Here is a 72,089-nt window from a genome sequence, read left to right as displayed (position 1 = left end):
GTATTTTTCTGAAGCTGGAAACGGGGAGAGACAGTCAGACAGACTCCCGCATGCGCCCGACCGGGTTCCACCCGGCACGCCCACCAGGGGGCGATGCTCTGCCCCTCTGGGGCGTCACTCTGTTGCGACCAGAGCCACTCTAGCGCCTGGGGCAGAGGCCAAGGAGCCATCCCCAGCACCCGGGCCATCTTTGCTCCAATGGAGCCTCGCTGTGGGAGGGGAAGAGAGAGACAGAGAGGAAGGAGAGGGGGAGGGGTGGAGAGGCAGATGGGCACCTCTCCTTTGTGCCCTGGCTGGGAATCGAACCCGGGACTTCTGCACACCAGACTGACGCTCTACCACTGAGCCAACCGGCCAGGGCCAAGATTGACTTTTACATGAACCTGTTAGATCATTAGGGTTAGATTAGAAATGTGTGGGTCCATTTGTAGAACATGATATTTATTTACTTTTTTATTATTTTCTCTATAATCTCCCCCTGCTTTTGGTGTCCACTGCTCTGATCCAAGGATTGTTAGAAGACAACAGAGGCATTGTAGTGGATTGTTTTTGCCTAATCAAGCATCCCTTTCCCCCTTCTTTCTAACAGAAACTTGATTTCTTATGTGCCCTTCTCCCATCAAACACTTGAAGCTGACCCTCAACTCTAGAAATGGGACTAATAAGTCTAAGTGCAATTCATTCTTTGCCAGTGCTTGGTTCAGAAATGGACACAGACCATTGTGTTGTTTGAGGGTAAGATATTTTTTGTTGGTTTCCTGAAACCCTTTTCTGATAGTACCTCACATTGTTGGCTTTTCTAGCCACGGCAGAACTTAACTGATTATCTCCAGAGAACAGTCTAGAACTCCAAAATAATTCTTATGCCTTACTACTGGTTCTAACTGAAAGTACAAACCTCATTAAACATACTATAAATATCATTAAGATTTCTTTAGTAACATTATTTTACACTTTCCCACCTCACAACTTGAACACTTTCCTGCCCATTCACACACTTCCCAAACGACTTTAACTTATAGTTTATCATCCATAACTCAGACACATTTAATATTATTTGTACATTTGGAAGGATGGTATGTATGCTTAATCGTCTCAAGAATACTCATAAAAATTTAATGAAGATTTCAAATAACATTTTTCCAGCTTTTGTTAAAACAAAAATCTCCATATATGGAACAGTATTCCCATACTTTGGTCAGATTAAAATAAAACAGTTCATTGCTTGTTAATACTTTATGCCAATCGTTCAATTTTTACATACCTCTTCAAGGAATGAAATACACTCCACACTTGATAACAATCAACATAGTGAGCAGAAAAGATGCGGAGAAAGAACAACTACTGTTTTATAACAGTGCACTTCTGAATGCAAAAAATATTATTAGTAAACAATTTTTGCACTGTTGATAGTTTTATTTTGTCAAATTCAAGTGAGATACAATTTTTTAAAAATGTTGTAATTGTAATATGAAATTATTTAATTTATTCAGCAAATAGTTTCTGAGCATTTACTACATGCTAGGCACTGTTCTGGGTATTGAGATGCAGAGGTGAAGAAAACAGATATGGTTCCTACTTTTCCACTACCAAGAATCTTATGTTTTATTTTGAATCATTTACATTAAAAATACATAAACCAGCAATAAAGTGTTATAAAGTTACAGATGCCATAGAGTTGAGATTGAAAAGAAGCCCAGAGATAACCTACTGTATGTCATCAATTCCAAAATGTACATTATTTTATATTTTGACATCTTGGAAATCAGCCACATCTTACAATGTGGGAAGACCAAGCAAGCAGCAATAGAGATGGGGTCACCATGGCTTGCACATATGCATCAAAATTTATGGAACGAATCTCAGGGGGTTGGGAGAAAATCCGGGAGACAATGATGAAGGCACCCTTTTAAGGATTCTTGATGAATCAAGATTCAATAAAATATAATAGTATGTACTATGTAGTGTTCATTTCTCATAGGAAAGGAAAATGAAATTCAGCGAGGTTGAATGACTTGTTCTAATTCACAAAGCAAGGTAGGCAAGACCAGACCCCAGGTCTGAGTTCACTCTCACACTTATACCAAAGTCTTCAGTTATATAGGAGGCTCTAGAACGTGGCTCTAGTTTTGGGACTATGAGCAAGGAACTTAATTCCTCTTTGCCTCAGTTTCTCCATCTGTAAAACAGTGAGTTTAATAGATCTAACTGATGATGTTACTGTTAAGTGAGATGATATGCATATAAGACTAACACAGAAACTGGCCTATGTAAGTGCTCCATAAGAATTAACTATTTGAGATCCAACTTTACATTTGGTAGGAAAAAGTGATCATCAATTATCCCACAAGTATTGCTCACTATATGAAGACCACATCTAGTTACTTGACTAAAATACTAGAAAACTAAATAGACCAAATGTTTGAACTGATTAACATGTAAAAATTTCCACCTTAAGTTTTGTCCAGGTCCATATGGTATTGTGCCAAGACCTACCTGCGAGAAAACATACAAAAAGAATCAAGGCTATCTATGACCATCAAATTACTGAGTACACTTATGTGTACAAATGTATTTATAAACACAATCTCCAATAACACATCACCAAGAAAGAATATTTAAAATGTGTGAACAGATTATTTTTGCTTTCTTTAAAATATTATACACACACACACACACACACACACACACACAAGTATAAGAACCACAAGTTTTGGAAGTTAAATAAATAGTACCATGGGACATGATTGTGCCAGAAGAGTACTGTTAGTGATGGATATATTACTTTACATATCATAAAACACTTCTTCACCCATTACCAATTCAGTGCTTTTCACATAGTATGTAGTTCTATAAGCAAATCCAAGGTGCATTTTCATGCCATTTTATTTTCTGTTCAAACAATAGAATAAATGTTCTGAGAAGGAGTAAATATCTAGATTTCTCACTTTTCAAGCTTTTTTAGGTCATCTCTAATTTTGAGAGCTTAAGTGAAAACCCAAATTATAACACACTACAGGGATAGTTTAAGTTCGATGTACACAAAACACAGTTTATTCTTGTATTATTATTAAAAATTTTTTAGTTTTTAAATTTATTTTTAGAGAGAGGGGGGAGAGAGAGAGAGAGAGAGAGAGAGAGAAGGGGAGGGAGGAGCAAGAAGCATCAACTCCCCTATGTGCCTTGATCAGGCAAGCACAGGGTTTCTATAGGGCGACCTCAACGTTCCAGGTTGACGCATTACCCACTGTGCCACCACAGGTCAGGCATTATTAATAATACAGGTTCTTGTATTATTATTAACAAAGGCTGGTGATTTGTGCACTTGCAAGACTGCACCTAAGTGTGCTGTAGCATGGTGACATCCTTGACTTAATAAAGCTATTGTAATAATCATAACCTGTATATGCCTTTTTCCACATCGACAACTATGAACCTACTTTTGCCCTCCCCTGTAAGTTATGTCGCATTAACCTGCTGTAAATATTAGATTCTGTATTTTTTGTTTCTATAAAAAAGTAACATTCTGTATTTGTATTATACATCATCACACTTAAAAAGTAATTTTAACTACCAGGAAATGTTAATGAATCAACTCAACATTTTTTTTCGTTTCACCCAATGAGTTATCGAGTATCCTGCAGTGAGGAAAACTAACTCAAATGAATATATCTATATCTAGAATTATTGCATTTTCAGAAGCTTCTAGCAATTAAAGCCTTATCATGAGGTACAATTCTGATATCTTCAAGATTTATCATGACAACTGTACAGTATAGTCAAGTTCAACAATTTTCTGGGTATTTTAAATATTAGCCTATTTTCGCATACCAGTTAATTAAAAAAATTTTTTTTGGTAAAATGTCACCATTAGCCAAATATGAATCTTAAAAGAAAACCCACACGACTCAACATGTGAGCTTTCCCTATTAATTCTCAATCTTAAAACATAATCTGTTTGCTTGTCTGGAATTAAGAAAACAAAAACCAACCACATACTGCACTAAACAGATCCCAGATATTTTCCACGATCCTACTGTTGGGTATGGTTTGGCCGGCTAGGAAGAGCCCTAAGGCCAGCTCTAAGGCCCCACAGTGAAGGACGTCTCAAGCGCAATGGCCAGAGACCCGCCTCTAACACGACGGCAGCTCCAGCTGCACAGAGTGGGCGTCGCCGGATCTCCCGCCGCCCGGAAGCCCCCGCGAGACCGAACTCTCTCTCTCGTAGGTGCCCGCCCCTGCCTTCTGGCCTAGCTGCCGTAAGCCCGACCACCTTCGGGGCTGAGGGGAGGGACCGGAACAAAAACCTGGCACCCCAAGAATGTCCGGGTAGGAAGCGAGCCCCACCCTGCTTGGCTGAAAGTTAACAGGATGCGCGGGGACGCGGCCCTACGACCATTTAGGGCACTTTGACGCCCAGCAATCTCATCTTTTGTCCGCTCTGAGGACTTTCGCAGCAATTCTTGACTCTTATCTTCATTGCTGTCTCTCACTGAGGGCAGCCATGCTATTGCATCCGGGTATTGGAGGGGCCGTGACCGGTTTCTGCCGGAAGTGACGTAGAGCGGAGGGATCCGCGTTCGGTTGAGGGAGACCGAAGGGAAGGCATTTCCGGAAGCAGGGGCGCTAGGGACGCTGGTTGTGGCTGGGCGAAATTGGGACTTCATGACAGCCAACTCGTTATACTATATTTTTACATGATAGGCATTTTGCTTAACAGAAGCATTACCATGCCATTTAATCCTTTCTTCACAACAATTCCAGGAGAGAGAAGTAATTATTTCCATTGTATGCACGGAGAAACTAAGACTAAGAGAGAGCCAGTGATTTGTCTAAGATTACAGAGCTAGTATTTGGAGCTGGTCCAACCCGGTCAGTTTGGCTGCAGAACTTGTGCTTTCAACCTGCTCCGTGGTGCTTCCATTTGGAAAAGTCCAAACCCCTGGAGCTTGGCATCCTGGTAAGCCACTTCTGCAAGGGCTGTTCACCTGCTCAGCATCTTGTTGCCCAGGGAGTGTGGGGCAGGGCCGCAGCCACTGTGCTCTTCACGCTGGACAAGACCAAACTTTGTGCCTGAGTCACCTTCCCTAACAGGATGACCTGACATTTCACTTGGTCTCCTGCCCCTTGACTCTGCACCTGCCGGGTTCTTTTTTCGCTGCCATTGCAGCACAGGTTAACCGAGGAAACTGGCACTGGCTGGTGGGCTCTGGGAAAGTTTTAAACTCCTGATAGACGTTTGTAAATTCAGGACTGTTCAGAGGATTCAAGGCTTGTCGCCATTATAAAATACAGTCTTTGGCCTTAACGAAGGGTTGACAGTTATCTTGGAATCTATACTAAATCAATTTTGTTTCTTCTGGTTTCCAGTTCTTCAGAATGTGACTGAGAAACAACCCTTATGTTCTACATTAACCAGCCTTCAAATAACGTGCGAATAGCTACTAAAGTCATACTTTATAAAATCATATTACTGTATACATAGAAAAAAATACTAACAAATACACAAAAGTTAATAGTGATAATATTTAAAGAGTAGCCATTTAATCTTTTTATTTTCTTCTTTCTATTTCCCATATCTTCTATATTTTTAATGTAGAAAAATAAATTGATCATGATAAAAAAATTCTTAATTACCTGTCATTATAATGAAGACAAAGGCATGTTGTCACATTTTGACAAATGACAATTCTTGACACAAATCACATAAAGGAATTCTATTTGGAGAAGCATTGGATTTTTTGTTGATGTTATCAAAATACAGTTTGGGGTCAATAATCCTCATAGCAACAGTTAAGCAAATGAGTAAAAATTGATGTTTTGCATATACTTTTGTATAAAAATATATGACAAAAGTTTTTCTAATAAAAGGGGAAAGGGATTTGGGGCACTTGAAATTCAGGAGTACAAGTATAGAGAACTGTTTTTATTCTGCCTTCTTTGGGGTATAACTTGAAGCAATTCATTTCAAATTGCAAAATAAAGTTGTCATTCTCTGTTCTGTCTCTATTCTATATGGTGCTTCTTTTATTTATGATATTTGATATTTTAAAAAAGTTTAAAACTATATAAGTATTGGTTAATTAGAAGTGGTATCTTCCTCTATCTTTCTTACAGAGTTATGAACCCAAGTACTTGTAAGACATTAGATTACTATGTTAAGAATAAAATGTAATCACTTCTTGGCTGTTTGGCTAAGATCAAATGTAAGAAAAAAATGCTGTAAAAAAAAGAATTGGATGATCATGTCCATAGAATTAGATGTTGGATGTCCATCACATCCACTTGAGTCCCTCCAGAAGGCATAGTTATTTTTTTCATTCCTTGAGGGCTTTAGTAGTTGGAATGAGGTTCAGCTGTGAGCACAGAGTAATAGATCCAAAATAAATTATTTAGACATGACATAAATTTATTTTTTCTTTCAAGAAATCTGGGTGAATTCACTTTGAGGTTGGTATGTGATTCATGAGAGGAGGATTCCATGCTCCTGCTATCTTGTTGTTCCTCTATGTGTGGCTTCCATTTTCCAAAGTCATTTCGTGGTCCTAGATGGCTACTAGAGCTTTATCCATTCCAGTGAACAGGAAAGAAGAAGAGATTCAAGGAGTAGCATACCTCTTCCATTTAAGGACAATTCCTAAGGTTGTACACAAATTTCTGTAAGAGAAGTTGGGAAAAGTAGTATTTTTTTTTCTAGTTAGTCAGTGCAGAGCTAAAATATTTGAGATTTTATTACTCTAGAACAGAAGTAAGAGAACTATGGCCCATGGGCTAGGCACCTATATTTTTAGATTTTTATATATTTATTGATTTGAGAGAGACATCATTTTGTTATTCCATTTATATGCATTCATTTATTAATTTTAAAAAAGATTTTATTCATTTTTTAGAGAAGAGAGAGAGAGAGAGAGAAGGGGTGGGGAAGAACTGGGAAACATCAACTTGTAGTTGCTTCCTGTATGTGCTTTGACTGGGCAATGCCGGAATTTCCAATTGGCAACCTCAGAGTTCCAGGCCAACTCTTTATCCACTGTGCCACCACGGCTCAGGCCATTGGTTGATTCCTTTATTTATTTATTTAGTACTTTTCTGAAGTGAGAAGCGGGGAGGCAGAGAGACAGACTCCCGCATGCACCTGACTGGGATCCACCCAGCAAGCCCACTAGAGGGCGATGCTCTACCCATCTTGGGCATTGCTCCATTACAACTGGAGCTGTTCTAGCACCTGAGGCAGAGACCATGGAGCCATCCTCAGCGCCCGGGTCAACTGCTCCAAAGGAGCCTTGGCTGCGGGTGGGGAAGAGAGAGAGAGAGAAAGGATAGGGGGAAGGTTGGAGAAGCAGATGGGCACTTCTCCTGTGTGCTTTGGCCAGGAATCAAACCTGGGACTTCCACACACTGGGCCGATGCTCTACCACTGAGCAAACTAGCCAGGGCCGCCATTAGTTGATTCTTATATGTGCCCTGACTGGGGATCGAATCCATAACCTTGGCATATCAGGATGATACTCTAATCAGCTGAGCTACCCAACCAGGCCAGCGACATGATTTTAAAAATAAAATTTTATTGGAATACAGCTCTGCTCATTTCACCTATTGTCTATGACTACATGTTTTCTTTAAAACACCTTTATTGACATAAAATTTCACATGTCATATAATTAACTCATTTAAAGCATATAATTCAATGGCTTTTTGGTATAGTCACAGAATCATGCATCTAGCACCACAGTCAGTTTAGCACATTTTCATTGCCATGAAAAGAAACCCCATACACCTTATCTGTTGTCCCTGAAAACCCCATTTCTCCCAACATTTGCCTATTTTTGACTTTTCATATAAATGGACTCATACAATATGTGGGGGGTTTTTGTTTGTTTTTGTTTTTTGTGGCCTCTTTCACTTGGCAGAATGTTTTCAAGGCTTATTTTAGTTGTAGCATATATTAGTACTTCATTTCTTTTTATGGCCAAATAATATTCCATTGCATGTATATACAACATGGTATTTTGTCCATTTATTAGTTGATGTACACCGGGTTGTTTCCATCTTTTGGCTGTTGTGAATAATGCTTCTATAAACATTTGCCTGCAAGTTGTGTGGCTGTATGTTTTCATTTTTCTTGAGAATATAACTTGGAGTGAAATTTCTGGGTCATATGGTAACTGTACATTTAACCATTTGAGAAACTACTAGAAGCCCCCCTCACCCTGTTAAACCTGCATTGGACTGGGTCATGAAAAAGCTATAATCCTTTATTTTGTTAAGACACTAAAATAAAAATTAAAAAAAAAAGCAGGTAATCTAATCAATAGCATTAAAACATTCACTTATAGATTATATTTGATGAGACTGATTTGGGCAAAAATATCCACCATCTAAAGAAAGAAATATGATTAAGATTTAACCCAGGTTTATTTAGAAAAGATATAGTACTACAGCAATTGACAGTCTCTATTCAAAATTACTAGTTCCAAATCAAGTTCATAGAAGGCTTCTCAACAGTGCTTAAAAGATGAACTGTTACCTACAGATTGTGTGAACATAAGGTCATGGGTGATTGAGAAGACAGAGTCAGTTTCCCTGATGACAATGTAAAAATTTCCACCATGTATGTTTACTACTAGCATCTTTCATCATTTACATTATTCTAAATATATTCTGTTGAGGTAAGAGAACTCAAGAGTACCAATTTGAATGCCACATATGTAGTTCTTTACAAACCATCTCCCTTACTACTTCCTTCTTCACTTAGGACAAACTACAGGTAAGTGCACAGGCTCTTTGGATTGTCCTAAGAAGTCTTCAATGAAGCTGAAGGGGGCAGCTCTAGACTTGGGGAGCAGAAGCATAGCAGTGAGGCAAAGTGAATCTAACTGCAAAGAGAAGCCATGATAAGAAGTTCATAGAAATAAACATGAAAAATTTGAAATCTCTGTTTCTGGAAGTTTCTGATACCCAATATAATACCTGCGTTTTCAGAAGTTGTTCCCTTCCTTTCATTACAAAGGATACCATACTTAAGTATTTTTCCAATAAATTGATTGTCTTCAGACTAGTTTGCTGTTCAAAATCAAGACTCAAGCATACATGATTGTTGCAAAAAAATACAAAAAATTACTAAGCAATATGTGAGGTTTTTTTACACCTTAGTATTTCAATTATACTGAATTAACTACTCTTAACAATTTGCTTACTATCTTCCCATATTTTTTCTAGGTATATTGCTCATATGAAGTTATATTATATTATAACTTACTTTCATTTACAATTCACTGTTTTACTGAGTGATATGTTGTATAATTCTTTGTATATTAAAAGATATAAAATGTGCTTCATTTTTTTAGTGGGTGTGTAACATTCTATCGCATGGTTGTGCCTAATTTGTTTAACTAATTTCCTGTTGATGGATATTTGAAGGATGTTCTCAGTTTTGTGGTGTTACAAAATAAAGATAGAGATCTTTCACTTATTAATTTAGTAAAAATTATTGTGCCCAAACTATGTGCCAGGCACTTTTCTAGGCAGGATAATTTCTGCAGTTTCTATTTGTAGGAGGGGAAGAAATAAAAACAAATAAATGTGAAATAATTTCACCCAGTGATAAGTTCTGTGAAGACAATAAAACATGCAGAGTTGATCAAAAGTAAAAAGTGTGGGTGTAGAGCCCCTTTAGATGGGGGCTATAGGCTGTTTCCACATGATGACATTGACCTAAATCCTAAGTAATAGGAAAGAAGCAGCCCTGTGAGATCCTGGCAGAAGGAGCACCAAAAATAAAGGTCTTAAGGTAATAACAACTTGGCAGTTTAGAGGAAAAGAAATGAAGCCAATGCTTCCGTTTCAGTTATGTTACCATCATTAGAAACTGATGAAATGTAACAGTTTAAGAAGAATAGGAATTTATTTAAAAATACTTGGCAACTCACAGAATCTCATAGTGCAGACAAAACACCGGAAATCCCAGCACAGAACTGGTATAGTAGAAACATCACAGCTGGGACTGCTGGTTATAGACACTGTGACTTGAACCAATAACAGTATTGCTACTGCTGGCTCTGAAATTTCTGTGTTCCTGCCTGTCACCATCCCTCTTATTCTTATTTGTAACACCAATTTCTATTTAAAGCCTGCAAAAAAAGTGGTTCAATCATGTAGATCCTCTATGTTAACGATTTACACACACATAAACTAATTACTAAAATTCTGTGGCACACCAAAAAATATGTTTTTTGCTGATCTGATAAAAAAGAATAGGCAGAATTTTGATTCACTCACACTGAATGGCTGTTGTGTTGGCTGTTGTCATTTTTTTATTTGCCACTATGGGATAAGAGGTCAGTGCCCCTGACTAAATAGGTGTTGCATGTTTTAAAAATTCTTATGGCACACCAGTCGAAAATTACTGCTCTATGTATATTTTTGCACATTTGTACTGATAATTTCTTTTTCAAATTAAATTTATTGGGCTGACATTGTTTAATAAAATTATATAGGTTCAAGTGTACGATTCTATGATATATCATCTGTTTTTTGTGTTGTGTGTTTATCACCCAAAGTCAAATCTACATTTCTGTTGACTAAATTCCTAGAACTGTTTGATTTAAAGATAAATACATTAAAATTTTGACAGGTACTGCTAAATCACCCTCTCTAAAATGTAGTGATTTACAATCCTACAAACAGTATAGAAATATGCCAATTTCCTCAAAGCCTTGTCAGTTTTAGATTTGTGTTTTAGAGTAGTTTTTTAAAGCTGAAATGCATGGACTTGGCTCTAGTTCTGTGGCTTAGTGATTGCATGCTATTGGGCAAATTAGCCCATTCTCTGGGTTTCATTTACCTTGTATATATGATATGGAAATGATAACCATGTTGCTGAGACTGCTAGTTGGCCCTTAGTACCCAATGCCCGCTTGTTCTGTACTCATAAAATAGCAATTTTTAGTTAGACCCATGGCTATCCAGAATGCGTACTAAGTTACTGTTTTCTCATAGTCATAGCTAGTATCAAAATCTGCAGACTGGGTGTCAGCTTTTAAAAGAAACCCTAGAGAGAATAGTGAAACATTTTTTAAAGAAATGCTGAATTACAAACATTTTCTTTTTTGGTACAGAGATGATACTAGATAGAAAAACTCAGATATTTATGCTTCTGAGTTAAGGTGATTGAAAATAGTCTAACTCTGAATGTGAAGAAAAATTTAAAATACCTTAAATGATTTATTTTGCTTACATATTTCTTTATACATACACACAGAAGTGATATATAATTGAGTTTACATCTTAAGTAAGTAAAAATGTTGTGTTTTAAAAAGTATCCAAAAATTCTAAGTGATAGGAAAGCATTGTCACAATTTAATTGGTAAGTTTTTTTTTTATATTCTTAGATTCAACTAAAAAATAAGCAATAATAGTCTTAATATCCATTCTTGCTTTCTTTATAATAGAACTCAAATTTAGTGGGGCAAAGGGCTGCTAAAAGTAAAGATTCAGCCTCTTTTGCAGTTAGGTCATGTGATTTAGTTCTGACTAATGAGACATGAGCAGAAAAGATGCATGCAAATCTTGTCATGCTCTTAAAAGGAAAAGTTGTGCCTTTTCCTTCTCCCTCTCTTTTCCTTACTGGCTGGAATCAAGATACAGTGGTACCTCACCTTTGGCCATAAGCTAAGGGTAGCAAACTAGAAATGACTGAGCAATGAGGCAGAAAGAGGTTGGTTCCCTGACACTGTCAGTCTCCACACAAATCCTGCATTGCTGAAACTTAGATTGTTGCATGAGAGAGAAATAAATTCCTATCAACTACAGGCCGCTGTATTTTTGGGTCTCTAACAGTAACTGAATGTATCCCTAATGAATATAACCTACTTTATTGAATTGTAAATATTAAATGACATAATGTATGTAAAGTACATAGTAGATATGTGTAATAAATATGTCCTAATGTAATTTACCTTAAAGTATCAAACCATGGCAGATTTTTAAATTTAATTTCTTTTTTTGTGCATCCAATAAACATGAAAAGCACCTACTGTGTGCCAAATACTGTGCTTTTCCCTAGGTTTAGAATGGGAAACATATACGATAATACATACTAATAAAATACTCACAATGAAAAGTACAGGCGTTTACCCTCCAGGAGCAGGTCTTGAGAGAGTGGAATGTGTCAGGCTACTGGGTAACAGGGAGGTGCAGCCAGAAGATAAGAAACTCAGGTACCCAGAGTGGCAGCCCATCTTTGCCTCACTGCCCTTTGTACAACACGGACCATAACCCTGAGCAACTTGTTTTCATCTCCCTACCAAGAAGGCTGCACTGAGGACTAGCAGGAAATCGCAACTACAAGGATCAGTTCACAGTCAATTATCACTAGCCATTTAGCATTGCAGGCTCTGAAAGAAGAAAACAAATAGGAAAATCCACACTCAGTAAAACAATTTACAACTAATAAAATTAATATTCTCAGGTAAGAGAGTATTTGATACATAAAGCAAGAACAAATGATTTTTCAACAATAATTACAATTTCAGAATGAAAAAATATAATTGTTAAAAATAACACCTCAGTACATAGGTTGAAGAGCAGAGTAGATGTAACTGAAAATTGGTGTTTTGATAGCTAAATTGGTATGTTGAGCAGCAGAAAAATAGCGAACCTTATATAGTACTTTCTATATTCAAGTCATTGTTCTAAGCTCTACATATCTAAAACTCACACAATTCTCATAACAAGCCTGTCAGGAATGTGCTGTTATTCCTACTGTACTGATGAGACATAACACACAGAAAGATGAATAACTCACACAACATCACACATCTAGTAAACAGGAGAGCCAGAATTTGAATCCATGGTCTGGTTTCAGAGTCCATCTTTTTTTTCTTTCTTTTTTTACAGAGAGAGGGATAGACAGGGACAGACAGACAGGAAGGGAGAGATGAGAAGCATCAATTATTAGTTTTTTGTTGCACATTGCGACACCTTAGTTGTTCATTGATTGCCCTCTCATATGTGCCTTGACTGGGGGCCTTCAGCAGACCGAGTAACCCCCTGCTCGAGCCAGTGACCTTGGGTCCAAGCTGGTGAGCTTTGCTCAAACCAGATGAGCCCGTGCTCAAGCCGGTGACCTCGGGGTCTTGAACCTGGCTCCTCGACATCCCAGTCTGATGCTCTATCCACTGCGCCACTGCCTGGTCAGGCAGAGTCCATCTTTTAAACACTAGACTATACTGGAATATCAAGAGACATAAAGGATCAATCCAGAAGTATTAGCATCCGTGAAGAATTGTAGGAGGAAAGAATACAGAGAGGGAGAAGTAACAAATGAATTCTTAAATTGAAATTATCCTTTCTAGTAGGATATATAGCACATATTATAGTGAAGCTTGGACAAATGGTAGTGAGATTTTAGAAAAACAAGCTGGAGAGACAGTCCTAAGAAAGTAGGTCTTAATTGCACTCACCAACCCCCCTTCCAAAAAGAAAAGGTATTTTGTGAGGTGATAAATATATTTATTAGTTTCATTGTGGTAAACATACTTTTTTTGTGTGTGTGTGACAGAAAGACAGAGAGAGGGACATACAGGGACAGACACGAAGGAGAGAGATGAGAAGCATCAATTCTTCATTGAATCTCCTTATTCTCCTTAGTTATTCATTGGTTGCTCTCTCATGTGTGCCTTGACCGGGAGACTGCAGCAGAGCGAGTGACTCCTTGCTGAAGCCAGCGACCTTCGGCTCAAGCCAGTGACCTTGGGCTTCAAACCAGCCACCTTTGGGCTCAAGCCAGTAACGATGGGGTCATGTCTATGAGCCCATGCTCAAGCCAGAGATCCTGTGCTCAAGCTGGTGATCTCGGGGTTTAGAACCTGGGTCCTCCACGTCCCAGTTCAATGCTCTATCCTCTGTACCACCGCCTGGTCAGGATGTGTTAAATATTTTACAATGCATGCATATATCAAAACATGTTGGACACCTTAAATATATGCCATTTTTATTTGTCAGATATACCTCAGTAGAACTTGAGAGAAAAAAAAAGAGGCAATCCAAAAAGTTATCAGAGATAAACTACACAAGGAATGAGAATCATTGAAGTCAAATTGTCATCAGCAATATAGGATGCAAAAGAAAAAATGCAGCAAATCTTCAAAATGATAAGAAAAGAAATTTGAACCCAGAAATTTGTTGTTAGACAAAACACTTTTTAAATTAAATGGTAAAAAAGAATATTTTAAGACAGGGGTCTCCAAACTGCAGCCCCCTGAGGCCATTTATCCGGCCCCCGCCGCACTTCCAGAAGGGGCACCTCTTTCATTGGTGGTCAGTGAGAGGAGCATAGTTCCCATTGAAATACTGGTCAGTTTCTTGATTTAAATTTACTTGTTCTTTATTTTAAATATTGTATTTGTTCCCATTTTGTTTTTTTACTTTAAAATAAGATATGTGCAGTGTGCATAGGGATTTGTTCATAGTTTTTGTTTGTTTTTTTGTTTGTATTTTTCTGAAGTTGGAAACTGGGAGGCAGTCAGACAGACTCCCGCATGCACCCGACCGGGATCCACCCGGCATGCCCACCAGGGGGCGATGCTCTGCCCATCTGGGGCGTTGCTCTATTGCAACCAGGGCCATTCTAGCACCTGAGGCAGAGGCCATGGAGCCATCCTCAGTGCCCTGGCCAACCTTGCTCCACTGGAGCCTTGACTGTGGGAGGGGAAGAGAGAGACAGAGAGGAAAGAGAGGGGGAGGGGTGGAGAAGCAGATGGGCGCTTCTCCTGTGTGTCCTGACCAGGAATCGAACCCAGGACTCCTGCACGCCAGGCCAACGCTCTACCACTGAGCCAACTGACCAGGGCTCATAGTTTTTTTTATAGTCTGGCCCTCCAAAGGTCTGAGGGACAGTGAACTGGCCCCCTGTGTAAAAAGTTTGGGGACCCCTGTTTAAAGACATCTCAAAGACTCAACATTTTATCACTCACAGATCTTTGAACAAATTGTCAAAGGAGTACTTCTGGAAAGAAGCAGAGAAATATAAGAAAAAATGCTGAACATGAAGTTAGTAAAATTTATCAAGTAAATATTTACAAAGCGCTTCCTTGTATATTTTTTTCTTTTTTGGTGAGAGTAGGGGAGATACAGAGACAGACTCCCGCATACATCCCAACCGGGATCTACCTGGCAACTCCATCTGGGGTCGGTGCTGACAACCAAGCTATTTTACCTGAGGCAAAGGTTCCACGGAGCCATCCTCAGTGCGTGGGGCTGATGAGAAGAGAGAGAAAGAGAGAGAGGGAGAGAGAGAGAGAGAAAGGGAGGGGAAGAGGGAGAAGCAAATGGCCACTTCTCTTGTGTGCTCTGAGTGGGAATTGAACCAGGGACATGCCAAGTCAACGCTCTACCGCTGAGCCAACTAGCCAGGGCCACATAGTGCTTCCTAATAACCGCAAATGGACATAGGAGTACTTTTAGTTCTATATACTTTACTAGAAACTTGTCACTCCCCATCAAGAGAAGTAATCAATCTATTTCCCTTTGAAGCTGGGGAGGCTATGACTGCTCTGACCAATAGAGTGCACTGATGTGATGCCTGCATGTAATTTTTTTAGGGTGGGTCATAAGGATATAGTGTTAGCCTGCCTTTTTCTTATTGGGAGCTGTGCTGTGGTGAAACCAGCTACCGTGCTGCAAGGAAGCACAAACTAGTTTACAAAGAGAGGCCATACGGAGAGGTCCATGTGAAAAGAAAGTGCACCTCCCAGCCACTAGACTTCTGAGTGAACGGATCATAAGTTGACTTTAGTACCCAGTTTTTGAATCTTCTGAGATGCCAACCATAATACAACAGAGATAAGTCATCCCCTTTGTGCCCTATTTGATTTTATGACTCACAAAATCCATGAGCATAAAAGTTAGTTGTTTAAAATATTCTGAGGTAATTTTTGACAGTCATAGCAACTGAAACTATTATAAGTAGTATATACAAGAGAAAGCAGGCCCTGGCCAGTTGGATCAATGGTAGAGCATTGGCCTGGTGTATAGATGTCCCAGGTTCAATTCCCAGGAAGGGCACACAGGAGAAGTAACCATATGCTTTTCTACCATTCTCCTTCTCCTTCCTCTCACTCTCTCTTTCCCTCTTGCAACCATGGCTTGATTGGTTCGAGCGCATTGGCATGGGCACTGAGGATGGCTCCATAGAGCCTCTGCATCAGGTGCTAAAAATAGCTCAGTTGTGAGCATGGCCCCAGATGGGCAGTGCATCAGCCCCAGACAGGAGTTGCTGGGTGGATCCTGGTCAGGGCGCATGTGAGAGTTTGTCTCTCTATCTCCCCTCCTCTCACTTGGAAAAGAAGAAGAAGAAAAAAAAAAGGAAGTAAAAGCATGATAAAGTTTTTACCATGTTTGGGGAATTAAATAAATATTAACTCTAGACATGATAGAAAAAGGAGTAAATTTAAGAAAGTGTATGAGCCTGACCAGGCAGTGGCACAGTGGATAGAGAATTGGACTGGGACATGGAGGACCCAGATTTGAAACTCCGAAGTTACCGGCTTGATTGCGGGCTCATCTGGCCAGAGTGTTGGCTCACCAGCTTAAGTGCAGGGTCACTGGCTTGAGCGTGGGATCATAGACATGACCCCATGATTGCTAGCTTGAGCCCAAAGGTGGCTGGCTTGAAGCCCTAAGTCTCTGGCTTGAGCTCAAGGTCGCTGGCTTGAACAAGGAGTCACTCACTCTGCTGTAGCCCTCGGGTCAAGGCACATATGAGAAAGCAATCAATGAACAACTAAGGAGCCACAATGAAGAATTGATGTTTCTCATCTCTCTCCCTTCCAGTCTGTCTGTCCCTATCTGTCCCTCTCTCTGTCAAAAAAATTTTAAAACAGAAAAAGAAAAGAAAGTGTATGATAATTTAAGGATAATTGTTAAGTGAAAAGATACAGATTCAATTTTTTTAAAATTGACTTTGTGTTTATAAGAACATTTGAAAATAACACCACAATGAAAGGTTGAGAGTTAAGAGATAGAATTAGATATACCGGAAGTCCTAATCTAGCAAAGATAATATTAGGAAGAATAGAGTTTAATGTGCAATATTAAGAATCACATAATAGAATTTCATAATGATAAAAGTAAAAATCCATCATCACATTGTGTGCTTTGCTTTGTCTAACTTGATAACTCAACATGCATATAGAAAAAGTGATATAATTAAAGGAAGAAATAGGCAATTTCAAGCCACAGATGAAGATTTAAGATATTCTTCTTTGGAAACTGATTGCCCAAATAGAAAAAATATTATAAAAATGTATATCTAAACCTGCATGTAAATTTATATAGGTATATGTAATACTTTGCATTCAACATAGAAAATATGTTTTCAAGCATACACAGAATGTTTACAATAACTGATTATATATTGAAACACAAAAGAATTCAGCACTTTTAAAAATGGTGATATAGAAGCACATGAAATAAGATTAGAAACCAATGCATAAAAGTTTAAAAATTAATCTGGAATATAGAATCCTCACCTTTAAATAATTGAAGGTCCAAATAAGAAATAAGAAATCAAAATGAACATCATGAAATTTTTTGTAATGAAAGACAATGAATTTACTACTCAGTGATATAGAGTTAAAGTAAAGCTAGGAAGGAAATTTTTAGTTTTTACATAAAACAGAAGAAAAATGAAAAATAAATAAGCTAAGTACTTAATTATTATTTTTTTATTTTTATTTTTTATTTTTAACTTTTTTTTTTTTTTGTATTTTTCTGAAGCTGGAAACGGGGAGAGACAGTCAGACAGACTCCTGCATGCGCCCGACCGGGATCCACCCGGCACGCCCACCAGGGGCGACGCTCTGCCCACCAGGGGGCGATGCTCTGCCCCCTCTGGGGCGTCACTCTGCCGTGACCAGAGCCACTCTAGCACCTGGGGCAGAGGCCAAGGAGCCATCCCCAGCGCCCGGGCCATCTTTGCTCCAATGGAGCCTTGGCTGCAGGAGGGGAAGAGAGAGACAGAGAGGAAGGAGGGGGGGGTGGAGAAGCAAATGGGCGCTTCTCCTATGTGCCCTGGCCGGGAATCGAACCTGGGTCCCCCGCACGCCAGGCCAACGCTCTACCGCTGAGCCAACCGGCCAGGGCCTAAGTACTTAATTAATAAAACTAAAAATAATATAGAATAAACCCAGGGAATATAGAAGAAATAATAAATATGAAAGTAGAATTTAATCATTTAACATAACAAGAGGAAAAGAAATAATACTACCAGAAGTTGGTTTATTAAAAGAATAAGTAGATCAAAATAACTATAGAGAAGGCTAACATAAAAGATGAAAATAACTGTAATACAGTTTTTTAAAATAGCTGTATTAGACCTAAATTTTCTTAGGAGAATAATTTGAATGGCTATATTCAATAAATTTGTAAAATCTTGATGAAATATATTATTTTCTAGGAAAATATAAATAGAAAAATTTAGAAAATGTGAGCAAACAATTATTCAAAATTTATAATAAGTACTGAAGTTCCTACCCCTCCATCCCTAGATAGGTTTATAGGTAGAATTAACAAACTTTCAAAGAACAACAAATCACTATCTCATACAAACTGTTGAAAATATTCCTTAAAAAGAAAAGGAAGTATGACTCAATAGTCTTACGAAGCTATACAAAGTCAATGAAAAAATTATAGCCAAAAATCACTTTTGATCATAGATATAAACACACTATCAACAAACTGAATCAACATACTAAAAATACATTAAAAATGCATCACAACCAAGTTTAAATCAGAAATTTAATTGGTTCAACCACTAAAATTCTATCAATGTAACTCACAATATCAACAAATCAAATTAACAGTATGACCATTTCAGTGACCAATGAATGAGGGAAAACTGATGATACTCAAATTTTATTAACTATTTTAAAAATAACTCTTTAGCAAACCAAGATAAGAAATTCCTTAATATCATAACTGATATCAATGCAAAGCCCATAAGAACATATTAATGGCTAAATTTAGAAGCATTTTCTTCACATGGTATGGATATATGAACATTTTCTGTCATCTCTATGACTCAAGAGTCTATTGGACACTCTAGCCATGTTCCAATTGGCAACACATGTATTTAAGATTCTTCCAGGTCTTTCTGGATTGGTAGTTCTTTTCTTTTTATTGCTGAATGGTAGTCTAGTACATTTATTGCATGGATGTACTACAGTTTGTTCATCAGTTTATTCACCCTTTGAAAGATATCTTGGTTGCTTTCAGTTTTGAACAATTATGAATAAAAGAGCTATAAACATTTACGTGTTCGTTTTGTGTGGACATAACTTTTCAGTTAATTTGGGTAAATAAGTAGGAGGTCAACTCCTGGATCATATGGTAAGATCATGTTTAGTTTTGTAAAAAACTGCAAAATAGTCTTCTAAAGTAGTTGTAGTATTTGCATTCCCATCAGCAAAAAGTGAGGATTCTTCTTGCTCCACATCTTCCTCACTATTTAGTTTTGTCTATTTTTAGATTTGAGACATTCTTATAGGAGTATAGCAATATCTCGTTTTAATTTGCATTTCTCTAATGACATATAATGTTGAGAATCTTCTCATAGGCTTATTTGCCATCTGTATATAATCTATTGGGACGTATTTGCTTATAAATTTAGCTCATATTTTAACTGAGTTGTTTGGTTTCTTATTGTTGAATTTTAAGATTTCTTTGTATATTAGAATAAAATTCCTTTATTAGATACGTGTTTTGGAGATATTTTCTCCCAGAACATGGCTTGTTTTTTCATTCTTTGAATGATGTATTTCACAGAGGTAATTAATTAAAGCTTCATAAGGTCTTCTCTTCTTAGGACCCTATTACTACTTCTTCACAGAAAGGTCGATTTCACTGATTGAGAGTAAGAGACAGTTAAACCCTCGTGTGGTCATTCATACACGTCCCTATTTAGAGAACATGTGATTATGCTACCTTTGCATGGTCAGGATACCACGGCTGTTGTGCTAATGTCACTGGGCGGGCATGCCTCTAATACTAGTAAGGCTAGAGGTGATGTTTTTGGTAAACAGGCGGGGTATGTGTTTGCCAAGTTCCTTTTACTCTTTAATCTTTCCCTGGGCACACACCTGTTTTAAATTTTAATAAAATCCAACCTATCATATTTTTCTTTCATGAGTCATGCTCATGTGTTGTATTTAAAAAGTCATCACCTAAGTCAATGTCACCTAGATTATCTCCCGTGTTATCTTCTCGAGTTTTTATAATTTTACATTTTACACTTAGATCTATGATATATTTTGAGTTATATGTTGTAAAAGGTGTAAGGTCTATGTCTAGATTTTTTTTTATTCTTTCTTTCATTTTTTTCTCAGGTGGATGTTCAGTTTTTCCAGCATTATTTGTTGAAAGAGTAGTCTTTCTCTGTTAAATTGCCTTCACTCATTTATCAATGTTCAGTTGACTGTATCTGGGTGTATCTGTCTATTCTTGGGCTCTCTATTCTGTTCCATCGACCTATTTGTCTATTCTTTTACCAATACCACACTGTCTCAATTACTCTTCCTTTATAATAAGCCCTGAAGTCAAATTGTGTCAATCCTTTTTATTTTTCCTCTTCAATGTTTTGTTGACTTTTAGGTCTTTTGACTTTCCATGTAAACTTGAGTTTGTTGATATTCATAAAATAACTTGCTGGAATTTTTACATGAATTGTATTGAATCTATAGATCCAGTTGGGAATGTTTGGCTGGGAGGATATTAAAATGTAAGATATTTGGGTAGAAAGGCCAAACATCTTAACTATTGATTCTTCTTATCCATGAAGTGAGGCATCTCTCCATTTATTTAAATCTTTGTTTTTCTTTGTTATCAGATTTTATAGTTTTCCTCATATAATTATTTATATATTCTATTAGATTTATTCCTAAGTACTTAATTTTTTTGGTGCTAATGTAAATAATATTGTGTTTTTAATTTTAAATTTCAATTGTTTATTACTAGAATATAGGAAGGCAATTTAATTTTGTATATATGTTGTATCTTGAAACCTTGCTATAATCATTTATTAGTTCCAGTTTTTTTCTGTTGTTGTTAATTCTGTGAGATTTGCTGCAGAGACAATCATGTCTATGTATAATCAAAGAAAGTTGTATTACTTCCTTGCTAATCTGTATATTTTTACTTCATTTTTTTTTGTTTTGTTTTTTTTTGTTTTGTTTTACTTACCTCATTACTGAGGACTTCCAGTATGATGGTGAACAGAAGTGGTGAAAGGGTACATGCTTGCCTCATTCTTGATCTGAGCAGTAAGCATCTAGTTTCTCAGCATTAGGTATAATGTTAACTACAGGGATTTTGTAGATGTTCTTTATCAGGTTTAGGAAGTTTCTATCTATTTTTAGTTTGCTGAGAGTTTTTTTATCATGAATAGATATTGTATTTTGTCAAATTGATAGAACCATATGATTTTTTAACTTGATGTGATAGATAACATAAGTTAACTTTTGTTTTTTAACTATTTAAATTTATTTTTTTTTATTTTAGAGAGAGAGGAAGGGAAAAGAGAAAGAGAGATTGATTTGTTGTTTTACATTCATTGGTTGCTTCTTGTATGTGCCCTGACTGGGGATTATACCTGCAACCTAGCTGTATCTGGACAATGCTCTAACCAACTGAGCTACTCACTCAGGGTCTTAATTTTTGAATATTGAATCAGCCTTGAATATTTGTCATACATCCCTCTTGGTCATGGTGTATAATCTTTTTTATACATTGTTGGATTTGATCTGATAATATTTTGTTGAAAATTTTTGCATACATGTTCATGAGAGATACTGGTTTGTATTGTTCCAGTCTTGTAATATCTTTATATGGTTTTGGTATTAGGGTAATTCTGGCCTAATAGGATGTGTTGGGAAATATTCCTTCTCTTTCTATTTTCTGAAAGAGATTGTAGAGAATTGGTATCATTTCTTAAATGTTTTGTAGAATTGAACAGTGAAACCGTCTTGACTTTCTGTTTATTCATTATTGATTCAATTTCTTTAATATATATGGGCCTATTCAGATGATTTATTTCTACTTGTATGAATTTTGGTAGATTGTATCTTTCAAGGATTTGTCATTCATCTAAGTTATCAAATTTGTAGGCATCGAGTTATTAATAAAATTTATTTATTATTGTTTTTAATGCCCATGGGGTCAGTAGTGATGGTTTTTAAAAAGTTTTTCTGATATTAGTAGTTTTCTTTTTCTTGCTTAATATGGTTAGAGGTGTATCAGTTTTATTTATCTTTTCAAAGCATTAGCTTTTGGAATTCTTCCTGAGGGAATTTGACAATTTTTAGCATACATGAACATATTCATAACAGAAAGAATCAGTCCCCATTGGGTTGAGGAGACAAACAACTGGAACTTGAGGGATAAAATTCCATAGCAGAGAGAATCAAAGGAAAGTAATTCCAAAAACCTGCATGGCATTGACTTTTAAAAGAGAGCACAGAAAAGCCATATGTTAGAAGTAAGGGCAAAAAAGTAAATCCTCTTTAATAATGCCTAAAACCAAGTCTAGAAACTATTAAGATTATCTGCTTGCCCTGGTCAGGTAGCTCAGTTTGGTTAGAATATCATGATATACCAAGGTTGTGAGATCGATCCCTAATCAGGGCACATACAAGAATCACCCAATGAATTCATAAATAAGTAAAACAACAAATCTCTCTCTCTGTCTCTCTTTCTCTCTCTCTTCTTTCCTCTTTCTCTAAAATCAATTTTAAAAAGTGATCTACTTGTACCATACCTGTTGTCAGAAGAGAACTTAACTGGCTCAGGAAAGAGATAGTGTCATTCAAATCCCTTACTTTTTTTTTTTTTTTTTTTTTTGTATTTTTCTGAAGCTGGAAACGGGGAGGCAGTCAGACAGACTCCCGCATGCGCCCAACCAGGATCCACCTGGCACGCCCACCAGGGGGCGATGCTATGCCAACCGGCCAGGGCCTCCCTTACATTTTTAATACACACTATCTGGCACCCAGTAAAAATTATGGGACATACTGTAAAGTGGTCCAAATAACCAAAAACTAGATTAAAAAGGGATGGTAGAAATATTTTTATAGCGATTCATATATTGAATTGCTAGAGAATTTAAAATAAAAATGATTACTATAGTGAAGATAGTGGAGAAAAATATGGAAGATTTTAGCTGACACTTGGAGCCTACTTAAAAGATCAAATGGTTTGCATTGAATCTATGTATTGCTTTGGTTAATATAGACATTTTATCTATATTGATTCTTGCAATTTAGAAACACAGATGGAAGATCGTTCCATTTCATTGTGTCTTTTAAAATCTCTTTTAGGCCCTGGCCGGTTGGCTCAGTGGTAGAGCGTCGGCCTGGCGTGCGGAAGTCCCGGGTTCAATTCCCAGCCAGGGCACACAGGAGAGGCGCCCATCTGCTTCTCCACCCCTCCCCCTCTCCTTCCTCTCTGTCTCTCTCTTCCCCTCCCGCAGCTGAGGCTCCGTTGGAGCAAAGGATGGCCCGGGCCCTGGGGATGGCTCCGTGACCTCTGCCCCAGGTGCTAGAGTGGCTCTGGTCACGGCAGAGCGAAGCCCCGGAGGGGCAGAGCATCGCACCCTGGTGGGCGTGCCGGGTGGATCCCGGTGGAGCGCATGCGGGAGTCTGTCTGACTGCCTCCCCGCTTCCAGCTTCAGAAAAATACAAAAAAAACCAAAACTCTTTTAATAATGTTTTGTAGTTTTCAGAATATAGATCATTCACATCCTTCCTTAAGTTTATACCTAGGTATTTTATTCTTTTTGTTGCAACTGCAAAATGAATTGTTTTTCTATTTCTTTTTTTCTGAATTTCATTGTTATTATATAGGAATGCAGTACATTTTTGTATATTGATTTTGTATCCTGCAACTTAACTGTATTTGTTTACTGTTTCTCATAGTTTTTTTGGTGGGTCTTTAGGGTTTTCCATATAAGGAATTGTGTCATCTGCAAAAAGTGACCATTTTATTTCTTTGCTTCCAATTTGGATGCCTTTTCTTTCTCTTGCCTGATTGTTCTAGATAGGACTTCCAATGCTATGTTGAATAAGAGTGGTGAAAATGGTCACCGTTTCATTGTTCCCGATTTTAGAGGAAAAGATTTCAGTGTTCACCACTGAGTATAATATTAGCTGAGGGTCTGTCATATATGGCCTTTATTATGTTGAGGTACTTTCCTTCTCTATGTATTTTATTGAATGCTTTAATAAAAAATGGATGTTAAGTCTTATCAGATGCTTTTTATGCATCCACTGATATGATTATATGATTTTTATCCTTTATTTTGTTAATGTGATGTCTTATAGTGATTTATTTGTGTATTTTGAAATATCCTTGTGCTCTTGGAATGAACTCCACTTGATTGTGATGTAATAATTTTCTAATGTGTTGTTGTATTTGATTTATTGTTGTATTTGTGTATTTTTGTTTAGGATTTTTGCATCTGGATTCATCAGATATGAGTCTGTAGTTTTTTGGGTGTGTGTGTGTGTGTGTTGTCCTTGCCAGGTTTTGGTATCAGGGTTATGTTGACCTCATAAAATGTGTTAGGATTCATTATTTCTTCTTCAATTGGGAAGAGTTTGAGAAGGACTGGTATCAAATCTTTTTTTGAATATTTGGTAGAATTAGCTAGTGAAGCCGTGTATGGAACCACAAAAAGCACTGAATAGCCAAAGCAATCCTGAGAAAAAATAACAAAGCCAGAGGCATCACACTCTCTAACTTCAAATTATACTACAAAGTGATAATAATCAAAACAGCATGATATTGGCAGAAAAACAGATCCACAGATTAATGGAACATAATGGAAAGCCCAGAAATATCTCCCATGTATATGGGCAAGTACATACAATGGAGAAAAGAAAGTCTCCTTAATAAATGGTGCTGAAAATATTGGAAAGGCACATGCAAAATAATGAAACTAGACCACTGTTTGTCCCTATATACAAAAATTAACTCAAAATGAATTAAAGACCTAAATATAAGACCTGAAACAATAAATTACATAGAGAAAACATAGGTACTCAATTGTGGACCTTGGTCTTAGAAAGAATTTTATGAATTTGATCCCAAGGTCAAGAGAAGTAAAGCAAAAATAAATGAATGAGACTATATCAAATTAAAAAGCTTCTGCACAACAAAAGAAACCACCAACAAAACGAAAAGACAATCAACTGAATGGGAGAAGTAATTTGCAAACAATTGCTCTGACAAGGAGTTAATATCCAAAAATATATAAACTCAACATCAAACAAACAATCCAATTAAAAAATGGGAACAGGGCCCTGGCCAGTTGGCTCAGTGGTAGAGCGTCAGCCTGGCGTGCAGGAGTCCTGGGTTTGATTCCCAGCCAGGGCACACAGGAGAAGCTCCCATCTGCTTCTCTACCCTTCCCCCTCTCTTTCCTCTCTGTCTCTCTCTTCTCCTCCCACAGCCAAGGCTCCATTGGAGCAAAGTTGGCCCAGGCGCTGAGGAGGGCTCCATGGCCTCTGCCTCAGGCGCTAGAATGGCTCTGGTTGCACCAGAGCAGCGCCCCAGATGGGCAGAGCATCGCCCCCTGGTGTGCCCAGAGCATCGACCCCTGGTGGGCATGCCGGGTGGATCCCGGTCGGGCGCATGCGGGAGTCTGTCTGACTGCCTCCCCGTTTCCAGCTTCAGAAAAAAAAAATGGGAACAGGACCTGAACAGACACTTTTTTCAAGAAGACATACAAATATATGAAAGGCCGGCAGATATATGAAAAGATGCTCATCTTCACTAGCTAGTAGGGAAATGCAAATCAAAACTACAATGAGGTATCACTTCACACTTGTTAGATTGACTATTATCAACAAGATAATATTTGTGGAGAGGATGTGGAGAAAAAGGAACCCCATTCACTGCTGGTAGAAATGTAAACTGGTATAAGCACTATACAAAACAATACAGAGGTTCCTCAAAAAATTAAGAATAGAGTTGCTATGTGACCTAGCAACCTGTCTTCTGGGTATCTACATGAAAAAATTGAAAACATTTATTTGCAAAGATATACGAATCCTTGTGTTCACTGCAGCATTATTCACCACAACCAAGACATGGGTAAAGAAGCTGTAGTACATATATGCAATGGAATACCGCTGAGCCATAAGAAATGTTGAAATACTGCCATTTGTGAGAACATGGATGGCTCTTGAGAATATCGTGCTAAGTGAAATAAGTAAGACAAAAAAAGTCAAGAACCATATAATTTCACTCAGTGAGATATAAAACTTAAAGCAACAAATGATTAAACAAGAAAAACAAACAAAAACTAATAAACACAGACAACAGTATGGTGGTTACCAGAGGGAAAGGGTAAAAGGGTCAAATATATAGTGACAGAACATGATCTGACTTTGGGTAGTGGGCACACAGTGCAATATACAGATGATGTAATAAAATTTTACACTTATTTTTGTGTGTGTGTGTTTCTCTGAAGCAAGAAGAAGAGAGGCAGACAGACTCCTGCATGCATCCAACCGGGATCCACTTGGCAAGCCCACTAGGGGGCAATGCTCTGCCCATCTAGGGTGTTGCTCCATTGCAACTAGAGCCATTCTAGTGCCTGAGGTGGAGGCCCCGGAGCCCTCCTCAGCACCTGCGCCAACTTTGCTCCAGTGGAGGAGACTTAGCTGCAGGAGGGGAAGAGAGAGATAGAGAGAAAGAAGAAGGGGAAGGGTGGAGAAGCAGATAATGGGCACTTTTCCTGTGTTTCTTCACTGGGAATCGAACCCAGGACTTCTAGAAACATGCCAGGCTGACACTCTACTGTTGAACCAACTAGCCAGGGCCTAAAATTTTACACTTGAAACCTATGTAATCTTATTAACCAATATCACCCCCAATACCTTTAACTTTAAAAAATAAAACTAAAAGATCAAATGATGATATAGGACTGCAAAACTATAACTAAGTTTGAGAAATAAAATGATGGGTTTAATAAGAGAGTAAACACATCAAAACAGGGTAAGTTGACTGGAAGACATGTAAGTAGAAAGTATCAAGAATAAAGTACAGAGATAAAAGGATGAAAAATATATAACAAAGGTAAAAATATATAGAACATGGTAAAGTGTTCTAACTTGTATGTAAATCTCAGAAAGAGAGGAAAGAATATAATTAGTAGCAATATTTGAGGACATATTGGCTGAAATTTTCCCAAAACTGACATAAGGTATCAAATTTCAAAGAAGCAGGAATATGAGTGACAAGTGGCTTTTCAATGTAATCAATGAAGTCAGAAGACAATAGATGAACATCCTTAAATTGTTGAAGAAACTATTGCTAAAGCTAGAATTCTATAACTAGCAAAAATGTCCTTCAAAGGTAAAGAAAAATAAAAAATTAAAGCAAAAATAAGGACATTTTCAGACAAACAAATGCTGAGAATGTATTTACGCAGACTTTCAAAAAAAAAAGAAATAATGAAGGAAGTTGTTTAGAGAGTAGATGTACTTCCAGATAGGACTATAGAAATGCAGAAGCGAATAAATATTTATGTCATTCCTTTTCACACTGAATACAGTTGGCCTCTGTAACCAGTAGGATAATTTGGAAATAAGAAGTGTGACTTCTGAAACCATATCATAAAAGATAATGTGATTTCCACCTCGTGTGCCCTTGGATTACCTGCTTTTGTGTGCCCCCATGCCGGGGGGCACTCAACTGCCTCTATGGACAGGTCCACATGACATTGCATTGAGTTCACCTGGTAATAATCAGCTCTATTTACTAACCAGGAATGTGAGGAAGACACTCTGGTGGTAGTTCTTTAACCCTTGTCAAGCAAATGACTGCAGGATTAGCAAGCATGTTGACTGCCATCTCATATGAGACTGTATGGCTGAAACACATAGCTAAGCTGCTCCTAGACCCATCACCCACAAACTGTGAGATAATAAATGTTTATTGATTTCATCTGCTACTCTTTGGGGTAATTTTTATGTACCTATAAATAGCTAATACATGAAAAATTACCAAAACTGAAGTATTTTATTTTAAAGAAACCACACAAGCAGGATAAAAAAAAACCCATATGCTAAGCACATAAGAACCAAATTACTAAAGTCACAAGGACAAAGGAAAAAATTTTAAAGCAAAATTATCTTTTTACAAATTTTAAAAATTTTTCTGAAGTGAGAAACAGGGAGGCAGAGAAAGAGAATCTCACATGTACCTGACCAGGATCTACCTAGCAAGCCCACTAGGGAGCAATGCTCTGCGCATATGGGGCTTTGCTCCGTTGAAACCGGAGACAATCTGGCGCTTGAGGCAGAGGCCATGGAGCCGTCCTCAGTGCACGGGCCAACTTGCTCCAATGGAGCCTTGGCTGTGGGAGAGGAAGAGAGAGACAGAGAGAAAGAAGAGGGGGAAGGGTGGAGAGCAGATGGGCATTTCTCCTTTGTGCTTTGACTGGGAATTGAATCTGGGACTTCCATATGCCTAGCTGACGCTCTACCACTGAGCCAACTGGCCAGGGCCAAAATTATCTTCTTAAAGACTTAAAAAAAAGACATATTACCTTCAACTGAACAAGTATTGGATAGATAGCCATGACTTCTCAATAGATGACCTAAAGATATCTTCAACATGGTTGGGAAAAAATAATCACCAACCTAAAAGTCCATACTAAACAAAAATATCATTCAGTAACGAAGATGAAACAAATATAACTCCAGTAAAATAAAAAAACTGAAAAAAAATCATCAGTAAATTCATACTAAAGGGCATAATAAAGGATATTTCTTATAGGCAAAAGAAAAGGGATCCCAGATGGAAGTTTGGAGTTACAGAACATTCTGAAAGCAAGTGAATCTGAATCAATTATGTCTGTATAAAACAGTAATGACAATGTCTTTTGGGTTTAAAATATTAAGAGAATCAAAATACATGAACAACAATAGCACATAAGTCAAGAGAGATGAGGTTGAATTGTTTTCATTGTCCAAGAAAAGCATAAAATACTTATATATACATATATATATGTATATATATATGTATATATTAGGCACTAATAAGTCAAAGGTGAATAATATAAACCATGGGTAAAGCACTTAAAGAATAGTGAGGAGTAAGTGAATAAATACCAAACTGATAAAAGATGGGGAGGAATAGCGAAACACCCAATCAATTTGAAAGAAGAAGACAAATGGAGAAAAAGTAGCACAGGAAAGGTAGAGCAAACAAAAAACAAATAGTAAGATGGTAGATTTAAGTTCACAAGAGAGGTAGATTGAAGTTTAAGAGAGTATGTATGCACAACAATTTGAAAGAATTCAGAAGAAAAAGATGGGAAGAATTTCTCACCATATATTAAGACTTATATGAAGTCACTGTAATTAAGACTGTTTTATTAATGCAAGTATATGCAAATAGAACAATTGGCTAGATGAGACAGTCTGGAAATACATCACATTCATGTGGACATTTGATTTATGAAAAAGATGGTTCTGTAGAACAGAAATGGAAGGACTGTCTTTCCAGTAAATAATGTTGGGAAAATTGGATATTTCCGTGTCAAACAAATGAAGCAACTCCTACCTCTAAATTTGAAAAGTAAACAACAGCCCTTCTGGAAGGTAGTATATGAAAAGGTCTTTCTTGGTGTGGTAACATAATTCTTAATGTAAAAAGACACTAACTCTAAAGGACATTATCAATAACTTGAGCTATATTAAAATTTAAAAGTTCTGTTCATCAAAAGATACCATTAAAGGAAATCCTACCACTTGTGACAGCATGGACAGACCTGACAGACATTATGCTAAGTCAGTCACAAAAGGGCAAATGCCACATGGTTCCTCCTATACGAGGCATCTAAAATAGTCAAGCATATAGAAGGAGATAATAGAATGTGGGTTACCAGGGGATGCAGAAGAGAGGATCTGGGGCGTTGCTCAATGGGTATAAAATTACAGTTATACAAAATGAGTCTCAGATCTGTTGTACAACATAATGCCTATAGTAAGAGCAATATGGTATTTTGCAGTTAAGTTTTTGTTAAGAGGTTAGATCTCATGTTAAGTGTTCCCACCACAGAACAAAACGAACCACATAGGCACACAGGAAATCATTGGCAGTGATAGATATGTTTATTATTTAATGGGGTGATAACAAAACAATATGAGTATATATATAAACTTACCTAATTGTACACATTAATTATGTGCAGTTTTTGTATTCCAATTATGCCTCAATAATGCTGGGAAACAGGTTGAAAAGGCAAGCCACAAAGAGGAAGGATATATTTATAACACATTTACTCTACAAAGAACTCATATCCAGAATACTCTATCCAAAAGACTCCTGTAAATCGATAGCAACCAAATAGAAAGATAAGCAAAAGATTTAGGCACGATAATCTGAATAGCTAATAAGTATATAGAAAGATCTCAACATTATTATTAAATTATAGAATACAAATCTAAGCACAATGTCAAGTATTGGTGTACATGTAGATAGAACCACTAGTACTTTCTCATATGTTGCTGGTCAGAATGCAATTTAGCATAACCACCTTAGAGATGATTTGGCAACACATGCTAACAGTGGACACACACAATCATATGATCTAGCAGGTTCACTTGAAGGTATATAGACAACATAAATGTGTACATATGCAACAAAAGACATGTATAAGCAGCATTACTTGTGATTACCTCAGATTGGAAGCTACTCACTATTCATCAATAATAGAAAGGATAAATACATCATAAAATATTTATACAAGGTAATAGTTCACAGCCATTTAAAAATAATTATCCATTGCTATACAAGAAAACAGGTAATATAATGTTGAATGAATAAATGCATGAAAGCACAATCATACTGTATGATTTCACTTAGATAATGTAAAAAGAAAAAATACTGAACTAGTTTATGCTGAATAAAAGTCAGGGAAATGATTACCTCTGGGGAGGTAAGTTTGTAGTGATTGGGAGGAGGTAAGAGGGTAGTTTCTGAGGTGCAAGCAATTTATTTTTTTACCTCTGTGGTGATTACATGAATGTACCTACATTCACTTTGAGAAAATTCATTGCACCATACATTTGTGATTTGTCCACTTCTCTATATGTTTTTCTTGTATTATTTAACAATTTTGTTCTATTTTCTCATTTTCTGGAACTCCTATTAATTGTATATTATTTTAATTTTTTATATTTTCTATTTTTTAATTCTGATTTTTTTTCTATTCTGGGGACATTTTTTCCAATTTTTCTTTAAAAAATTTTAGAACACATATTTAATTATTAAGAGCTTTTTCTTAGCCTCAGAATATCCCCTTTTCATATATCTGCTGTTTCATAGATGCAGTATCTTTTCTTATCTAGCTGAGGATAGCTGCTTGCTATAGTTTGCTCTCTTCTGCTTGCTCCATAAATTTTAATCAGAGATACTTTTTCTGTTTTTGTTTTATAAAAATGTATCTATAGTTTTAGAGCCTTTTCTTGAATTTCTAGTTAACTTTGGCTGCCTAAGGTTTATATTTAAAAGAGGCAATTAATTAAAAAACATTGATTGGATTGGTTATTGACTGGTGAACTTTACTGTAGAGCCTTAGAGTTTTATTGCAAGACTGCTAAATGTCAATCTCTATGAGTATTTTTCTTAAGTTCTTTTCACTAGAGAGAGAAAAGGCAGTGGTGACATTTCAGTCTACATATGGGCATTCTTTTTCATTTAATCTTTTGGCTCTCTGCTCTCTGTCTTGAGGGGCATTTCCTGTTGCATATCCCTGGTTCATTGGTTTTGAGGAATATTGGCCATCTTGGTTACAGGATTAAAGTGAAGACCTATGGTCTATGGACATATTTCTTACTCTCAGTTGATTTATTCAGTAAATGCAAAACTGATTCTCAGTATAATGTCCTTCTTTTCTGCTGTGATTCCTCTTGTTAAGAAATCAATGAAATAAAAAATGGTTTGATTATGTGGTCTCCTTCAGCCTCCATCTCTTAACCTTTATGCCAACTTAAAAATATTTTATTATGAAAAATGTAAAGATGTAACGCATATACAAAAAGTAGACAGCATTTTATAATGGTTCCTTTTGTACCCATCCTCCAGGGTCAACAACGATTGACTCAGGTCAATCTTATTTTTACCCTTACCTACAACTGTACTTCTTTATTTTGAAGGGAATATGGGACACATTATCAATTTTATCTGCAAATATTTTGGTAAATGATAGACCTTTAAGACATGAGTATATATGCATTACACCTAAAAATTAGCAAAAATATTAAATATTCACAGTCTTCAAATTTCCAACTGTCTCATACAAGTCATAAATGTATTCCTACCTGTTTGCTTTAATCAGTAGCTGAGTAACTAATTTCCACATATAGTGATTGATTGATTTATATTTTAGGTCTCTTTTAATTGATAGGTTTCCATTCTATGTCTTTTTTGTTTGGTTGAGAAAACAAGTCATTTTTCTTATGAAGTTTCCTAAAGCTCATAGCTGATTTTATCTCCATGGTATATTTAGTTTAATATGTTCCTCTCTATTTTTTGTAGATTGCTAAGACTACTTCACAGACACTCTTTCGTTATTCCATAATATCTGTTTCTCTCTCTCTCTCTCTCTCTCTCTCTCTTCCTTTTTGTGATGTTAGCAGATGCCAAGCATCTTTAATTGCCAACCAAAGTTATTGATCTTTCCTCCTTGCTAGTTAACTACTATTTTTTTTCTCAGGTGACAATCTGCACATTCCCAGGGCTTAAGTCAGTCACGGCTATTCAGTTTTTCTTTGCCATTTCTTTTATTCTAGGGGAGAGTATATGACTCAGTTTTTTTGGAATAGATTTTTTCCCCCTGATTAAAGAACCTAAAACTTCCTTGTTTTTGTCTTTTAATATTTCTACATTATTTCAATGATTTCTTATTCTGGTTTAATATGTTATCTTATCTCATTTCTTTAAGTATATTTAGCATGTTTATTTTAAATTCTTTGTACGTTGAATAATTCTTCAGATAGTATATATTGTTTGGTTTGATATCTTTCTGTTAATTTTTCATATATCTTAGGAATTTATGCTCCTTTTTCAGGTAATATGTATTTGGATCAGATTGAAAATCAGGCACTAGTTAATATGTATCCATTCCTATGTGTCCCTTGGTGTGTGAGTTTAAGGAGAGAGGAATGAAAGAACCCCAGAGCAAAGAGACCAGGTTCCCTAAAGACATTGCTGATGACTGTTGCCAATGCACTCAGTCCATCACATCATGAGCAGCTATTTTCTTTTTGCTGTATAGCTTTAAGTTCACCATAATGATTCTGTTCCTGACTTTCTTCCTATTAAAGAACTTAATAGGAAGTTTTTCTGAGCAACAGCAAGACAGGTCAAACATTTCTGAGATTATTTTGCTCTTACCAGATAGGATTTCCAGCAGTTTTTCTTTCTTTTTTTTTTTATTACAGAGACAGAGAGAGAGTCAGAGAGATGGAGAGACAGGGACAGACAGATAGGAAGGGAGAGAGATGAGAAGCATAAATCATTAGTTTTTCATTGCGCATTGCGACACCTTAGTTGTTCATTGATTGCTTTCTCATATGTGCCTTGACTACGGGCCTTCAGCAGACTGAGTAACCCCTTGCTCGAGCCAGCGACCTTGGGTCCAAAGCTGGGGAGCTTTTGCTCAAACCAGATGAGCCCGTGCTCAAGCTGGCGACCCCGGGGTCTCGAACCTGGGTCCTCGGCATCCCAGTCTCACGCTCTATCCACTGTGCAGTGAGCATACAATTATTGTACAAACTGGGACACTTTTGACCATGAAAGAGTGATAGCTAGGGAAAACAGATATAAATCAGGTTTTTTATTTTTTATTTTTTATTTTTCCAAAGCTGGAAAGGGGGAGGCAGACAGACTCCCGCATGTGCCTGACCGGATCCACCCGGCATGCCCACCAGGGGGCGTTGCTCTGTTGCAACCAGAGCCATTCTAGCGCCTGAGGCAGAGGCCATAGAGCCATCCCCAGTGCCGGGGGCCATCTTTGCTCCAGTGGAGCCTCGGCTGGAGGGGAAGAGAGAGACAGAGAGGAAGGAGAGGGGGAGGGGTGGAGAAGCAGATGGGCGCTTCTCCTCTGTGCCCTGGCGGGGAATCAAACCGGGACTCCTGAACACCAGGCCAACGCTCTATCACTGAGCCAACCGGCCAGAGCCCAAAACATCTTTTTTAAGTAAAATAATTTGTGTAAAAGTGAAGTCAATAAGTTAGATTTCAGAAATGTTGCAAAGGAGGAACCAGAAGCCATACTGAACTTTGGCGGAAACCACTAGTATTAATTGACCTCTTTGTCCGGCCATGTAGTTTGATGCGGAGGGATTTCTTGGTTGGGGATGAGAGACTCCCTTGTTGTAAAGATAGTTTTCCGATCAGTTATTAAACATGTACACGTTTGGAGCTCACTATGTCTTCCACAACTGCTTGTGGCATTTTTCTTCATTGACATGGGCTGCAAAGGTCGGAAAAACCTGCGTGTCAAAAGCAAGGAGTGGGGAGACACCATTTGCAAAGCCGGAAATAGATTAAAATCTCAGGAGTGAGACCATTCCCAGTCAGTAAGGGATTGTCAGTAGCACAGTTCCTGCTTCTGGTGTCTACTTTGAAGAGCATAGACCGGATGCTTGTCTGTCCTTCCATTGGAAGTAGGATCTCTTCAGCTACTGGTGAGCAAACGGGGATGAGTGAGTCACAGGGCAGCCACGCTAATTTGAGAGGTCAGCGGCCAGCCCCGCTCAATGGCCTAGTCTGACCAGGCAGAGGCGCGGGCCTTGCCGGCCTCCGTCCTCTTCCGCTTTCTCCAGGTGCAGCGCGGATCCATCCGCCGCAGCCAGCGCTCCCGGTAGCGCGGCGGTCGGCTTTTCGGCAATACCCGGATGGAAGTGTAATGGCCGCCATCAGGGACTCGCAGGCAATGGGGACCACGACAGGTATTCCCTGAAAGCGGGCCGTTCAGATTTATTAGGATGCCAGGACTTCTAGAAGGCCAGCCAGACAAGCAAAGGGCGAATTTGTGGGGCGTCAGTGTACCCCGAACCGGTTCAGGAATCTGCCTCTTAAGATAGGAAACGCCTGTTAAATAGTCCCGACCATTCACTGCTGTTGCCTAAGTTGCCTCAAAGTTTTTCTAGGGAAGTGGGTCCTTTCAGTCTGTTCTCTTGCAGGCTGGTAGAGCTGGCTTAGCCTATGCTTGTTTTATGTCCTGGCTTTTGCAACTTGTCACTGTCCCCTCAGTCTAGAGCTGGAGCGGGAGCGCGGCGACAGTGTACCTCCGCGCGCCTGAGGGGCAGCGGAACCCCGGAGGAAGGGGCGGATCGGGCGCGGGGTTTGGGACAGCGCGGGGCGCGCGGCGCTCGAAGCACCCACTCGGCGCGTCTCGGGGCTGGTGGCGACAGTGCGGGCACCCCTCAGAGCGCACCCCTGACCTGTAGGTTTGCAGCCCCACGGCACCCCCAACTCGAGAGTGTCCCCATTGTGGGTCTAGTGGTTGGTCTTTGGAGGTCTTTTCTTGCAGATGTGCTCAGCTCTGTGGCGCGCGTTCCTTCCTCGGAGTTGGCCAAAGGCGCTCTTCCCTGCAAGCCTCAACCACACCCAGGGGCAGATGGATCTCTTTGTAACTGGTGTCTCACTTGTAGGGTCCATTTTGAGTATCTTCTTAACATGGTTGTCTTCATTGTCAAGTAGAAGGCTCTTTCTAAATAGCTAGGGTAATTGAAAATGTATAGGGTGAATGTATAGAAAGAAGGTAGAGGGTCAGAACTCTTAAGTAGACCAACAGAACAGATAGGATAGCTTTGAAGTTAAAAATGCAGATGGTTCCGTTTTTTTAGGTTTGAATTTGGAGGTGTTTAGTGTTTGTGAGGTATTTTTAGCGAAAACATTACTTGGGTATGTTTGGTTATTAGAAGTTCAAAATTCCGTAGAAAAATAAAGTCAGTGTTGAAGAAATTCTTAAGAATGTTGTTTGTGTGATCGTCACAGTGGTGAAACATGAAGACACTAAACTGTACATTAGGGGTAGTTCATGGCATGAACTTAGAAGCTGTGTCTTAGGCCTAGTTATAGTGTTGAATCGGTTTTTATGCCACAAGGGATCGGATTTGAGTGTACCTTGAAGTTAACATCCTTGGGTTGAATAGGTAGAAACCATTAAAATTGATTCTGTGAAATACCCAACCGTTTTTCAGAGTTTAATTGCTAATCAATAGAAGTGGCTTCATTATCTTTGAGCAAAACTGTATTCTGAAACTCATAAAGACGTTGCATTGCATTAACATTTTTAGTATGTTAACATTTCATAGGGAGGGTAGGGAGACTGTTAGTTTTTGTTAAAATTCTCAAAAATATGAGTCCCTCACCTAGAAAAATTGTCTACTAAAGGGGAGGGAAGGATAAAATATAGGTATCTAACAACCTATTTTGCGTATTCAAATTTTTCCTTATTGTTGCCATCAAAATAAGTATAAATATTGATTCAAAACACTTTAGATCTAGTTTTATGGAAGAATTAAAGGACAGCAGTAATTACCTACATATTCTTAATGCTAATTTAGGGTTATACTTATGTGTATAAAGCTTCAAAATATCTTCCTACCATATTTATTCCACTGTTTATTACCCAAAAGTCCTTAATGCCATCTTTATATTTTGAAGAATAATATAGTTAAAATCATCTGTGGCTCTCTAGTGAAATGTTAAGTAAAAAACAATTAAATCTCCCTGGTCAGTTGGCTCAGTGGTAGTGCATCCGCCTGGAGTATGGAAGTCCTGGGTTCAATTCCCAGTCAGGGCACACAGGAGAAATGACATCTGCTTTTCCACCCACTACCAACTCTCTTGCCCTCCCACAGCTATGGCTCAATTGGTTCGAGTGAATTGGCCTCCTGTACTGAGTGGATACCTGTTGTGCACTGATTACACATAAGTTTTTTAAATGCTTGAGGTTTTTATCATTATTACACTTCAAATTCTGTCCTCTCTGGTAATAATAGACTGTGATCTCAAAACTTTTTATGTCTTCAAACTTCACAGGGAATATATTTTAGCATAAATGTACAGTTTGACTTTAAAATATGTTTTATCCATGTCCTTTAATGTACTTTTTAATATACTTTTCTGTTTGGAATTGTTACTGAAACGTGTGCTTTAGATCATTTTGTATAACTTTTTAGTGATAAAAGACTTGAATCTTGCCCAGTTTCCTGCAGGTACTCTACTAAAAGTTATTTGACAGAGCACTATACACAAAAGAAAAAAATTATAATAAAGTTGGCATTTTTATTAATTATCCGATGCAGGTGTGTAGGCTATGAGTATTTCAGTTTTGTGTGGTGTACTGGCTTCACGCAGTGAAAAATTTTCATGCGATGTTAGATCAGAACTGTATTAGGATTATTGTAGTGGGATAGCTGGGTTGGAATTAGATCCAGATTCGAGTTCCAGCTTTCTGACTTTGGAGAAGACTCATTTCTCCTATATTGTAATAAATGAAGATATTGAATTGGATTGATTTTAAGCTCCCATCTAAGCTTTGCGTTTTCTGACTTTTGTAATTCGTGACATTGTCACTGAGTACTGATAAGTTATTTGCCAAAGTGCAGAGAGGTTTATTTTTCTTCTTAATTTATACACATAAGTTGAATATGAAACATAACTGAATTGCGAGTATAAAATTATTTTACTAATAGTTTTTGCAGTCAGAGTTTTAAAATCTTGGTCTTCATTTCCAGGTATCATCTCTCCTTTCCATCACTGTTCCTGATAGTGGCTTTGTCTGAACATTAAATTGTGTGCCTTTTCCTTGAAAAAAGAGGTATGGTAAAGATTGAAGTGTTGTTTTTTATAGTCTGATGAGTACCAAGTTAATATATTTTAATCTTGGACAAAATAGTTGTGTATATGTTGATTTTCATAAGTTATAATTTTATTTTTGAATAAAATACATGGCTTTTCATTTTATGTGAGCAGAAAATGTAGATTTTGGTTTAATTGGCTTTTTAAAAATGTTTTTTATTTTTTACTTTTTTATTTTTAGTGAGAGAAGGGGAGGCAGAGACAGATTCTGCATGCACCCTGACCGGATCCACCTAGCAAGCCCACTAGGGGCCTTTGCTCAGCCCATCTGGGGCCATTGCTCAGCAAGGGGGCCCCCCTTTTTTTTTTTCCCCCTAGCTTTGGCTCCTGAGGCAGAGGCCACAGAGCCATTCTCAGTACAGGAGGCCAATTCACTCAAACCAATTGAGCCATAGCTGTGGGAGGGCAAGAGAGCTGGTGGTGGGTGGAAAAGCAGATGTCATTTCTCCTGTGTGCCCTGACCAGGAATTGAACCCAGGACTTCCATACTCCAGGCGGATGCACTACCACTGAGCCAACTGACCAGGGAGATTTAATTGTTTTTTACTTAACATTTCACTAGAGAGCCACAGATGATTTTAACTATATTATTCTTCAAAATATAAAGATGGCATTAAGGGCTTTTGGGTAATAAACAGTGGAATAAATATGGTAGGAAGATATTTTGAAGCTTTATACACATAAGTATAACCCTAAATTAGCATTAAGAATATGTATGTAACTACTGAAATAGCCAAAGTAGACAATACAAATTAAATTATTACTTTAGTTTCATGTTATTAGCAGATGGCTTTCTTTTCAGAGCCATTTTCCACAAAGGCATGAATGTTTAATTTTATTAGAAGTTTATGTCTAATGACTACCATGAGTAGAGACCAACAAAGCTGAATTGAGATCCCAGGTTATCATTTATGTTCATTTACCTGCATAATTTCTTCCTACATAGCATTTGTTTGACCTCTTACCACATGAAGTTCACATGGGTACTGTGCTAATTTGTTTTCTGTTTAAAAAAAAAATTTTTTTTAAAGATTTTATATATTGATTGTACAGAGAGAAGAGGGGTGGGGGAATAAGATGTAGTTGCTTCACTCTGCACATTGTCTTATGTGCCTTAACTGGGCAAACCCAGGGTCTCAAACCTGTGACTTCAGCATTCCAGGTCAGCGGTCGATCCACTGCGCCACCACAGGCCAGACAACATGTTAATTTGGAATAGGAAATGTAAATACGAATGCTAAGAATTTTCTTTACTATGTTTGATCCAGAGTACCCAGAAAAAGCAATATGATGAAGAATGAAAGCTTCAGATGTAATGACAAGAGACTGCTATATGATTACTAACCAAAATTATCTGGATTATTCCATCTTGAAAAACTGAGCAAAATCTGACTAAAAATTTTAAATTTTTATTGATATGACTGCATGAAACCAGTGTCAGAATATTAGAATGAAGGTGTGTGACTTGAAATTTAAGAAAATTGTGGCCTTCACATGAGTCTTATTTCAAGAAGTGGTAATGGCAATAGCTGAAAATAAATACTGGCCTTTAAAAAGTCAGATAATTTTAAAATGTGGTTAATATCATCACAAGTTAAAATTGAGGTTGTCGGAAGTTGTGTCTGGTAGAAGATCTGTCTATCTATAGTTTTTGTCAATTCAGCACTCTTCATTTTGGGGAACCATCCCTTTTCTGTTGTGAGTGGTTGATGGACTATCAGTCAGTCTTACAGTTTCTTAGTCCAAGCCTAGTCATTCTTGGTACAGCAGTGATCACCTGTTACTCATGCAGAGCCAATCAGAATCATTTGAAATTGATTATGAATGCAAGCAGAAAAATGCTCCCCTCTCTCTGAGTTGTTAATTTTAGAGGGTGCTAGTGACATTTTTTTTTTCTGCATGTATGAGAGCCTCATCTGTAGTAGGAAAGAGTGATGTCATATAGAAATGGGAGATGGATGGAGATAGAATGCCAGTTTCAGTCAGGAACTATGTTATGAGATATCAGTATTTATTTATTTATTTTATTTTTATTTTTTTTTCTGAAGCTGGAAACAGGGAGAGACAGTCAGACAGACTCCCGCATGCGCCCGGCCGGGATCCACCCGGCACGCCCACCAGGGGCGACGCTCTGCCCATCCTGGGGGTCGCCATGTTGCGACCAGAGCCACTCTAGCGCCTGAGGCAGAGGCCACAGAGCCATCCCCAGCGCCCGGGCCATCTTTGCTCCAATGGAGCCTTGGCTGTGGGAGGGGAAGAGAGAGACAGTATTTATTTTTTAATTTTGTCAGCTACTGTAGTGTCTTTCCCAGTCCCTTGGGCCAAAATTCTGTGTATAAATTAGTTTGAATTGTATTGCAGCAGAATGAATTTAAGGCCTGTAACTTCAAGTTGATCATTTACATCCATCTACAGTTTGTCCTTTTCCACAACCTTATAAAAGTTCATGTGTGCATGCAGTCTTTCCTTTGTTCAACCTAACATTTATTGTCTGCTTTGTACAAGTATGTGCAACTGCCTGGTAAGTCAAGGATTATGCATACCAGGCTGAGCGGATGGTAGACTTTCTTTAATATAGTATATGTTTGTATACTTAAATTACACAGATCAGCAAGCATGTGTTGAGAATAATCAGTGCATTTTAGTGATATGTAAGAATAATAGTTCTTGACCATCAAAGTGCTTATACTTTAATTAAGGTATCCAGATTAATGTATGTGAAAGACAACATAAACAGCTAAAACAGATAAGCAAATGCTCTCATATAGAATGGATTTTAAGACTGATATCTGATAGGAAGGAAATTAATTAGGGCTGGTCTAGTCTAGGAAGGTTTCTTTTTTTTTAATTTTTCTACTTGTTTTCTTTATTATTTATTTACTTATTTATATTAATTTTAATGGGGTAACATTGATAAATCAGGGTACATATGTTCAGAGAAAACATCTCCAGATTATTTTAACATTTGATTATGTTGCATACCCTTCACCCAAAGTCAAATTGTCTTCCATCACCTTCTGTCTGGTTTTCTTTGTGCCCTTCCCTTCCCTCCCTTCCTCTTACCCCCCTTCTCCCCCCTGGTTACCATCACACTCTTGTCCATGTCTCTAAGTCTCATTTTTATGTCCCATCTATGTATGGAATCATATAGTTCTTAGTTTTTTCTGATTTACTTATTTCACTCCGTATAATGTTATCCAGGTCCATCCATGTTATTGTAAATGACCCGATGTCATCATTTCTTATGGCTGAGTAGTGTTCCATAGTATATATGTACCAAAGCTTTTTAATCCACTTGTCCACTGACAGACACCTTGGGCTGTTTCCAGATCTTCGCTATTGTGAACAATGCTGCCATAAACACGGGGGTGCATTTCTGCTTTTGGAACAGTGCTATGGTGTTCTTGGGGTATATTCCTAAAAGTGGGATAGCTGGGTCAAAAGGCAGTTCGATTTTAATTTTTTGAGGAATCTCCATACTGTTTTCCACAGTGGCTGCACCAGTCTGCATTCCCACCAGCAGTGCAGGAGGGTTCCCTTTTCTCCACATCCTCGCCAGCACTTATTCTGTGTTGTTTTGTTGATGAGCGCCATTCTGACTAGTGTGAGGTAATATCTCATTGTGGTTTTAATTTGCATTTCTCTAATGATTAGTGATGTTGAGCATTTTTTCATATGCCTATTGGCCATCTGTATGTCCTCTTTGGAGAATTGTCTATTCATTTCTTTTGCCCATTTTTTGATTGGATTGTTCATCTTCCTGGTGTTGAGTTTTACAAGTTCTTTATAAATTTTGGTTATTAACCCCTTATCAGACATATTGTCGAATATCTTCTCCCATTGTGTAGTTTAGTTTGTCTTTTTATAATGTTCTTTCTGTCTTTAGCTGTGCAAAAGCTTTTTAGTTTGATAAGTCCCATTTGTTTTTTCTGTCTTTTATTTCACTTGCCCAAGGAGATAAATCTGCAAATATATTGCTGTGAGAGATGTTGGAGAGCTTACTGCCTATGTTTTTTTCCAAGATGCTTATGGTTTCACGGCTTACTTTTAAGTCTTTAATTCATTTTGAGTTTATTTTTGTGAATGGTGTAAGTTGGTTGTCTAGTTGCATTTTTTTGCAGGTAGATGTCCAATTTTCCCAACCCCATTTGTTGAAGAGGCTGTCTTTACTCCATTGTATGCCCTTACCTCCTTTGTCATATATCAGTTGTCAGTAAAGATGTGGGTTTATTTCTGGGTTCTCTGTTCTGTTTCACTGATCTATATGGCTGTTCTTATGCCAGTACCAGGTTGTTTTGAGTACAATGGCCTTGTAGTATAACTTGATACCAGGAAGTGTGATGCCTCCTGCTTTATTCTTCCTTTTCAAGATTGCTGAGGCTATTCGTGTTCTCTTTTGGTTCCATATAAATTTTTGGGATATGTGTCCTATATCTTTGAAGTATGTCATTGGTATTTTAATTGGTATTGCATTGAATTTATAAATTGCTTTGGGTAATATAGACATTTTAATGATGTTTATTCTTCCTAACCATGAGCACGGTATATGCTTCCACTTGTTTGTATCTTCCTTGATTTCTTTTATCAATGTTTTATAATTTTCCGAGTACAAATCTTTAGTCTCCTTGGTTAAATGTACTCCTAGGTACTTTATTTTTTTGGTTGCAATAGTGAAGTGGATTGTTTTCTTAATTTCTCTTTTTGACAGGTCATTGTTGGTATATAAAAATGCCTCTTGATTTCTGAATATTAATTTTATATCCTGCCACCTTGCTCAATTCATTTATTAGGTCCAGTAGTTTTTTGACTGAGGCTTTAGGGTTTTCTATATACAATATCATATCATCTGCAAATAATGATAGTTTTACTTCTTCTTTTCCAATTTGGATGCCTTTTATTTCTTCTTCTTGTCTGATTGCTGTGGCTAGGACTTCTAAGGCTATGTTGAATAAGAGTGGTGACAGGGGGTACCCCTGCCTTTTTCCTGATCTTAAGGGGATTGCTTTAATTTTTGCCCATTGAGGATGATGGCTTTGTCATAGATGGCTTTTATCATGGTGAGATATGTTCCCTGTATTCCCACTTTGCTGAGAGTTTTGATCATGAATGGGTGCTGGATTTTATCAAATGCTTTTTCTGCATCTATTGAAATTATCATGTGGTTTTTATCCTTCCTTTTATTTATGTAATGAATCACATTGATTGATTTGCGAGTATTGTACCAGCCTTGCCTGCCCAGAATAAATCCCACTTGATCATGGTGTATGATTTTTTCCATATATTGCTGGACCCGGTTTGCTAATAATTTTGTTGAGGATTTTAGCATCTAAATTCATCAGGAATATTGGCCTATAATTTTCTTTCTTTGTGTTGCCTTTGCCTGGTTTTGGAATCAGAATTATGCTCGCCTCATAAAAGGAGCTTGGAAGTCTTCCTTCCTCTTGAATTTTTTGAAATAGCTTGAGAAGGATGGGAGTTAGTTTTTCTTTGAATATTTGATAGAATTCACTTGTGAAGCCATCAGGCCCAGGACTTTTCTTTGTTGAGAGTTTTTTGATAACTGTTTCGATCTCATTTGGTGTAATCAGTCTGTTTAGGTTTTCTGATTCTTCCAGATTGATTTTTGGGAGATTGTATGTTTCAAGGAATTTGTCCATTTCATCTAGGTTGTCTAGTTTTTTGGCGTACAGTTCTTCATAGTATTTTCTTACAATATTTTGTATTTCTGTTGTGTCAATTGTTATTTCTCCACTCTCGTTTCTAATTTTATTTATTTGAGTCCTCTCTCTTTTTTTCTTGGTGAGTCTGGTTAAAGGTTCATCGATCTTGTTTACCTTTTCAAAGAACCAGCTCCTAGTTTCATTGATCCTCTGTATTGTTTCTTTAGCCTCTATGTCATTTATTTCTGCTCTGATCTTTATTATTTCCTTCCTTCTACTAGCTCTGGGCTTTACTTGCTGTTCTTTTTCTAGTTCTTTTAGATGAAGGGTTAAGTTGCTTATTTGAGCTTTTTCTAGCTACTTAAAACATGCCTGTAGTGCTATGAACTTCTTTCTCTGTACTGCTTTTGCTGTGTCCCATAAATTTTGAGTTGTTGTATGCTCATTATCATTCGTTTCTAAGAATTTTTTTATTTCTTTTTTGATCTCATAGTAATCCATTCGTTATTTAACAACCTGCTATTTAGTTTCCATGTGTTTGAGAATTTTGGAGTTTTTCTGTTGTGGTTGATTTCTAGTTTCATGCCATAGTGATCAAAGAAATTGCTTGATATGATTTCAATCTTCTTAACTTTGTTGAGACCGCTTTGTGCCCTAACATGTGGTCCTCCTAGAGAATGTACCATGAGCACTTGAAAAGAATGTATATTCTGCTGCTTTAGGGTGAAAGGTTCTGTAGATATCTATAAAATCGAGTTGATCTAGTGTGTCCTTTAAGTCTGCTGTTTCTTTGTTAATTTTTTTTCTTGAGGATCTATCTAGTGATGTTAGTGGGGTATTGAAATCCCCTGCTATTATAGTATTGCTGTTGATCTCACCCTTTATATCCATCAAAGTCTGCTTTATATATTTAGGTGCTCCTATATTAGGTGCCTAGATATTTATAATGGTTATATCTTCCTGTTGGATTGCTCCCTTTATCATTATGTAGTGGCCTTCTTTATCTCTTACTGTATCCTTTGTTTTAAAGTCCATTTTGTCTGATATAAGTATTGCTACCCCAGCTTTTTTTTCATTTCCATTTTCATGAAATATTTTTTTTCATTCTTTACCTTCAGTCTGTGTGCATCTTTTCTTTTAAGGTGTGTCTCTTGTAGACAGCATAGGTATGGGTCCTGTTTTCTTATCCATGCAGCTATCCTATGTCTTTTGATCTGATCATTTAATCCATTTACATTTAAAGTTATTATTGATATGTAGTTGTTTATTGCCATTTTATTCTTTAAAGCTGTATTCCTCTTTTGCTATATTCTTTTCCGCCTTTGATCTGTTTACAACAGGCCCCTTAACATTTCTTGCAGCATTGGTTTGGTTGTAATGAATTCCTTAAGTTTTTTTTTTTTTTATCAGGGAAGCTTTTTATTTTTCCTTCAATTTTAAATGATAGCCTTTCTGGATAAAGTAGTCTTGGTTATAGGTTCTTGTTCTGCATTACTTTGAATATTTCTTACCATTCCCTTCTGGCCTCAAGTGTTTCTATTGAGAAGTCTGATGTTGTCTTTATGGGGGCTCCTTTGTAGATGATAGCCTTTTTTTCTCTTGCAGCTTTTAATATTTTCTCTTTATCACTTAGCTTTGGTATTTTAATTGTGATGTGTCTTGGTGTAGATTTCTTCAGGTTTCTCTTTAATGGAGTTCTCTGTGCTTCTTGAATTTGTGAGAGTTTTTCCTGCCTTAATTGAGGGAAGTTTTCAGGTATGATATGCTTGAACAAAGTCTCTATCCCTTGTTCTTTCTCTTCTTCTTCAGGAACCCCTATGATGCAGATGTTATTTCTCTTGATGTTGTCAGGGAGCTCTCTTAGAGTTTCCTCAGACTTTTTGAGTCTCTTCTCTTTTTTCTGTTCTGCTTCCATGCCTTCGTTCAACTTGTCCTTCAACTCACTGATTGGAACCTCAGCTTCATCCATCCTGTTTTTAATTCCTTCCATTGTGGTTTTCATTTCTGATATTGTATTTGTCATCTCCAACTGATTCTTTTTTAATATTTCAGTGTCCTTTTTTATACTTGCTATTTCTCTATTTAGGTGTTCATAATGACCATCCTTTGTTCTAAGATCCCTAAGCATCCTAACAATCATTATTTTAAACTCTGCATCTGGAAGTTTGGCTATTTCCAATCATTCAGTTCATATCCTGGAGGTTTCTCTTGAGGTTTCATTTGGATTGCACTTCTCTGTCTTCTCATTATGTCTGTGTGTTTGGGTGTATTGTTTGTAGAGCTGGTTGAGTCTAGGCTTGGTGTTGTCTGCCTCCAATTTTCAGTTGTGTTATTTCTAGGTCTTCTTGTGTTGGCATCAGCTGTTGTTTGTAATCCACTATTGGATTTGGCTTTTCTAGTAGAGCTGCTTTGAAGTCTTGATTTGTTTGTTTTCTTCTCAGTTTTCTTAAGGGGTGGTAGTCTTGTTTACTGATCTCAGCAGGGGGCTTATTTGAAACTATCCAGGAATTTGGTGGGTGTAACCTGAGACTCTGAAGGTTTGATCTGATAGTTACTCTCTCCAGGGGGTGGGGTGTTTTCTCAGCTTCAATAGGGAGAGGTGTATCTCAGATCTCCATGGAGACCTGAGTTACTACCCCTCCTCCCCACTTCTTGTTTTCAGCTGTGTCTTGTTGCGCTGATTGGAGCTGGAGAGATGTCTGGAGATGGGTCACCCGGAACTACTTTAGTCTTGTATTGTGTGGAAGGATCAACCCCTCCCCCAGCTATGGCCGCCTCCAGCACTGGATGAGTCAGCTTCTCAGGTCATCCCATGCATTCCGCTGTGCATTACTGTCTGTCTCTCTCTCTCTCTTTCTCCCTTTCCTCTTGGAAGACTAGCCAGCCCTTTCAACACACCTTGTTCCCAGGTCCCCAGGCAAGTGGCTGTGAGTGATATTTTCTTCTCTTTTCCTTGGAGTGAGAGTCCTTCTGGGCTCTCAGCCTCACCCCCCTCCTCCGTTCTTGTAAGCAGGGGAGACTCACTGCTCCTTGGTGCTCCCTACCAGGCTTGGTTTGGCTTCTTCTTTGCTCCTTGGTTTTTGAGAGCTGTTCTTATAGTCCAGAGTTGATTTTTCACGCTGATTGTTTGTAAATTAATTTGTAATCCAGTTTGGTGGTGTGAGCTGGGAGTCTGTGCATCTGCCTACTCTGCTGCCATCTTCAGGTCTCCTCCCTAGGAAGGTTTCTTAAAGGGAGGTATAACTTCAGATGGATTTTTACTTTAATTAGGCACAGAGAATAAGTAAAGAAAATTCTTAAATCCAGTAGTTGATTTTCAGTCATCTTATTTGGCAAAATTAATCAACCCCTGATTGTGGAAACACTTCACTTTGCTTTCAGGATACCAATCACCTAATTTATGTTCAGTCTTGCCAGCTGGTTCTTTCTCATCTTTTTTCTGTAAGTGTTATAATAGAGCCTTGTACTATAGTGTTATAATATAGCCTTGGACTTCTCTGTTTGCTTAATCCCCTGGTGATTTCATTCACTTCTGTATACTAAATGTATACATACAAAAATGTGCACACATTAGTGACTTCCAAAATTTTATCTTACAGCTAGACCTCTCTTATATGCAGCTACATATTCTACATTTCCACTTGATTGTCAGCTAGGTGTCTCAGATTCTACATGGCTAAACTCAATTCTTGATATACTTGCCAAATCTACTACTTCCATGCAAGATTTTCTATCTTAATAGTAGATAGCAACTTAACTTCTTACAGTTATTGAGGTCAAAGCTTTTAGACTTACCCTTGTCATATTTCTTTCTCTCATATACCAAATTTAGTCTGTCAGAAAATCCTGTAGGTTCTGTCTTCAAAATATATACAATCTGACCATGCCTCATTGTTTCCACCAAGACACCGTCGTCTTTTACCTTGGTGATTGCAGTACAGTAATCTCCACATTGCCTTTCACTGTTACCTTCCTCTCAAATACTCTGTTCTTAACACAGCAGTCAAAGTGATTTCTTAAAAAAAATAATTTAGCTCATATTACTTCTTACTATAAAATGCTTTAGTAGCTTCCCATCTTTTTTTTTTTTTTATATTTTTTTTATTTTTTATTTTTATTTTTCCTTTTTCTGAGGCTGGAAACGGGGAGAGACAGTCAGACAGACTCCCGCATGCGCCCGACCGGGATCCACCCGGCACGCCCACCAGGGGCGACGCTCTGCCCACCAGGGGGCGATGCTCTGCCCATCCTGGGCGTCGCCATATTGCGACCAGAGCCACTCTAGCGCCTGAGGCAGAGGCCACAGAGCCATCCCCAGCGCCCGGGCCATCTTTGCTCCAATGGAGCCTTGGCTGCGGGAGGGGAAGAGAGAGACAGAGAGGAAAGCGCGGCAGAGGGGTGGAGAAGCAAATGGGCGCTTCTCCTGTGTGCCCTGGCCGGGAATCGAACCCGGGTCCTCCGCACGCTAGGTCGACGCTCTACCGCTGAGCCAACCGGCCAGGGCCGTAGCTTCCCATCTTTTTAAAAAAATTTTATTTATTGATTTTTAGGGAGAGGGAGAAAGGGGGGAGAAACAGGATGCATCAGGTTCATGGTAATTGCTTCCTGTATGTGCCTTGACCAGGAAAGCTGAAGGTTTCAAACTGGCGACCTCAGTGTTACAGGCCAATGCTTTATCTACTGCGCCACCACAGGTCAGGCCACCCATCTTACTTATAGTAAAACCAAAGTCCATAAAGTGTCTGTTAAGCCTTGTTTCAGTCCCCTTGTCACATCTTTGACCTCCTGTATTCCTTTCCCCCCGTTGCTTTCTGTTCCAGTCATGCTGTCCTTGTTGCAGGTCTCCAAACATGTTAGGCGCACTCTACACTCAGGGTGTTAGCATTTACTGTTTCTTTTCTTGGAATGATATCTGCTTCAGTTCCTTAAAATCTTGCCTCAAAAAAGACCTATTTTTTTTTATAATAAATTTTTATTAATGTTAATGGGGTGACATCAATAAATCAGGGTACATATATTCAAAGAAAACATGTCCAGGTTATCTTGTCATTCAATTATGTTGCATACTCGTCACCCAAAGTCAGATTGTCCTCCGTCACCTTCTATTTAGTTTTCTTTGTGACCCCCCCCCCCCCCCCGTAACCACCACACTCTTGTCCATGTCTCTTAGTTTTGTTTTTATGTCCCACTAATGTATGGAATCCTGTAGTTCTTGTTTTTTTCTGATTTATTTATTTCACTCTGTATAATGTTATCAAGATCCCACCATTTTGTTGTAAATGACCCGATGTCATCATTTCTTATGGCTGAGTAGTATTCCATAGTGTATATGTTCCACATCTTCTTTATCCAGTCTTCTATTGAAGGGCTTTTTGGTTGTTTCCATGTCTTGGCCACTGTGAACAATACTGCAATGAACGTGGGGCTGCATGTGTCTTTAAGTATCAATGTTTCTGAGTTTTGGGGGTATATACCCAGTAGAGGGATCGCTGGGTCATAAGGCAGTTCTATTTTCAGTTTTTTGAGGAACCACCATACTTTCTTCCATAATGGTTGTACTACTTTACATTCCCACCAACAGTGAATGAGGCTTTTTCTCCACAGCCTCTCCAACACTTGCTATTACCTGTCTTGTTGATAATAGCTAATCTAACAGGTGTGAGGTGGTATCTCATTGTAGTTTTGATTTGCATTTCTCTAACAACTAATGAAGATGAGCATCTTTTCATATATCTGTTGGCCATTTGTAATTTTCCTGGGAGAAGTGTCTGTTCATGTCCTCTTCCCATTTTTTTATTGGATTGTTTGTTTGTTGTTGAGTTTATGAGTACTTTGTATATTTTGGATATTAGGCCCTTATCTGAGCTGTTGTTTGAAAATATTTCCCATTTAGTTGGCTGTCTGTTTATTTTGTTGTCAGTTTCTCTTGCTGAGCAAAAACTTCTTAGTCTGATGTCCCATTCATTTATCTTTGCCTTCATTTCTCTTGCCTTTGGAGTCAAATTCATAAAATACTCTTTAAAACCCAGGTCCATGAGTTTAGTACCTATGTCGTCTTCTATGTACTTTATTGTTTCAGGTCTTATATTTAGGTCTTTGATCCATTTTGAATTAATTTTAGTACAAGGGGACAAGCTGTAGTCAAGTTTCATTCTTTTACATGTGGCTTTCCAGTTTTCCCAGCACCATTTGTTGAAGAGACTTTCTTTTCTCCATTGTGTGTTGTTGGCCCCTTTATCGAAAATTATTTGACCATATATATGTGGTTTTATTTCTGGACTTTCTATTCTGTTTATTGGTCTGAGTGTCTATTTTTCTGCCAATATCATGCTGTTTTGATAAAAACAGACCTTTTCAAGTGAGTCTCCCTGACTTAGTATTTAAAATGGCAACTTTCTGGTTCTGGCTATTCTTTCCTCTTACATATTTTCCCACAGGTTTTCTCACCTTTGAATATATTTTATACTTTACTTACTTTATTATCTAAATAATCAATGAAATGTTAGCTCCATGAAGGGAGAGATTTTTGTCTGTTTTGTTCAGTGCTGTATTCCTATTGTTTAGAACAAAGACTGGGCCCTGGCCAGTTGGCTCAGAGTAGAGCGTTGGCCTGGTGTATGGGTGTTCCGGGTTTGATTCCCGGTCAGGGCACACAGAAGTAACCATGTGCTTCTCTACCCCCCACCCCCTTCTCCCTTCTCTCTCTCAAACTCAGCATTTTCATCTGTCTAGGATTTCAGTTTGCATACTTCAAACTAGTTCTTGCAAAATGAAAAAGAATAGTTTTTAAACAGCAAACTGTTTTTTAATTTTTATTTGTTGAGATATTTGTTTGTAAGCTGAGAGTAACTGCATTACGTGTTCTCTCAATCAAGGAGCAGTATATTTTTTGATCCCCCCCCCCCAATGTTCAAAATCTTAAGTAATATCTGCTTCTTCTATCTCTCTCTGTCTCTCTGTCTCCCCCCTCCCTCCCCCTCCCACAGCCATGGCTCAGTTGGAGCAGCTTGGCACCTGCTGCTGAGGATGGCTCCATGGCCTTGCCTTAGGTGCTAGAATGGCTCGGTTGGGAGTGCGGGCCCCAGATGGTCAGAGTATCACCCCATGTGGGGCTTGTTGGGTGGATCCTGGTCAGGGCCGTGCCAGAGCTGTCTCTCTGCCTCCCTGCCTCTCACTTAAGAAAAAAAAAATAGAACAAAGACTGGCAAAGATTTGCTACTAGCTATAAGCCTGGCAGTAGGTGCCGGTGATATAGCAAAGAACATGACAGATGTGGTCCTTAAGCTTATACAACTTTTATTCATGTGGTAGTGACAAAATAAACTGCCAAACAAATAAAATATTGTCAGTTTAAAAAGAGTATTAGAAAAAAGAAACACAGGGGTTAAAATAGAGAACTATTTTTTCTGTTTGAGAAGGGGATGGTTTAGAGGTTGGAGGTGGCCTTTCTGAGATGGTAACATTTGAACTGAGACCTAAAAAAATGAAAAGGACCTAATCTTATAAAGAATGAGAGAGGAAACATTTCAAGCAGAGAACAGCAGGCATACGGGCCTGAGATAGAAAACGAGTTTTTTGAGGATTGAGACACTATCTTTGGTAGCTTTCTGGAATATATTTACAGATGGGAAGAGTGGTATGAGATAAAATTGAAGAGAAAGGTCCAGGACCAGATGTTACTGTACCTTGTAGGTCTTGACAAAGATTAAGTTTAGTTTGAAGTGCCTTGGAAAGCCACTAAGGAGTTTTAAGCAGGGGAAACTGATCTATATATTAGATCACTTTTGCTCTTATGTGGAGAATTGAGTCTGAGGAGGATGGTTGAGCAAGAGGAAGACATGGATTGCTAGTTAGCAAGGCTGTTGCTTTAATTCAAGTTAGAGATGACAGTGGAACAAAGAATTCATGATCTATTTTGGAGATAGAATTGGCAGGGCTTGCTTAGGGATTAATGTGGGAAATAAGGGAACAATTATTGTTTGATTTCTGGGTTTGGTAACTGGATGGATTGTGGTGCCATATACTAAAATGGAAAAGCCTGGAGAGTGAAATTTGTTTTCTCTCTATAGAGATGGGGTTCTGAGAGCCAGAGAAAAATTTAACAGAAAGCTGAGAGGAACTGCATTATGTGTTCTCTCAATCAAGGAGCAGTATATCTTTTGATCCCCTCCCCCCATGTTCAAAATCTTAAGTAATATCTTCTTCTCCTAAATTACTGTCATAGCAAAATAACAGAAGAAGAAAGGAACAAGAGATGAGGATAATCTTTCTCCTTCCTGTACTGAAGCCAGTGGTCTTTATTTCGCTTTGGACAGATTATTTCTTATTTCTCTCCTAATGCCTACATAATAAAAATGTGATTCTAACTGTATTTGTGGGTGTCTGTATATTTTAAATCAAACTATTGCGCCATGAAAAGTTTGCATGATCTGTGGCATTTGCTGTAAAGCTATTTAATCTGAACTCATAGAAAGTCATATATTTTAGTTGAAAATAAAATAATAAATTAAGAAAGTTTTAGGTCCTTATGTATCCAGCTATAGTTTTTACAAGGTTTTCACTTATATGTAAATGAAAAATGGATAGAACTTGTTTTTAAGAAACTTAAAAATGATCTTGGGAGATAAAATTGAAAAAATGAAATGCTATAACTATGAAATAATTTGTAATAAAATGGAGAGCAGCAGCTTCTTTAAATGAATATTCAGAGAAGTGAGAGATTAGTATGTTTTATAAAAGGTTTCATATCCTTATCGGAAGTAGAGTTAGAAAGGAAGTTTGACCAGTATTGAATTAAGATAGAAGAGGTGACAAATTGGTGAAAGGAAGCAGAATGAACAAAGGTAAACAAAAGTGTGTGTCTGTAGGGGAGCAGAAAGCATCTTAAATTGAGCACTGTCTGTCTACCTATCTATCTATAGAGAGGGAGAGAGAGTACAAGTGTGAAGTTTCAGAGAGTAATAAGAAATAAGGTTCACCTGAACCAGAAACTGCATTTGTATTTCAATTTTATTTCCCTCTTTACCCTCTTTTACTTCCCCCAACCCCTTATATACATATATTTTTAATTTTTTTTATTTTTCTGAAGGGGGAGAGACAGACAGACTACCACGTGTGCCCGACCACGATCTGAAGGCAATGCTCAGCCTATCTGGGGCATTGCTCTGCTGCAACCAGAGCCATTCTAGTGCCTGAGGCAGAGGCCATGGAGCCATCCTCAGCGCCTGGGCCAACTTTGCTCCAGTGGAGCCTTGGCTGTGGGAGGGGAAGAGAGAGAGAGAGAGAGAGAGAGAAAGGAGAGGTTGAAGGCTAGAGAAGCAGATGGGCGCTTCTCCTGTGTGCCCTGTCAGGAATCGAACCCGGGACTTCCACACGTTGGGCCAATGTTCTACCGCTGAGCCAACTGGCCAGGGTCCCCCTTACCTATATTTTAGTTTTTCTTTATAATTCATACTCATAATTGTATACCAGGTTGCCCACCTACCTGAGTGGTATGTGGCTCACATGTACTATTGATTGCATTTTGAATATTTCTAGATCTGTACTTTGTTACATTTGCATAATCAGCTTTTGCTTTCTCTTTTCTGGGTTTAAGTTGCTCATTAGGTCAAAGTGATTTGAAAGGAGCTTTCACTGTATATATAAATTCTACAAAATTTTCCCTGACCGATTGACTCAGCGGTAGAGCGTCGGCCCCATGTGTGGAAGTCCTGGGTTCGATTTCCAGCCAGAGCATACAGGAGAAGCGACCATCTGCTTCTCCATTCTTCCCCCTCTCCTTTCTCTCTATCTCTCTCTTTCCCTCCCGCAACCAAGGCTCCATTGGAGCCAAATTGGCCTGGGCGCTGAGGATGGCTCCATGGCTTCCACCTCAGGCACTAGAATGGCTCTGGTTGCAATGGAGCAACGCCCCAGATGGGCAGAGCATCACCCCCATGTGGGCATGCTGGGTGGATCCCAGTTGGGCGCATGAGGGAGTCTGCCTGCCTCCCTGCTTCTCACTTCAAAAAATAAATAAATAAATAAATAATTCTACAAAATTTATTCTTTCATTTGTTTAAAATATGATAGGTATTATCCTGTCAGGTAAAATGGCTTCCAAAAAATCCCCCAAAACACAAACACAAATGTTTGTTCCAAGTTATGAAAAGATAATAGTTACTATCTTGAGGACACTAAAATTGGTTCTGCTTTGAAAATTAGGGTTTTAGGGTTTTTAAGCTCTTCCTGCTATTTGCTGCTTTTGTTTTTTACCCATTAATATATTCATATGACCGTTTTTCATTCAGTTATCTCTGCAGAAAAAAATTTTTGACTCAAGGAATGCAATACTTGTAAAAATAAAAACAATCATTTTCCTATCTGTATATTGTGACTGGTTAAGTTAGAGCTACATGTTGAGTCAGAGATAGGACTAAGCTAAAATCAGAGTTTTTTTTAGTTATTTGTTTAATGTTTAAGCAACTGGAATGTAGTGAATAGTGCATAGATTCATTTGTATACCATTTCACTAAAACTAAAAACTGTATAACACGTTTGCTCCTTAATCTGTTGTAGAAAGCAAACAAAACTCTTAAGAATGGTACTTTTTTATTTACTTATTTAAGTCTTCCTTAAATAAGAAGGAAGACTAAAATGCCGAGGATTTACTTTGGGAATTATCTTAAAATTTCTCTGTACCTACTGTGCAATTCCTAATGTAACATTGTCAGTTCTCTGGACCCTCACTTTTTATTTGAATTGTCATTTAGTCCTCTGATTTTCCCACTTCCATTTTTACTCTTTTCCTCCACTGTATCTTGCTTGCTTTGAAGTACCATTTCCAATATTTTTTAAATAGTGCTTTATAACTCTCTCTGCTTGAGAACTAACAGTGGTGCCTGGTTACCTTTTATTTCAAGTTCAGATCTGTCCTCTATAGTCTGTTCAAACTTAAATCCTCATTATACAGTCTCTCTTTGATTTAGATTCTACAGTGCCATAAGAAAAAGTAATGCTTTTTTCCCAGCATTTTTTCATTCTGTTTTTCTGGTCTAGAAACATGTTTTCTTACATCTTTAAGTCCCAGTTCTTTAAAGGATCATCTGCTTTTCTGTGAAGTGAATAGTTACCATTGATCTAACAACTTAAATGTCTTAAGTAAGAGTCATTGGTTACAAGTAATAGAGCTAATTTAAGCTAGTTTAAGATAGTATAACCTGAAAAGGGGGAATTATTTACCAGGATACAATATTTCCTAGAATTCAGGAGCAGGAATATACAGGCAGGCCTCGGTAAAGCCTTGTGGTAGTGACATTGCTCTCTTCTTTTTCTTTTTTAATTGATTGATTAACTTTAGAGAGAGGGAGAAACATCGATTGGTTGTTCCAGTTATCTGTGCATTTACGGGTTGACTCTTGTATGTGCTCTGACAGCCTTGGCATATTGGGACAATGCTCTAACCAACTGAGCTACTTGGTTTCAGTCAGGGTACCTAGAAGAGCTGATGATCTTTTTTGTTGTTTTGGTTTGTTTCTTGCTGTGCCATGGTGTCATTCCTTTGTAAAAAATTAACCTGTTTCCAATAATTTGGAGAATATCTGTTTCTATAGATTTGTCTTTGTTTATATAAACATATATTTATAAGACTTTTCCTCCTGATATAAAAATGAGGATCTCCTTCCTAGTTTAAAAATGTATTACTAATGTATTACTTGCCTTAATTGGCAACTTCCTTTTTTTTTTTTTTTTTTTTTTTTACACAGAGAGAGACAGGGAGATAGACAGGGACAGACAGGAACAGAGAGATGAGAAGCATCAATCATTAGTTTTTTGTCGCGCGTTGCAACACCTTAGTTGTTCATTGATTGCTTTCTCATATGTGCCTTGACTGCGGGCCTTCAGCAGACCAAGTAACTCCTTGCTCGAGACAGCAACCTTGGATTCAAGCTGGTGAGCTTTAGCTCAAACCAGTTGAACCCACGCTCAAGCTGACGACCTCGGAGTCTTGAACCTGGGTCTTCCACATCCCAGTCCGATGCTCTATCCACTGCGCTACCGCCTGGTCAGGCGGCAACTTCCTTTTTTCAAAACAAAAATTCTCAATAAATATCTTAAGTTAGTTCAATACATATACTCCTTTATAATGTTTTCATGTGAATGTTCTCTAATCATTTTCCTATTTATGGACATTTAAGTCATACTGATATATATTTATATATTGTGTTTTTATTTGTGGGATAGAATGTAAAAAAGTGATTATGGGAGTATACTTAGAAAATGTGAAGGAAATTGATTATTTTCAAGGAAAATATATACTATTACCAAAGTTGACTCAAGCAAATTTGAAGAGTCCAGAAACCAGAGAAGAACTTGCAAAATTATAAGGCCTAAAATCCAGAGAAGTACCAGGTTCATGTGGTTTTACTGGTATAGTCTCTGCAGTTTTAAGGAGCACTCAATTCTCATGTTTAATGAACTGTTGCAGAGCAGTTAAAATAGCAGAACTGTTAAGGCATAAAAAATTGTAAATAAAATTTTGTCAGATCAAAACCAGAACTTCATTAAAGAATGATGCTTAATTAATGCAAAAATGTTCATCATTATACTAGGTATTTCTTTGTGTAGTGTATGGAAAAAATATGTTAACAGTTTTTACCATTTCTTTTATTTAAGAAAGTTTTTCCCCCTCTTCTTTTCCATGTGAGGGGAGGGGAGACAGACTCCTGCATGTGCCCCAACCAGGATTCACCAAGCACCCCCTCCCCCACCGGAGGCTCATGCTCTGCCCATCTGGGGCAGTGGTCCCAATTGGGTTTTTTTAACACCTGAGGCCGAGGCTCTGTGGAGCCATCCTCAGCGCCTGGGGCTGATGCACTTGAACCAATAGAGCCATGGTTACTGGAGGAGAAAAGAGAGAGAAAGAAGGGGGAGGGGTGGAGAAGCGGATGGTCGCTTCTCCTGTGTGTCCTAACCAGGAATTGAACGCTGGATGTCCACATGCTGGGCTGATGCTCTACCACTGAGCCAACCTGCCAGGGCCAGTTTTTATCATTTCTTATTCTTTGAACAGTGTACTAAGATCGTGAAGCAAATTATTATTTATATATAATTTATTTCCTATATAAAATACATGTAACATTTTATTTGTGTAACTATTGCATACACATCTGCTAATCTGGTGACACCAAGTCCCTTTATCAATTTAAGAACAAACCTACCCAACCTATCTTGTTCCTAACCTGGGGACTGACTGCCTGTACTTATTTTTTAGTTAACATCATGGCTTACAAATTAATTCTTAAATAAACAAAAAAATCACTTTCTTTTTGTTTAAATTGAATTTTTAAAGCATGAGTGACATCTAACGCATAATTCTTTATTCTCTGAGTGTTACGCTTACCATTAACTTTGTTATAAGTTTTTTATTTTTTTCATTTTTCCGAAGCTGGAAACGGGGAGGCAGTCAGACAGACTCCCGCACGCGCCCGTCCGGGATCCACCCAGCATGCCCACCAGGGGGTGATGTTCTGCCCCTCTGGGGCGTCGCTCTGTTGCATCCAGAACCATTCTAGCGCCTGAGGCAGAGGCCACAGAGCCATCCCCAGCGCCTGGGCCATCTTTGCTCCAGTGGAGCCTCGGCTGCGGGAGGAGAAGAGAGAGACAGAGAGGAAGGAGAGGGGGAGGGGTGGAGAAGCAGATGGGCGCTTCTCCTGTGTGCCCTGGCCGGGAATCGAACCCGGGACCCCTGCATGCCAGGCCGATGCTCTACCGCTGAGCCAACCGGCCAGGGCCTGTTATAAGCTTTTATGCAGTGAAATTGGGTATGTGTGTTACGAGAAGTATAACATTGAATAATATCTTTTACTTTTATTTCTTCTCCACCTTTAGTTTCAAATTCATCAATTTTTTTTTTTTTAGACACAGAGAGGGATAGATAGGGACAGACAGGAATGGAGAGAGATATGAGAAGCATCAATCATCAGTTTTTCGTTGCGACATCTTAGTTGTTCATTGATTGCTTTCTCATATGTGCCTTGACCATGGGGCTACAGCAGACCAAGTGACCCCTTGCTAAGCCAGCGACCTTGGGTCCAAGCTGGTGAGCTTTGCTCAAACCAGATGAGCCTGCGCTTAAGCTGGCAACCTTGGAGTCTTGAACCTGCGTCCTTCGCATCCCAGTCCGACGCTCTATCCACTGCGCCACTGCCTGGTCAGGCAACAATCATCAATTTTGTATGAGCTCAAGTTTACTACTTTAAGTTTGTTCACGAAAAACTCAGTTTACCACAGAAGTCACTTGCTTTGTTTGAGAATTTCAAAATTTTCATGGCGTCATGCTATGTTTAGTAGAGTTTCATAATAGTGTGGTGTAGAGGCAAAGAGATTGTCATTCTTGTTATATCTGAATGTAAGCTATTTGCTTATGCTAGGATAAGGAAGTACACTATGTCAGAGTGGAGGCCACAGTGATCCAAGGACAACACTTCAAGAAACACTGACCTAAGGCTAGCCAGTAATTACTATAAACATTTTATATGTGTATGACTGGCTTTTTACTGTGTTTGTGGGTCCATGTGTCTGTTCATCCATCTCTACTTATATTGATTGTTGTATCCTGATATATTAAAGCCTGATACAGCTACTGTTTTTTCTGTTTTTTTCACTTATGCCTCTTAGATATCTCCCTATTAATAAATGTGTATTTATAATGTATTGTAAAATTTTAATATTCCATTGAATGAAAATACTATAATTTATTTTTTGGTGGACATTTAGTTATTTTTCTTTTGTGATTTTTATAAACGGTGCCACTATGAATATCTCTGGTGTTACCTTTAGATACCCACTCTCTCAGTTGTGTCTTATCCCCTCTTTCAGAGATTCTCTTTTACTCTCTGCAGAGAGGAAACCTCCTCCTGCTGTGGTAGCATGGAATAGGGAAGGGAGTCTTAGTATTTAAACAGAACTCAAGCAGCTTTCTCCACATTTCTCTTTAGTTTAGATTTCTCCTCCTTCTCCCCCATTTTAGTGTTACTTGAGGCTGCCAGTTAGTTTCTAATTCTTTTGAAGATTCAAAGTGTAAAATGGGTTAGTTCTTAGTTTTACCCGCTGTCTGCCTGGGATTGTTTTCTTGGGTCTGCAAAGTCCTATATTACTTATTTATCTGCTTTCTAGTATCTAGAATTTTGTTACTATTGTCACCTCTTCTATTTTTCAATATTAATTTTTCTTTAAAGCTTCTTTTATTTGTCATGGTTCAAATATTTTCATTCTCCAGTCTTTTCTGCTTTCTTAATTGTATTAACAAAATACATTTATTTCTATTTTGTATATTTTATTGTTGACAGATATTCTCACCTTTTTTGGTTCTTTTTTTCTGATTGAAATTCGATTTTGTTGAAGTATTTAAAACTTTTTTTCAGCAATAGATCATATGTAGTATTTTCTCTGAATCTGTGCATATCTAAAGTTGCATTTCTTTCTCATATGAGAGTTTAGCTGAGTATAGGGTTAATTCCTTTCTTTTAGAACTCTATAAGTACTATTTCATTGTCTCTAATTTCATTGTTTCTTCAGTTTCATTAAATTGTTAGTAAAATGTCTGATTAATATTGCTGTCTGATTAAAGTTGGCGTTTCTGATGAAAATTTAAATATCTTTTTTGTTAACTGTCCTTTTCCACCATTTTTTTAATATATATAACATTTCATTTTTATCTTTTAAACTAAAATGTTTTACTAGGATAAGTTCTAGATAATTAGTTTTTTGTCCCCACCCCCAACTAATAATCTTGCCAGGTATTTGGGGAGCCTTTGATTTTGAAAATTCAAGTCATAAAACAAAATACTTAATATAATTTTTTTCAAAATCATTATTTCTTCTCCATCTACTTTGTTCTCTTTCATGGTAATATATTCTTACCTTTTTTCAGTATGTTATCTCAGGTTTAATGAGATTGCCAATAATTACTTGATTTTTTACCCCAAGCTTTCTCCTTTTCCACAGTAACTTTCACAGTAATTATCATTGCTGAGTGGGAAAATAGAAGATAGGTTTTGAGGAGTTTCAGGTATTTTGTCCCTTTCTGAGCAACTGTATCCAGTGATGTTTTAACCTACTTAGGCTTTGGTAATTGAGATGAATTCTTAAAGAGTAAAACCAAAAAAAATCTTTTTTTTTTCTAAGTTAGATGGAGGGTAGAGAAAAGTTAATGTAATGATTTTCTAATAGCTTAGAGTGGAGAAAGGACCGAAATCTTAAGCAAGAGTAGATAACCAGGGATATAAGAAGATATATCTTTGTTTAGAAATAATTTCTTCTTCACATCTCTCCTGATAGCTGGTGCTAGCAACTCCCAACTCTGCTTGGTCTCTGGACCCAGACCAAAGCTCTGGATTCATCCTCTCATCCCTGTACCTCAGTTGGAGACTTCTGTTACCCCAGGGGGCTCTATACAATCTTCCTCTCAAGCCCTTGCTGTCTCTCCCAAGGCAAGGTATGTTTAGGGGATGGAGGGGACAGAATTATGTTACTCATTTCTTTATTTAGTAGTAGATAGATATTCAGTAAATATTGTTTGAATGAATGTCCCATAATAGGCCTCTTCTTTAAAAAATGGTGCTGGACAGTCAGTCAACATTTGTTTTTACTCTTCTCTCTCTGGACCATTTCCTACAAAACACTTTGCAGTATGTGTATTGAATATTTTCTAGTTTCTAGCCATTCTGTAGGATTTTCTTTCTTTTTTTCTAGTTTGTGTTTCAGTGGGCAATTGGGAAATGAAGGAAATAAAATTACTTGTTTCCATTTTGGTACAGGAAACTCTTCAGATTACTTTAAAGGGCTGGTCATACTTTATACTAATCGTATTATTTCAAGGCTTGATGAGATAGATCTGCTGGCTAAGTCTTATGAGAAAATAATACACAGAAGGCACTAATTTAAATATGTATATACAGTAATGATGGTAGCTGCAGTTTATTTAGCACTTTATGCATATCGTTACATATATTTTCTCATTTAATGTTTTCTCATTTAATCTTCACAACAATTCCATGAAAAAGTAGAGAAAGTACTATTTTTGTTTTCATTTTATAGATGAAGAAACTAAGACATAGAGATAGACATTTATTTAGAGTTATATAAACCAGTAACTGAGAGAGATAGTAAGAATGTCTAATCTACCCAGGGGTTTTCTTGATGCCATCTCTCTGAGTTCTAGGGACAAAAAGCCACAGTAAAAATGTCAGGGAACCAGAACGGTAGTAGGTAGACTTTAGGAATACCTCAGGGGAATGAGCTGTTCCTTTTAATTTCTTGTACGTATTTTGTTCCTTTCTTTTTACATGTTAGTAATGATAACTTGTGATTCCTTTTAATTTCTTGTACGTATTTTGTTCTCTTTCTTTTTACATGTTAGTAATGATAACTTGTGAGAGTAGATAATGTCATTTTGTTATTAGATGAATTAAACATTAAAAAAATGTTATATCTGAGGAAGTAGAAAAATGGAGAGATGTTTGTTGAAATTTTCACCAAGAAATAGCTAGCTATAGGTCAAATAAGAAAATAAGAAAGTTATTGGTACATGTGTGTAATTGGAATGTAAGGATTTTAGGGCTCTCTTTTTTAAAGATTTTTAGAAATCTTGTTTAAAAATTATAGTATCAACTTAGAGCTTAAGGGTGCTTTTTCAATTGTGGTTTTCTTTAGATGAGGAAACTGAGGTGCAGAGAACTTGAAGCTTGCCCAGTGCCACAGAGCAAAGCTGGAAGTAAAGCTTGAATTCCCATACTTCCATGTTAGAATTCTACTTCAAACTGTTGCTTCTTGGTAAGCTGTTCTTTTTTTTTTTTTTTTTTTTTTGTATTTTTCTGAAGCTGAAAACGGGAGGCAGTCAGACAGATTCCTGCATGCGCCCGACCAGGATCCACCCGGCATGCCCACCAGGGAGCGATGCTCTGCCCATCTGGGGCATTGCTCTGTTGCAACCAGAGCCATTCTAGAACCTGAGGCAGAGGCCACAGAGCCATCCTCAGCGCCCAGGCCAACTTCGCTCTAATGGAGCCTTGGCTACGGGAGGGGAAGAGAGAGACAGAGAGGAAGGAGAGGGGTAGGGGTGGAGAAGCAAATGGGCGCTTCTCCTGTGTGCCCTGGCCGGGAATTGAATCTGGGACTCCTGCATGCCAGGCTGATGCTCTACCACTGAGCTAACCGGCCAGGGCTGGTAAGCTGTTCTTAAAATAATTAACAGGTCTTTTATTATGTCTTTTATTTATGTATTTGAGCAACATGCTAACCTGTCAAAATAAACTTAAATATGAAATTTACTGATACTGTTGTGATGAAAATTTCAATTTTTTTTTTTGGTTTTAGGTGAGTTCATGGGAAAATCCTGGTAATCTGAAGATGTCTCGGCACAGTATTGTTTCCTGTTTAAATTACAAGTAATTTCAAGAGTTTTCAGAAAAAAAGAAATTGCAATTTTTTTGTTAAGTCATGCCATCTGAACAGGAACAGTTATTTTTTGATGAAAAACAAGCTATTTTAAAACAAGATTGTGACGGGAAAAATGAAATGATTGATACTATCAGCTCAGTAATTAAACCAAAAATTTCAGAAAGCAGTTTTCATTATAAACTGAAAAATTTGAAAATTGATTTGCCGAAGATAAATATTCCAAATGAAGTCCTGTTGAAACACGAAGCTGACAAATACCGAAAATTATTTCAGCATAAACCACAGACTGCAAGGAAATCTGTTGGTATAAAGACAGTAAGCTGTGTAGAGGAGCGTATGTTGTTCCATAATTCTGAAAGAGTTGAAGAAGAGGGTGTAAAAATGTCTGCAAAAATACTCAGTTTCAACTGTTTAAAATGCCGAGATAGGACTCGATATAGCCCCAATGATTTGCAGAAACACTTTCAGAGGTGGCACCATGGTGAATTACCATCATATCCTTGTGAAATGTGCAGTTTTTCAGCAAATGACTTCCAGGCATTTAAACAACACAGACGAACCCATAGAAGCACTTTAGTAAAATGTGACATTTGTAACAATGAGAGTGTATATACTTTATTGGACTTGACAAAACATTTTGTATCCACACATTGTGTAAATGGTAGTTTTCAATGTGAAAAATGCAAATTCTCCACTTTGGATGTTGGCACATTTGTTCAGCACATTCATAGACACAATGAAATCCATTATAAAAGTGATAAATACCACCATATATATTTTACGAGAGGGGAGATTCAGAAGCACCTTCAGGTTCATTCTTTTACATTGCCCTTTACTTGTCAATATTGTAGGTATGGTGCCACAAAGAGAGAGCACCTTTTAAAACATGTTCTAACTTTACACAAAGAACATTTATATGCAAAAGAAAAACTGGAAAAAGACAAATATGAAAAAAAGATGGCAAAGACTTCAGTAGGACTTAAGCTAATACTGCAAAGATACAAAATAGGTGCATCAAGGAAGACATTCTGGAAACGTAAGAAAATAAACAGTGGAAGTGACCAAAGTGTAGAAAAAAACACTGAAGTGCTTAAAGAAGTGAATAAAACACAGACTGTATCTGAAGACCAGAGCCATCTTCTTCAACAACATTTAAATGAAGAAAAGGATGAACAACTCCACTGTGAGAGTAATGATAAACCTGCTGAGTCAGAGTTGGAAAAGCCAACTCTTCTGTCCAGTGGACAGTGTAATAGAGCTGAAGAGCTATCAAATTCTACTTCAGGTTTTGTGAAGAGTGCTGTACAAGGACCTACAGTATTAATGGTGAAAAATAATAGAATAACGGTTCCAGCTAACTATAGTGCTAAGTTTATGGGTTTCAAGATGGTGGATGGAAAACAGCATATTGTAATAAAATTGTTGCCTACCAATAAACAGAATTTATGTTCACCAGGCACACAGTCAGATACTACAAAGGACAGTACTGCTAATTTGCAGCTGCAGACTTCGGATACCACAAAAGGATCAACTGAGTCGAGTGACACTGTTTACATGAAAACAACTACATTTTCATGTTCATCTCCTATATCTGCAGGTAAAGTAACTTCAGAAAAAGAAACAGTTTTGCTATCTCAAATGAATAATACACTTCAAACAGTGGATGATGAAAACAGTGCATCTTCTTTGCCAGCATCATCAGAGTTAGTTACATCATCAGTGAATCTGACCACAGAAGTTGAAACAGGAGATAATATTAACTTACTGGGAAGTCATAGTACTACTCATAGTCACCCTGAAGTATCAGGTACTGCCATTAAAAGTCCAGATAAAATCAACTCGACTACCAAACCAAAGGCATACAAGAGTGGAAATATGCATAATTATTGCATTAATTATGTCAACTCTGAATTACCTGTTGAATCTTCCAACCAAGGATCATTATTACCTTTTCATAATTACTCAAAAGTGAAGAATTCTAATCGTCGTAGGTCTTCAGGAATAGCAACGTGTGAAAGCCTTCAAAGAGAATCTTCATCAAGCAAGACAGTTGTTCAGCAACCAATAAGTCAATCAGTTTTATCACTAGTGAGAAAAGAGAGCTCAAACCCAGATAGCATGTTGGCATCTATTAGCCTTTTAAATGCTAAAGATGAAACTTTAAAAACTCAAGCTGAAATCGAAGAACAGCATGTTTCAGAAAAAGGACAAAACATTGATGGACAGAGCTTATACATTAATGAGAATCAAAATTTCGAGAGCATAACTGAAAAATCTGAATGTGATGACATTTCCAGTGTTGAGTCACCTATGATGCCTAGAATCACATCTGTGTTCTCTCTTCAGAGTGAACAGGCATCAGAATTTTTGCCACCTGAAGTAAACCAATTACTTCTTGAGGTATTAAAAACAAAATCTGATACAAAACAAGACTTGAGTAATACTCCAGATAAAGGCCTGTCACTTCACTGTGACCAGTCATTTCAGAAACCTGAGGGAGAAGGCAAAATTACTGAATCTTCAGAAGACCTCACAGTACAAGGCATCTTCCCAACTCCATCTGGTATTATAGGAATTAATGTGCCTACAAATGACACGAATTTAAAATGTAGTGGAAAAGAAACACAAATGCTGCCAGTATCACAAGACTTGAGAGATTCAGAGAAGACACCTAGAATTTCAGGTATTGGCACATTACTTAAGACTCAGTCAGATGCAATAATAACACAGCAGCTCGTAAAAGACAAATTAAGAGCCACTACACAAAATGTAGGTTCTGTATATATGCAGAGTCCACTTGTAAATTTAGAACCAAAAAAAGCTATATTTGTTCAGACTCCAAAAGGCATTTTGGTACCCTTGCAAATTGGTAACAAGCCTGGATTACATGTTGTTTCAGGGAAACCACAGGTTAATACTCCAGGTGTACCTGCTCCTCTTCTTTTCAGCAAGAAACCTGGGATGATTTTAACATTTAATAATGGGAAACTTGAAGGTGTTAACACTGTCAAAAATGAGAGTGCTCAAGCTTGTGGAACTGCAACAAAAGAGCCTTGCAGAACACCCTTTTTAAAGGTAGAACCAAACAATAATTGCCTGACACCTGCACTCTGTTCCAGCATTGGCAGTTGTTTGAGCATGAAAAGTTGCTCAGAAAATACTTTGCCATCAAAAGGCCCTTACATTATTAAAACACCAGGAAATTCTTCAGTGAAATCTGTTCCCACTCCTACTATAATACCTGAGCATCAGGGCGCTAAGCCGAATATCTTGGATTCAGTAAAACAACAGAATGAGATTTTTCCAAAACCACCTCTTTTTACTCTCTTGCCTGATGGCAAACAAGCTGTTTTTTTAAAGTGTGTGATGCCAAATAAAACTGAGCTGCTTAAGCCTAAATTAGTCCAAAACAGTACTTATCAAAATATACAGCCAAAGAAACCTGAAGGAACACCACCAAAAATAGTGCTGAAAATTTTTAACCCAATTTTAAATGTGACTGCTGCTAATAATCTGTCAGTAAGCAACTCTGCATCCTCATTACAGAAAGAAACTGTACCATCTAATGAGACTGCAGGAGGAGAGCATAAAGAGCCAGAAACTTCTAGAGATGCCTTACCCTTCTTATTAGATGATACAATGCCAGCAAATGAAATTGTGATCACTTCTACTGCAACATGTCCAGAATCTTCTGAGGAACCAATACATATCACTGACCATTCAGAGGCCAGGGTATTGAGGTATAAAACAAATTGTACAGTTGAAAGAAGCTTTAATAGAAAAAAGACTTCCAAAAAAAAATTTTCAAGACTAAAAACTCATGTAAGAAGTAAAGATTCTGAAACTGCCAGTGTATCTAGAAACAGAAATTGTAAGCGGAAGTGTAGGGATAGTTATCAAGAACCTCCAAGAAAAAAAGCAACATTACATAGAAAGTGTAAAGAAAAGATTAAACCTGAAGATGTCCATGAGTCATTTGGATATAGCAGACCTACGCTTTCAAAAGATTCAGTCAGAAATTTGAGGCTTTTCCCCTTTAGTTCCAAACAGCTTGTGAAATGTCCCAGGAGAAATCAACCTGTTGTGGTGTTGAATCATCCCGATGCAGATGCACCAGAAGTAGTAAATGTAATGAAAACTATTTCCAAATTTAATGGACATGTACTTAAAGTTTCATTGTCAAAAAGAACTATCGATGCTTTACTGAAACCAGTTTGTTGTGACCTTTCTAAAACAACTTGTGAGTTTTCTAAGAGGCACAAAACACTTAAACCCATTAGTTCTGTGAAAGAAAGATTTGTGCTAAAATTAACACTCAAAAAGACAAGCAAAAACAATTATCAGATTGTGAAAACTACCTCTGACAATGTTCTAAAGGCTAAATTTAACTGTTGGTTTTGTGGTAGGGTATTTGACAATCAGGATGCTTGGGCTGGTCATGGGCAGAGACATTTAATGGAAGCTACTCGTGACTGGAATATGTTAGAATAATCGACTGTAATTACCAAGGAAAAGAAAAGTAAAATTAGAAGAAAACAATGGAATTAATTATCTTAATGCAGATATTTTCTACTTTAATACAGTACCTGAAATTAAACATTTGAAAATTGTCTATATTCCATAGAAGAGAAAGTTTTATGTGTCATGTTTGGAAATGCTATCGCTGTACACACCAATTTTGAAAGAAATTCATCACAGCACAGGTGTGTTCTTGGGAAGTTAGGGCTAAAGAAAATTTTGATAAAATTTCCCCGATTGAATTCTTCAGTGACTTGGTAACAGCCAACAGCCCCGTCCATTTCTTCTCTTCCACCAGCCTTATGAATCTGGGAAGTATAGTTCCTCTGAAGATGGAGAGCTCTTTTATCAGGCAGTTTAAGGAGTTTCACATCGTTCATGAGGATATACTGAGAGAACTTGAGTAGAGGACTTATTCTGTATCTGCTAAATATAGTTCTTTTGAAGGGTATAGGTTTGTTTGAGAGTACATTTAATTCACTACAGTTACAACTCATAATGCTTGAAAAGAGTTTTTGACAAGTTTTTTCCCCCTTATAAGCTGTGTCCCATGTCAGAGATTGTAACACCCTTTCAAAGTGACTTTCTAAATGACTGTCAAGTATTGTAGAAGGGCAGCCTTGAAAGAAGACTTCAACTCTCTTGGTCTAGGTCTAGGATGAAGTCCAATTGCACTTGAACACATCTGAATTTGATTATATTCTCCAGCGACCCCCTTGCATAGAACTATGCTTACTTGATTTAAATTGTTTGTCCCCCATAAACTGAATTGACAGTTTTCTTGGTTGTCTTCCTTTTAAAAAGCGTGGAACATAGAAGCACTTCCAAGGGAACAGCTTTTCTCAAAAACTAAAAATTCTACGGAAACAATATTTTGAAGCAAGATTGCAAAGCGAATTATATTTTTATCTGTGTTTAATTACTATTAGTGTCTAAATGTTTCCATACTGGGACAAACCAACTTTGTTAGTAACTTTTCAGTATGACACCAAAGCAGAGTATTTACTGATTGTTGGCAGTTGAAAACAGACAAGCATTAATAGTGGACTCAGTGGCGGTACAAAAACTTCAGGACAGATTCCTAAAGGACATGCCCAGCAGAGATAGAGTTTTAAAATGGACATGACAACTATGGAATCATCAGTTTTAAATTTTTCACCTTGTAAGTTTGGATCAAGTTATTTTGGATCATTGGGTAACGGGAGTTCTTGTGTTGAAAAATTGCATACTATGTAGTTTTTGTTACATTGTTACTACAAGTATTATGACATTTTTATTGATTGAAAACTTCAGGGCTTCTTTTCTGTATATAACAAAGAGTTTAAACTTGTACATATTTTTGTACCTTTCAGTTCTGTAAATTTTGCACAGAAAGTTTTTGACTTAAAAAGTTTATTTTCTTTTCAATTTAGTTCTGTGCATGCACTAATAAAACTGGTTGTTTAATTTAAAAGGAGTATGTAAAACTTTACCCATGTTATTTTCTTGGTTTTTATTTCAGATATAGACTTTTTTTTGGTAATTCATTTTTTCAGGGATTGAACACTATCGTTAGCAAGTGCCTAAAAGATGTGAAACAGTTTACATATATCCACTGTAACAGTAGGTCCCAAAGGGCCCATTCCCCAAATAGTTTTATTTTAAAGAAAGCCATACATAGATGCTTTGAGCTAATCTCGCTATGCACATTATACATGTACTGTTTTTGTGCAGTTTGTCTACTTTCTCAGTGAAGTATTTTTTGTATAAAACCTGTTACAATTATGTTTCATAAATTGAGCCTAAGAATGGCATTGATTGGAAACATACAGTATATTAATAATGTATATGGTGTTTAAAGAATGGTAAGCATTGTTAATTTCTGTAATGATGTTTTCAATTAAATTTAAGTTTGTGTTTACACGGTCTGCTGTTCTAAAATTGAAAGAGAATTTCATTCTATTGGGAAATATTTAGGTTTTAAAGATTTTTTTTTATTCTACTTAACTATACAAAATAAAGTGGAATTCTTGCCCCTCACTCCCAAAATCACAGGTGAAATTTTGAAATTTTGTTTGAGGATAACATTTACCATAAATCTACCATAATTTTACTGTGGTTGTACTGGTAAGGAAACCAATAGAGGGGCTTATGCCCTTCAATACCCTAATAGCAATAAAATTGAAATGCTGTGTTGTTATCGGTAGATCTGTTATGATGCCTCACCTCATGTGATAGAGAAGAGGAAGAGCCATCTCGCCAGTGTTGGCAGCACCTGTAAAAAATACATTTCACAACAGCCTTACCAGTGAAAATATCTAATGTTGAGATACATACGTTTTGCCTTAAAGTTTTAAAAGCCACTTAAAAATATTTTATGCCCCAAATACTCTAGTTAGTCTTTCTGATTTTGTTAATGTAGGTCTTCTGAAGTAGACAAACCTCCTTGGAGCTACTTTGTTGTTAGAGCAGAAAATTCAAAAACAAAACCCTCAATCCTTTCTTTTCTCTTTGCTTAAACTGAACTGAAGATGACATTACAAAATATATTCAGTAGTTTGAGGTACTCGTTACAACTAGAAGAGGAAGTTTTATTTTTGCAGTCTAAATCTGAGTCAGGAATTTGTTTCAACCCCGCTCCTACTTGTTCATCTCGAAGGTGGGCCTCACTATTTGGCATTAACTTAAAAATTAACTTTTTAAAGAGTTTACTGTTTTATCTTACTAAGTATTCAGTAGCACAGATTTAAATGTAGTAGTTTTAAATGAAATTTTTTTGTCTTATTAAGGGTTAGTGAGGTTTTTCAGTAAAGGGTCAGATATAAATAACTTAGGCCTCTGTATCCCATTTAGTTTCTGTCATAACTACTTAACTGTCGGCATGCAGAAGCAACCAAAGACAATACATTAGTGAGTGGATGTGCCTATGTTAGTAACATTAAAAAAAAAATAGGTAGGGCCCTGGCCGGTTGGCTCAGCGGTAGAGTGTCGGCCTGGCGTGCGGGGGACCTGGGTTCGATTCCCGGCCAGGGCACATAGGAGAAGCGCCCATTTGCTTCTCCACCCCCCATCCCCTCCTTCCTCCCTGTCTCTCTCTTCCCCTCCCGCAGCCGGGGCTCCATTGGAGCGAGGATGGCCCGGGCGCTGGGGATGGCTCCTTGGCCTCTGCCCCAGGCGCTAGAGTGGCTCTGGTCTCGGCAGAGCGATGCCCCGGAGAGGCAGAGCATCGCCCCCTGGTGGGCAGAGCATCGCCCCTGGTGGGCGTGCCGGGTGGATCCCGGTCGGGCGCATGTGGGAGTCTGTCTGACTGTCTCTCCCGTTTCCAGCTTCAGAAAAATACAAAAAAAAAAAAAAAAAAATAGGTAGGGGGCCAAATATAGCCCACCAAATAGTAAGAGCCTTTGCTGTATTAAAATTTTGCTCCTAAGGTGGGATTTTTATTAAAAACATGTTTGATAGTTTCTTGTGATATATACCACCTGTATAAAAATTACAAAGTATATAAACTAAAGTGAATGTATGTATGTAAAGTTACCAATGTAGATATATTTGTTTAAAAGTGGAGAGACATAATGAAAGTGAAGGCTGGATAAAGTAGGTAATTTATGTGCTAATAGCAATGCAACTTATTGAGGGATATTAATTTCATACAGCTAGTTTCTGATTTTTAAAATGTAAGTGATTCCTTTTCACCACTGACATCTGCTTAACTTGGCATCTTTCCCATTTGTGTTAGGGTATTGGCTATTTGTTGCCATAGCAATTTGTTAATTCCTTGTTTTCAGCAAAATCCTTGACTCTATTGAAACTCTTATCAGGCAAAACTTGCTGGAGGATTTTCAGGGCATTATTTGTCACTAGTTAGGAGTGTGGCATTACAGAAAATTTTTCCTATAATGGAGGGTGAAATAGCATTAGCTTGGTTGATTTTGGTGTTCATTGATTCAGGTATGCTTCCCTTAATAACTGTTACAGTTGAGAAGTAGTATCTTGGAAGAGGTGTTTGGCAAACTCTTTGAATTATTGTTTGACTAGTTCTGAGTCTGAAAGGACTTCTGTTAATAAATGCCCCAAATTTACGAATCTGCTTTCTTTAAAAAATGAATGTCATTATTATATACACTTTTTAAAAAATTTATTAAATTTAATGCAGTGACATTGATAAGTCAGGGTACATATGTTGAGAGAAAACATCTCTAGATTATTTTGACATTTGATTGTGCTGTATACCCCTCCCCCAAAGCTAAATTGTCTTCTGTCACCTTCTATCTGGTTTTCTTTATGTCCCTCCCCTCCCCCAACCCCTCTCTCCTTCTTCACCCCATCCCCCCTCCCCCACCCCTCACCCCTGTTGCCATCACCTTCTTGTTCATTTTTCTGAGTCTCATTTTTATGTCCCTTCTATATATGGATTCATATAGTTCTTAGTTTTTTTTCTGATTTACTTATTTCACTCCGTATAATGTTATCAAAGTCCATCCATGTTATTGTAAATGATCCGATGTCATCATTTCTTATGGCTGAGTAGTATTCCATAGTATATATGTACCAAAGCTTTTTAATCCACTCGTCCTCTGACGGACACTTGGGCTGTTTCCAGATCTTCGCTATTGTGAACAATGCTGCCATAAACATGGGGGTGCATTTCTCCTTTTGGAACAGTGCTGTGGTGTCCTTGGGGTATATTCCTAAAAGTGGGATAGCTGGGTCAAAAGGCAGTTTGATTTTTAATTTTTTGAGGAATCTCCATACTGTTTTCCACAGTGGCTGCACCAGTCTGCATTCCCGCCAGCAGTGCAGGAGGGTTCCCTTTTCTCCACATCCTCGCCAGCACTTATTCTGTGTTGTTTTGTTGATGAGCGCCATTCTGACTGGTGTGAGGTGATATCTCATTGTGGTTTTAATTTGCATTTCTCTAATGATTAGTGATGTTGAGTATTTTTTCATATGCCTATTGGCCATCTGTATGTCCTCTTTGGAGAAGTGTCTATTCATCTCTTTTGCCCATTTTTGGATTGGATTGTTTGTCTTCCTGGTGTTGAGATTTACAAGTTCTTTATAAATTGTGGTTATTAACCCCTTATCAGACGTATTGTCAAATATGTTCTCCCATTGTGTAGTTTGTCTTTTTATTCTGTTCTTGTTGTCTTTAGCTGTGCAAAAGCTTTTTAGTTTGATATAGTCCCATTTGTTTATCCTTTCTTTTATTTCACTTCCTCGTGGAGATAAATTAGCAAATATAGTGCTCCGAGAGATGTCCGAGAGCTTACTACCTATGTTTTATTCTAAGATGCTTATGGTTTCACGGCCTACATTTAAGTCTTTTATCCATTTTGAGTTTATTTTTGTGAGTGGTGTAAGCTGGTGATCTAGTTTCATTTTTTTGCAGGTAGCTATCCAATTTTCCCAACACCATTTGTTAAAGAGGCTGTCTTTACTCCATTGTATTTCATTACCTCCTTTGTCAAACATCAGTTGTCCATAGAACTGTGGGTTTATTTCTGGGTTCTCTGTTCTGTTCCATTGATCTATATGCCTGTTCTTATG

General features: G+C 37.6%; 1 protein-coding gene across 2 annotated transcripts; it reads left to right on the top strand.

Annotated features, from left to right (window-relative positions):
- Positions 1-34,938: 34,938 nt before the first annotated feature.
- On the top strand, positions 34,939-68,463 carry ZNF518A (zinc finger protein 518A). Of its 2 annotated transcripts, XM_066354960.1 has the most exons (5): positions 34,939-35,021; positions 37,821-37,903; positions 59,925-60,081; positions 61,299-61,418; positions 61,962-68,463. In XM_066354960.1, exon 5 carries the CDS (start codon positions 62,085-62,087, stop codon positions 66,534-66,536), a length of 4,452 nt encoding a protein of 1,483 aa, XP_066211057.1. In that variant the 5' UTR covers positions 34,939-35,021; positions 37,821-37,903; positions 59,925-60,081; positions 61,299-61,418; positions 61,962-62,084; the 3' UTR covers positions 66,537-68,463. The 2 variants fall into 2 exon arrangements, with proteins under 2 accessions (XP_066211057.1, XP_066211058.1); XM_066354961.1 differs by lacking the exon at positions 59,925-60,081.
- Positions 68,464-72,089: the final 3,626 nt, after the last annotated feature.

Source organism: Saccopteryx leptura, chromosome 13 (genome assembly GCF_036850995.1).
Source record: "Saccopteryx leptura isolate mSacLep1 chromosome 13, mSacLep1_pri_phased_curated, whole genome shotgun sequence".
Lineage (NCBI taxonomy): Eukaryota > Metazoa > Chordata > Mammalia > Chiroptera > Emballonuridae > Saccopteryx > Saccopteryx leptura.
This window is presented reverse-complemented; position numbering and strand designations above follow the sequence as displayed.

What these genes read in the sequence shown, in the direction of transcription:
- ZNF518A (XM_066354961.1), top strand. Translation starts at nt 62,085, where the DNA reads ATGCCATCTGAACAGGAACAGTTATTTTTTGATGAAAAACAAGCTATT.